Raw genomic sequence first — 72,089 nt, forward strand, 5'->3', positions numbered from 1 at the left:
AAAAGATCTTTAAGAGCATATTTGTAACAGTAATCACTCAGAAAAATGGAATAACTGTGCTAATAGTGTCATAAGTGTGTATATACAAGAATTAACAAGGCTTTAACATTTGTGTTTAATCATGTGTTAGCTAACTCATAATATCTGTAAAAAGCATAGGATAGAGATTCAAATATGGTAGACTGAAATGTGAGTTTGGCATAAAGATGTAAGAGGCATAAGAGTAGGCTTTTCTCAAACTTCAGGAGCATTGTAATGAGAGAACAAACAGGGACTGGATCAAGTTTAAGTCAAGTCATTTTCCATTTTTATAATCATTGTTTAGGTTTTATTTTTTCTTGATTATGGTAAAGGATTCCTGACTATGGTTATACAGTATGCAAGAAGATCTACAGATTAGAAAATATTAGGGCTCAAAGTTGAGTGTCACTCAAGTGACGAATGCTGAAGCATGAAGAGCTGAGACTGAGTCACCAGAACTCACATAAAATGTTGTGTGTTTTACAGTTCATCTATAAATCCAGTGCCGGAGGAGCTGAGACAAGTGGCTCTATGGACCCAGTGGCCTGTAAATCTCGCCAATCAGTAAGCTCCAGTGAAAGACTGTCTCAAAATATAGGGTAGAAAATGACTGAGGAAGACACCCAGTGTTCACAATTGGGCCTTTGTATACATACATATATATGCATGCACATGTGTGTGCGCGCACACACACACACACACACACACACACACACACACAGGAAATAAAGCAAACAGTAACTATCACAGATAATGAAAAACCTTACATTAACTTGTTCTTAGAAGCATCAAAAGAAGATCCAATCAAGGATAACTCAGAATAAAGGGATAAGATTCATAATTAAACAGCCTCTTATGTTGGGGAGAGAAAGGTGATTATTTTCTAGCACATGTAACCTGCTAAATAACTTTAGAAGTTAGAAAAGGGGGCATTGCAAAAACAACTGACTACATTCTTCTGTAACAAATGTGCCTGTCAGTGCCTCTTATTTTTGTATGTCCTATTGTTTCTTGTTCATTTATATACTGATTTTAGTAATACTATACTTGCAGTTTGGTAAATGACAGTATGTATATTTACAAAGAACGGAAACACATAGATGATTCTCAGTCCATCCTGCAAAGCAAAACGAAAGACCATATACTCGAGTAAACTAGTATATGTACATTGAGGTACCCTTGAACTTGACTCAAGGGGAGTCTAAGCGAAGCAATGCTGAAGGTTCTACTATCTAAAAAGTAATTAACTATTTTTATTAGTCTCTGTACCTGTCAAACAATTAAGCAATCATTAAGCATGTAGCCTTGTGAAGAGTCCTACAGTGGTTTGTTACACATACAGCGGTAAATCTGATAGGGAGAGAATGAGTCCAGATGAATTTAGATGTTAGTTATACAGACTAAAAAGGAATGATTGATAGAATCTATTCTTAATAACCCTAGGATAGAGCTCAGGAATAGACAGGTGGATGCTCCATATTTGGGGAACCTAGTGTAAGCTAAAGCCAGGCAGGCAAATTTGTCAGCTGTAGTTGTGGCAAGATGGAAAGTTCATGACCAAGTGAGAGTGAAGATACATTTGGGAAATGGCCAGGATTCCAGGATAGAGTCATAAAGCAGGCAATAGTCTATTCATTTACCCATGCTTTAAATATATTCTAGAATTCTTATTACATGACTATCTCCAAAGGCCTATGATTTTACATAGATAGAAGTATGTGATATTTTTGCACATAATAGGAAAGATACTGACATGCTTTCCTTTTTTTCAGGCATAATTACCTACTAAAATGCCTATGATATGACAATTTTTTTATTTAAGGAATGGTGTACTGCATATTTCCATCAATGTACAGTGATCAAATCTAGGCATTAATAACTCACATCAATGCATTAAATCACCTCTTTAGGGCTTTACTAAAATAAAAAGTAAAATGAATGGTTGAAAATGAGAACAAAAAGATGTGTATGCAGAAAGAGATACTAATCAAAATTATTCAGAATTTGTTGGAGACAAAAGTGCAGAATAGCTTAAAATGAATGAACAGCTCAATGAGCAGGTAAATTAGAATGAAGAGAGAAGAACATTCTATATAAAGTATGTAAAATAAAGAATATATGCACTTTCTATACATTTTGCTAGTTTCTTTTGAAAAATTCTACATTTCATCTGTTTTTTGCTATTTTAAACTAAAAATTCTTAAATTGATTTACTGATCTCTTAACTGCTTTTTTATACTCCCCACTACTAAATGAAAATAAAATGCAAAGGCTTTACTTTCATGTGTTTTCCACACGAAAAGAAACTAAGAGAATTTGAGTATGTGTTTCTATACACACAATCCACCTAAATATTTTTTGTTTTAACTAACAGATTATAAATGTTCCATTTAAAGATTAAAAACTGCTATTTGTAACATGAAAGTTATCTCTACCCTTGTGATAGTTAATCTTGTCAACTTGTTAGAATTTGGAATCAACCACCTAGGAGACACACCTTTGTCCTGTCCTGTAAGAGTGTTTCCAAATGCATTGAAGTGGGAGAACTTACTTTGAATGTAGGCTGCACCAAACCATAAGCATGAGCATCATCATTCATCATGCCTCACTGTCTCATGCTCATAGCAGCAATGCCTCCATGCTATGGAGGTCTGTACCCTCAAATCATGAGCCAAAATAAACCTTTGCTGCCTCAAGTTATTTTTGTTACAAGAATGAGAAATGCACTTGATATAATCACTACTGTCACAGCACTTCCAAAGCAGACCTGTGAAGACTCTCCTTCCTTAAGAAGATAGAGAAGTAGAGGAATGATTCAATATCAAAACTGTCTACCTGGCATCTCTTCTCATAAATATTTTCCTCATTTCACATCAACACCTCCAAGGACACAATTCTTTACACTGGGTAGCATGTGGCTGACTCAGAATCACTATAGAATCTGAGTTTGAATTTGTTCACAAAACTCAAGTTCAAAAATATCTTTATCTTTTCCACAACCTGCCAGGTTTTCTATCATGGGCATCTATTCTAGAAGGTGAAAGTAAATTAATTGTCGACTCCTTAAGGTCTCCCTCAGTCCTTTAGAAGCATTTCCCTTGCAGGTGTTGGAGATGGCTGTATCATACTCAGGAACCTGAGTTTCTGGAGAAACCAGTTTTGCCTAATAGTGTGGGATGCCTGAATTTAACTATGTGCAATAGTGTCCTTTCTGGTGCACGTGAAAGCACTGTTAATTCCCCATCCAGATGCAGCAGGTAATTGCCATAGTACCATCTCTGGAGCTTGATCATATTCAGTCTGTTTTAGAGGTATCAGGACTACTGCCCTCTGGCCCCTAAATAGCTCCAAACCTGCAGGATAACTAAATTCTGCAATCATTTCCTCTGAAGTATGGAGCCTTCTTCAGGATGTATCATTTGTAGGGCCCAAGTGTTCCTCTGAATTGATATTTCCTAAACTCTATTTGGATTTTCACAAGATTCTCTTTTTTCTACTTGGTATAACTGCTTCTCCAGATGTGAAACATTCTGTACTAATTATAGGAGAGAAACCAGTAAGACTCATGAAGCTGAGCTCTGTAAAGAAAACATACAAAACTCAAGATTTCCCTAAAACTTAGAGGATTCATGAGGACACTCCACAAGTTCACAAAAGTTGTAAACAGTGACTAGGGAAAGGGGACTCTCAGACCTGCTGAACTCCCTAAAGTTTCCAGGGAGGCCCAGGAACTGGACTTGGCTGTCATGACTTCTCACTTATGCAGGAATAAACTCCTCAGTGAGTTTCAAAGGTTTCTCTCTCTCTCTCTCTCTCTCTCTCTCTCTCTCTCTCTCTCTCTCTCTCTCTCTCTCTCTCTCTCTCTTTCTCTCTGTGTGTGTGTGTGTGCGTGCACACATGTGCTCGCTCATCTGCAGTAGTTTATGTGCACTTATGTGTAAGTACCTACAGAAGCCAGAGGGACTAGAGTTATAGATACTTGTGAAAAATGCCTATTCTGCAGTAACAGTATGTGCTATTTACTACTAAATCATCTCTCTAACCACTCTCCTGCAATTATCAGTTAAATGCCTATTTATAGTTGGCAGAGTGAGGATTCAATGGGCATCAATAACCAAATAAAATCTCATATAATTAAATTGTATTGTGTGATTAACATGAGGAAAATACATATGCACCTCTTCTCAGGTGTCCAACTATATGGGACTTTAAATTGTATATAGAGTGAACATTTGACAGACCTGTGTCTACACTTCATCTTTAACACTGTGCACAAGTTGGGTACTGTCTAGTGAAAACAGAGGGTTAGTTATTGAAAGAATCAAACAAACAAACAAACAAGAACATTGAAACTTCTCTGAGTTGGGTATCTTTCTAAATGTGGAAAGGGACATTCATAAGATTTAACATATTTTCACTGATTTTTGACAAAGAAACAAAACAAATCAAATATTTGTTCCAGTATTCAGTATTGTTACTTATTAATTTCAAGAAGTTAAAATGAAGAAGCATAAAGATCTTTTTTGCATACTTAATGATCTTATTATACCTAATTTAAGTAAGTAAACATCTCTGTGAATACACTATCATTGCTATTGTTAGTTATAAAGAGCTAGCATTTTTATTGGCTAAATTAGAATAGCAAATGCAGTATTCACCTGAAGCTTTGCTGGATGAAATGGCAGTTCAAGAATGCCCACACAGAGCATTCACAACTGTATTCTCTTGTGAGAATTCTATCTCTGGTTTTCATTTTCTCATGACTTGCATAATTAGTATAAATAGATAGCTTGCATATTGAACAACTTTGGAATTAAATGGTCTTTTTGAAGTTTTTGTTATAGGTGATAAGCAGAAAGTTGCATGTCGTTTTCTACTTTTTAATGAGTTGTTTAAATCTTCTTTCTTTATAAAAAAGAGCACAGGGCTTGGAGTTTCTAAACATGAAGGAAACCATGTTAGTTCATTCCTCATGAAGGTAGTGCTGTTTGCTGCATTTTTATTTGGTTCCCCAAATCCAAAGAATATTTTTATATTCAAAACTGAAAGCTAAATGTACACATGTATCGTTCTGTTTTGCCTATTAAGCAGTACCCTTCTTTCCATGCTCCTCCAGGGCTTATAAGTGGCTCAGAGACATGTGCTAAAGCATCCTTCCTTTTTCTTCTCTCCTTAGTTCAATGCCAGTTGTTCCCCGAATCATGTCCTCAGTAGAGGCTGTTGTCCCCTTTGCAGATGTCTGTGGTGAGTCCCAGATGTTCAGAACTCGTGCGGCACACCCACACTTCCATTCCCACTCCTCAGAGGCAGCACCTATGGCCTACACTGCTGTCTGCGTAGACGACAACCCACTCTCACCCGCAGTTCTCTTGGCCACAGAGCCAACTCACACCTATGTAAGGAGCATCACATTCATACTCTTCAGGGGAAAGAAATTAGCTCAGTTTGACCACAATTTCTAACATCACGTGCATGAATGTAGGAGGCCAATAGCCACATCCCAATGGATCATTGTTAATGTTTCCTCTTCTATAATATACTAAATATCCTTTAAAATGAAATCTGACAATAGCTAAATATCATTTACATAAGTTAAGTATTTAAAAGTATTTCTAACTGGAGATCAGGGGAGATACATCAAAATTAACATTATGTTTCACTGTTTCAAGAGTCTCTTTGAATCCTATTTAGTGCCTATTCATTTTAATGTGTCAGAAACAGTGAAACTGCCACATAAGTGTTCATTTTTCTCCTCTGGCCTATAAGATGCAAGGAGACTGAAAGAACAAAGATAAGAACAGAGGAAAATAATCTAGTCATAGCCACAGAACAATGACAAATTCCTTCCAAACCACAGAAGGTAAGAACATTTGAAAGACTGATAACTCTCAATGCACTATAAATCATATTTTCTATCTATCAACCTGGACCTATCTATCTATATTGTTCCTGGAGGAAGTATCCATTTTTGACAAGCTGTTGCTCATAGCAACAAGTCATTCTGATATATTCTTTGATTAGAACTAAAGAGTAATATTCATTCTTGTTACATAAGTGTAAAGTATAATTTACAGCTCATTAAAAGTGTAGCAGGTGTTCACATGTAAAGTGAAAAAAAAGAATTTCTCTATGGCTGAGCTGTCAGTGCTCTAAAAGTCTAATTTATTTTGCATAACCTTTTACCAAATAGACATGATTATAATAGAGAGAAGAGGAATGCAAACAATGTATAGAGGAAACTAAGAGGACTTAGCCTTTTCATTTGATCTTGATTCCCACTCTTTGATAACTTGGTAATCTTTTTTACAATTCTACTTTTGACATATCACAACATACCTTTGTTCCCAGGAGACAGGAGCTCTTCAGATAGTTTCTTAGCATAAAAGCTACTTAAAAGTAGAAAATGAGGGGGCTGGAGAGATGGCTCAGAGGTTAAGAGCACCGACTGCTCTTCCAGAGGTCCTGAGTTCAATTCCCAGCACCCACATGGTGGCTCACAACCATCTGTAATGAGATCTGGCGCCCTCTTCTGTATACATAATAAATAAATAAATCTTTAAAAAAAAAGTAGAAAATGAGTAGGTGCATGAACAGACTTGGTTTAAATTCATGGCAAAGTGGGGAAGGGATGAATGTTCAACCAGCTCTCCCTTCACACACACCCTCTTCATATGCAAACCTATGACTCAGTAGAGAGGAAATTTCCCATTCAGAATCAAAAGTAACTCAATGTCTCACTAAAAGGACTGCTCATCAATATCTTCCTTTGTGGGCTCAAATTTGAATCATGGTGAGAAAGATATCAAAACACATAAGATGTAGAGTCAGAGCTGAATTAGAAGTCACATTGTCAATACAATCAAGACTTTATGACCAGTGCACAGGCTTGGTCTTTTCACCCACCAAATCTCCAGGAAAGAGAAGATTTGCTGTCCCACTGCCTTTGAGTATTTCACACTGTTAACCGTTGCCTGATTTTAGGATAAAAACAAAGTACTGCCTAGTCAGATACAATTTTAGGATATATATATATATATATATATATATATATATATATATATATATATATATATATATATAAAATCTCATGGTATTCATAAGAAAAATAAAAGAAGTAATGCCTTTAATCATAAACACAATTAGATTCTAAGCTATGAGATGAAACTTAATGCTACAGACAAAATTAATTTTGAAGCTGTAACAGACAAATATTCACAAGAATAAAAGCAAAACAATATGTTAGTCTTAAGGGACAGTGTCTCCCTCCCTGTGTTCTCTAAGCTGGCCTTGAATTCCTGGACTGAAGCCATCCTTTGATCAAGTCATTACATAGCTTGTTGTTGTTGTTTTGCTTGGCTGTCTATTTGTTGAGATAGAACTCCTCTGTATCCTTGAATGACATCAAACTCCCTGTGTAGCAAAGGAAAACTGGAAACTCCTCATTACCCTGCCTTCAACTCCACAACTACAAACAGCTAGAGTTATTGCCTGTTGCCTCCATGTCAGACTGCAGGTCAGAAGTTCTAATGGATGTTTTTGCTGACTCAAACATAGGTTTTATTTGTTTTTAGTAAGTCAATAATATGTCTGTAAGTAAACACCTTCACATTTATGGAATACTGTTTGAAAGTAAGTTTGGGGCCTTAAATCAGAGGTGTCCAAGAAATATTAGCATTGAGAGCATTGTCCCTCTCGTCTAACATACTGGAAATGGGCTAGCACCTCACCAAGGTGCCACGGTGCTCTTGCTCTTCTGACAGTCGTAGCATTCAGCTTTCCATGGGGCCATGCTTTTGTCTTCTTTCCCACATTTAGTGACTGTGTGAATAAGTCACTGTAACAAATCACAAAGTGGTTGCACTTACTACTAATAAAATATCATCAGTTTCATTCTTTAATTCCCTTTTTTTCACAAAGAATTTTTTATGGTGTTGGACTTAAATACTGGATCCTGCCAACTTGAGAGTAATATTTCAAACACAGTTCTATCCTGAAGTAACTAGCTTTGAAACAATTAAAGGTGACATATTTTCATATATTCTCAAGGGGATATTTAAGTTCATTTTATATCCAGAAATGTCCTCTGCTTTGACAATATTTCAATTTCTTTCTGGAGAAACAATCATTCTATGTACTAAATATTGCAAACCACAGAATCCACTCTCTGTGGTGGATAGATATTGGTCTGCATTCATCAGAGATTGATAACATGAAGACCTCATTATCAGACACTGATAACATGAAGACCTCACCACTTTTGAAAACTTGATGACTAGCATGTTGAGGAAGAAATTGTATTAAACCATTCCTTTACTTTACTTCTTGTCACATTTAGTGATAAGTCCAGAGCATCAGTTCCCATTAGTCCTTCAATGGCATCAGCTATGGTTCCATGGCAATGTTGCTAATAAGACTCCAAGGAAATAAAATGTGTCTTGTACAAATCATATACACAATGGTAGTATGGCTTAAGTGGTTGAAAGTATACAAGGCACAGTGATTTCAAGAAGGTATAATGACTTTATGTGCTCTAGAATGATAATGACAATCAGGCTTTCAAATATGTCAAGTTTAAAGCTGGGGAGATAGCTCAGTCAGTAAAATGTTTGCTATATTAGCATGAAGATTTAAATTCAGAACCCATATAAAAGAATGTCCAGCCATTAGCCATCCCAGCATGGGAGAATCAAAGGCAGGGGGAGCCCTGGATCTTGTTGGCCAGTGAGAAAATCTGTCTTAAAAAAATAAGGTGGGGAGAGATTGATGAAGACACAGGATGTTGCCTTCAGGTTGCTACAAAGAAACACAATTGTGCACATGAAACTGCACTTGCACATACCTCAACTTTTTGGAAATTTCCATCCTATTAGAATGAAGGCATTCATAGTTTAGTAGGACACATTTGTTCCTTGAGAATTATAGAGCAGGAGACTTTAAAGGCCATTACTTTTATTTACCTCAAGACAGAATAAAAATAAATCTTTACTTACAGAGTTATTTTTTAAGGGGCTAACATATAAAATTCAAAACGTGTCCCACAAACTAACTTCATTAGAAGAAAGAGATTTCCATATATTTACAGGCTAGGCATGTCTAGTAGAAATTTTTCTGTGCCCCGCCCAGTCCTGTAGCCATTCAAGTTGTTTTTTAGGTATATAAAGGTATATTTTAATATACCTTTACATATTAGGTATGTAATCTTCAAACACTTCAAAGACCTACAGAATATGGCATTTAAAATGTTTTAAAAACTTAAATTTTATGGACAGTGAAACACGTCTGCTCCTGGCAACACCGATTTACTTCAAAGAGATAGATGGGCATTGAAGATACTCCATATGGAGTTTATCTTCTTGACAAAAATAATGATTTGGGCAAGAAACTACTCTCGCCTGGACTGCTGATAATATGTTATATAAAGTGGACATACAAGGACTTAAAAAAAATGATCACCGAATTTGCCAAAAGAAGGCAAAATGGTTCTTCAGGTTCCTGCTTATCAGAGGACACTGCCAGATATTCTACAGGACACAGGAAGAAGGGACTGAGAGAATCTAGGCCTATGGGCTGAAGATGGATGCTCTAACATTGTAGAGAAACTTTAGATGACTCTCCAAGCAGACATCTGTCTCTGTCATTCTAGATTTTTGAAAGTTGCTTACAATGCTCTTCCTATTTACTTAGATAATATTATATTCTTCTGAGATCTTTGATGTAGTTAAAGACTAAATAGTTATAATTATGGTTTTCCTTGGTTATGATAAGAGTAAGGTAGATATGAAACCTTAGACTCACAAATATAGGATAGATAGGATATCTTCTTTAATTTTGCCAAATACAATAGACTAGTTATTATAATTATAATTCTTGCTTGATAACTGTTTGTTATATGTAATTTTATTATGTTAAAGTTAAAACCTTCCTTTTTTATTAGACAGAAAAGGACAAGTACTGTGGAATACCATTCTGAATGCTTTGAATGTGTGTTTCTCTGATTGGTTGATAAATAAAATGCTGATTGGCCAGTGGCCAGGCTGGAAGTATAGGTGGGATAAACAGACAAGGAGAATTCTGGGAAGAGGAAGAGCTGAGTCAGGAGTCACCAGCCTGACAGAGAGGAAGCAAGATGTCAAGGCAGAACTGAGAAAAGGTACCAAGCCATGTTGGCTAAATATATATAAGAATTATGGGTTAAATGAAGTGTAAGAGCTAGTCAGTAATAAGCCTGAGCTTATAGCCAAACAGTTATAATTAATATAAGCCTCTGTGTGCTTACTTGGGGGTGTGAGTGGGAGAGATTTTTTCTACAGCTAGCCAGCCAGGACACAGGAAACTTTCAGCTAAAGGCATGTTTAATTATTTATTAGTAATGATTTTCTCAGGTGTTCCATGCTTTATGTTATACAGTTTCAAAAACTCCTTTTCTCCCCTAGTCAATAAGTAAATATGCTGATTGGATACATTTTAAAATTCAGGATGATATTTGTTTCCCTAAGGTATGAATTTTGGAGGGAGGAACATAATAACACAGTAATGTGTAAGGTCAATATTTTGTAGTAGGCAAAATGACCTGAGAATATAAAATTACATGGAATCTTTACTGACTGCAGCATTTACATATTTTATCCCTGAGAAACATAAAACAAAAAATACAAAGAATCACTGAAAGGGCCCAAAGGCAATATGAAAAAAGAAATATATTTCATTTCTTATTCTGTGTTGTGTTGCTATAACAGAATATCATAGAATGGACCAATTGTAAGAACAGCAACAACAACAAAAAAGAATTCTCACAGTGCTACTGCATGGGAAATCACTGAGATAGCATCTGGGAAAGACATTTGCATGACATCATCTATGGCATAGGCAGCAGGCGTGCCAGAGAGCACTTGAGTCAAGACACAAACACTGGCCTCATTGTCCACATGAGAACATGGTCTAGATACTAATCCATTCCTGTGACAATGGTATTAAACCCAGTTGCCACTTACTTGGTCCCTCTTCCCCATACCTTTACATTGGGATTAAATTTTCTAAACTTGAAGATTGGGGAAAATATTCAAGCCATAGTATTACTAGAATAACAAATCTTACATCAAGGAAAGAATGCACTTAATTCATCAATTTCAACATCACTCTAACTACACCTAGTTTCCAAGTTGACAGGATTGGTAAACAGTAGGGCCTTTGGAAAATGATTGGAACATGACTGCTCCATCCCAGTGAATATGATTAATAATATAACAAAACAACACTGTCTTGCCTATTTTCCCACATGAGGACACAAGCAGGCAATATCCTAAATAAACCCCATCAATCACTTTCTATGTCTAAGCCTTGATCTTAGACTTCTCAGTGCTTGGAAGTGAGAGAAGTAAGTTTCTGTTTCTCACAGTAGTTAGGACTCACAAGAAATGATAAAATTGTTATATATATTTTGACTTTGAACTTCTTTATTATGAGTTTTGATAATGAGTTATATGAACATTGTGAAAAACTGTGGTTATGCCTACTATAATGAAAAATATTATCAGAGAAAGGCAATTCATAGAATCAACAAGAATAGTGAAGAGAAGGCTGATTGGAGAAAACATATTGAGAAAATATGACTACCTGTAACCCAATGGTCAATAACAACAAAGTAAATGTATGAGAAGAAGATAGAAAAATGTGTAATAAAGTCAAGGGATTAGTTCAAGTCTCTGAAGACCTAATGGAGATACTATATAAAAAAAATTTAAAAAAAAAACATGGCTCACAGAAGGTATGTTATGAAAAGCTGAAGGACATTCATGATTAGCAGGCTGTGTTTCAACATTATGCAACTCAAGAATCCAAAGTAGAACAAGGAAAAAGTCACGAATTGCTGATTGTGCTCATAGTAAGAGACTTAGAGCTTCACAAGTATCAGGACGGCAGAGAGGTTAATTGGAACCTTCCTTTCTTTCAAGTTTAATGTAAATATATTTATTTAAATAACTTATTTGTGTTAAGTGTTCATCAGTTTCTCAGAGAAGCCATTCACAATGGTTTTAGATAATGTTTGTCTATTTGTCTAATTTACTTAAAAGAAAAAGGATGGAGTCATGGAAAGTGGTAACCTTTTCCAATGAAATATGTTATTTATTCAGGGAAAAGTAAAAAACAATATGTTTTCTTTTCTCTTTTTATATCTGAATCTGGATGTTCTAGTTCATAATCCATTTCAAATAAAAATATTTTCTTCAAATTACTTTCAGGATTGTTTAAAGCAATTTAGATCAGTCATTCAATATCACTCACATTCTAAAGAGAAACTCTTAACTCCAGGTTGAGGCTTTTTTTCATTCTATTCCCCCCTTAATGCTGTGAGCCTCCTAGAAGATTCCAAATTACAATTCAGCTCGCTTTATCCATACCTCCTTGAGATGTGCCAATAAGTGTTCATTCTTCACACAAACCTGGTTTGTCCCAATAACTGACTTACAAAAGAAAAAAGTCTTTTGAACAATTTCTTACTGTATCAAAACATTTCTTCTTCCACAGAATGTGTGTGAGAAGATTGCTGCATTCTCTTCTGTTACCACATGGGAGTTGGGTATAATATTACCACTAGCAATGGTCATTGTAATAATATACTGCACAAGGGACAGTGCAGAGAAATCCACTTAATGTATCCTTGCAACAGCCTCACCAGTTAACTCTATGCTTAGCCCAATTTTCTAGATGAGTAAATGAGACCTTAGTGTAGTCGAGTAAATTGCTCAAGATTGCCCAGCTAATAATTAGAGTAATCAATGTTTGACCCCATCAACCCAAATTGAATTCACCAAGAACACAGTTTCTCTTTTCTCATCATATTCTTCACACAGACAATCCAGGACAAATTATTTGTATGACACTACACAAATAGTATTATGTGCTCTGAAAGATATGTATCCTGAAACCCCATATTAGGTAAGCACTCTTGGCTTGTGACTTCCTCCACAAAAGTTTAGATACAATATCTCCCATAGAGAAACAACTGAGTATTGTCAGTCATGCATGTCCCCAACCTCCCACTCAGGTTGGTGGCATGTTATCATATTTTCTCTGGAAAGATATCAAATTGTATCCAAAGCAAGTAGATTTGAGGGCATGGTATACTGATGAATGGCTTAGCACCCATAGAAGCTTGCTCTTTGCCACAGTCAACTGTGATGTGAACATCAGCCCTGATGTGGTAGTTCAGTATTCTAAACTCCCTGTGTTCTGGCACCTTCTATGACATAAAGAATACTGCTTCTTTGCAACAACTCCCTATGCCTATTTTGACTAAATGAATGTAATTCATGATTTAGTATTTGTAGAAATTAAGATATCACAAAGTTCCAAATATCATGACACCCATGACCCAAAACAAACAAACAAACAAACAAACAAAGAAACATGGCCAAGTCTATTCAGAGCAACATCCTACTCTCTGATACCAGCTCGGGTTCTGGTTTGTTTTCTGTTGCTGTAATAAGCAACATTACCAAAAGCAATGTGGGGATAATGAGTTAATTTTATGTATACTTTATAGTACATCATCGAAGGAAGCCAAGACAAGAATTTGAAGCAGAAACAATGGAGGAACACTGTTTACTTATTTGCTTGTCATGGCTTGCTCAACTTCTTCTTTGAACCCTCTCATACTGATCATTAATGAAGAAAGTGCCCCCACAGACATGCCACAAGGACATTCTGATGGAAGCCATTCCTCAGTTGAGGTTCTTTGGTGGCTTTATGTAACTGAAATCACTAACCAGCAGAAGTACCTAGAAAAGTATAATGAAACAAGAATAATTGGGAAAGTAAGAAAGACACATGTAGAAAAGAAAGTCTTTGGATTTGTTTGATTGTTAAAAATATATGAAACAAAATAACAACAATAAAACAGTGGACTGAAGAGATGCCTCAGTGATTAAGAACACTTGCTGTAATTTCAGAAGATTCCTTTGGCTCCTGGAATCCACACTAGTTGGCTTCAGCCCTCCTGTAACTACAGAACCAGTGAATCCAATGCCGTCTTTCCTCCTCTACTGGCTCCACCATAAATGTTCATAAAACAGGCAAACACATGCCCTTACACATGAATTAAAATAAATTCCTAGAAAATAAAAAAGGTTCATACTAAAAGAGAAAGAATATATTGTGCGTAAATTCTTTAATTAAAATAATAAATAAAAATAAAAAAGGGAACAAAGAAAAAAAGAGCAGAACAAACAACTCCAATCTGTGAATGAAATTTTCGTTTTCTTGATTAAAATATTTCATATTTAAAGGACAATTTTTTGTTTGGAAAGTTCAATTTTATATTTGAACATAGTAGTGCCCTACACAGTGAATTATGCAGTATACACACTACTTTCATCTCTATTATCTCATTTTATTCTCTTCACAACCTAAGTTAAGTCCATTTGCAACCTTGAGGTAAACACCAAGGTTAATGATTTAACCTCCATTTTCATAAGCAAATTACAAAGTTTCTAACTAGCAGGCATCACACATTCTGTAATTATTGACTCACTAAGCATTGTTATTAAGACCATATTATCATATCCAATTTACAAATGGAGCGTGATATTAAGTATAATTCAGAGTTATTATGAAGCATACAGTTACCTAGCATTTTGGATTAGCCCAAAAATGTCACAATATTCAAATGTTTGAGAAGAGATTTATGGGAAAAGACAGTTATCAGGGGAAATATGCAAATGAGTTATTACTGCTAATGAGTTAATGAAATAAGAATGATCATTTTTACATTGTAAAATTATAACAAAAAGAAATTCACTTTGATGATATTAAAAGTGAGAGGAAGAGTGGGCTGACATGTTTGAACAGCTATTAGAAAGGAAGAACAGGAAATATTCTGTAAAATTAAAGCTACTTGAACTTGATATAAGGCATGAGAGAGTGTAATATGAACTGTGAAATGTTAGTTACTGGAAATCTCACTTATCAACTATGGTAGAACTCTTCTGTCACTTTCCACTCATGGGAGTCACATACTTTGAGGGTGTCTTATACTCTCAGTTAATTTGGGGAAGCAATTGAACAGAGGTGTCCTGAGGTATGTTTTCTAGACAGTTCTCAATCCCATCAGGTTATGAGTGGAAGAGCAATGACAGAGATATTTTGATAGAGGGAATTAATATAGGGTAAGTGAGAAACCTGGTGATAGGGAAATTCCCAGGAATCTACAAGATGACCCTAGCAATAGTTGAGAGGTTGCCTGAACTGGCCTATTCTGGTAATCATTGTTGAATACCATGTCAGCATAGAGCCTTCATCCAGTAACTGATGGAAGCAGATGCAGAGATCCACAGCCAAGCACCAGACGAAGCTCCGGGAGTCCAGGCAAAGAGAGGGAAGAGGGATTCCATGAGCAAGGGGCATCAAGATTATGATGGGGAAATCTACAGAAACAACTGAACCAAGCTCATAGGAATTCACAAACTTTGGAATGACAGCTTTGGAAGCTGCATGGGAGAGGACTAGGCCCTCTACATACAGGAGGCAGTGGTGTAGCTTGGTCTGTTTGAGGGGTCCTGGAAATGGGATCAGGATCTATCACTGGTGCTGGCTTTCTGGAGCCCATTACCTGTGTTTAGATGCCTTGCTCACCCTTGATGCAACGGGGAGGAGCTTGATCCTGCCTCAATTGAATGCTCCAGCCTTTGCTGACTCCTCCAGGGAGGTCTTACCCTTTTGAAGGAGGGGATGGGATGGTGGGCAAAACACTGGGGATGGAGGGAGCAGAAAGAAAGATGAGAGAATGATCCGTGGTAGGTATGTAAAATAAATTTTAAAAAAAATCTTTCAAATAAAAAAAGGAAGAAAAAGTGGCAAGTCAGTTCTCACAATTGACAAAGATGTGAAGATATCAGCTGAGCAGATCTGCCCTAGCATTCACCCTGTTACTGCAGTAAATATCCATGACTCCTACACTCTGAGGAGATTAATATATCTACTATCTGAGAAGAAGTGTAGAAACATATTTCCATTTTTTTTTCTTGCCAGGTCATCAAAACATCCAAGTTTTGATACGTTAATTAAGTTAATCTTCTTAGTTTTTTGTACACTGCTATAGATGTATACTATACACACATATACATATTCTACATATATATTCTATTAGCTTTATAGCTAATTAACTGTGTGTGTGTGTGTGTATGTGTGTGTGTGTTGTGAATGTGTGTGGTAAATGTGTTTGTTTCATATGCACATGTGTGTGTGCAGGTGCAGAGGTCTGAGTATATCAGGTGTCCTCTATTGCTCTCTGTTTTAATAATTTGATACAGAGTTCTCCTTTAAATTGGACAGACAGCACATGTCAGCCTCCCTTCTCTCTCTTCCGTCCACAGGTTGGGGAATATAGGCACGTGTGGACATGCTCAGCTTTCTACATGGGTCTCAGAAACTTGCACTCAGGACCTCGTGCTGTACAGTAAAAGCTCTCAGCCATCTCTCTAGCCACTATTTTATTTGGTTTTAGTCATCTGATTCCTGTCAACTACTTTTTTTAGTACTAATACAAAATAATTCATTAAAGCATCCCTAAGTCATATTGAATGGATAAAGTAAATTATACATACGCACTAGCCTTATTTCATATCAAGAGTGAAGAGTATGACTATCTCCATAATCACATCATTGCATAAAGATGTAAATACATCTTTAGAAATCATATATTCTGGAGCTGATGGACAGAACAAACAATGTGTTCACCTCTATGGACAATTCAAAGGGATGGTGGGAAACCCTGACTCTCAGAAAGCACACATGGAATTATCCAAAGTCAAAACTTCAGGCATTGTTCTGAAGAAATTTTATTTGTGTGAAGAATAATGAATAAAACTGAATTGTGAGTTTTTTCCTGGGTATATGAACAAATATTAGCTATAATATGGTAGCCGTGGAACAACCAGGCTGGAGCTGGTGTCAGGAAATTGGAAGCCACTATGATGGAGTACAACAGCATGTACTAAATACCTGGCTGGCAAAAATGGGTACAATATACATAAACATTTCAATGTGACTCTAGAACTAATCACAAAGGAACAAATGTATTTGTTACAAAGACCTTCATAAGTATATCTAATTACAGTACAGAGAGACAAGAAAGACAACTGAAATCTTCGGCTGACCCTAATGAAACAACAAAAATACCTTAGGCCAGTTGCCAATGTCTTTCTTTCCCAGAAAGCAAATAATTGAAATGTTACTGTATAAGAAGTTGCAATTCATATCCTTTCCCTTCCCCATGCATCCTTTCCAGGAAACTGAAGGATGCTTCTGACTTAATGAGATATGAAGGGAATGTGTTCATTTGGCTTGGACATTTCTAAGAAATCTAGATTTGCTCAAGGATAATGAAGACTAAAGTTACAGACAGTCTTCATTCTAACAAATGTTGTTTTCTAAGGGATCATAGGGACCACACAGACAACAAATCTTACGCATCCTTCTTGTGATCGTATTTTATTATATAGTGTTTCAATACTTCTCTGGTTGTGTCTAGTATGTCTGGAAATGATCTCATCACTTGGAAAGTCATCTCTGCTTGCACTGTCACTTGAAATCAATTTTATAATTGAAAAATCAATTAGGTTTTTCTAATTACTTTTCTATTTTATGTAGTATCCCGATGACTGTCTTCAGGAAGTATAAAAACTTTTCTTGTGCTTCAGTTACTAGTAAGTGCCCCTGGAAACCTCTCAAATAATAGTTGTTTTAGTCTCTGAAACAGACTTTCCTGTATCTATGATTATTGGCATTATATATTTTAGTGGTAATCTGAAATATATAATGATATTCATGAACTGTGCTCTTAAAGGACAGAAAAAAAACATGTCAGGGGAAGCATAAAAAACTTTGATCTTACACAAACCTATGAAGAAATGTGCTTAGATCTGTCATCTCATTGAGGAATTTAGCAGTCTACCATCTTGTAAATTATAAAGAAAGAAAAAAAATTCCATTCCACTCCCCACATTCTCTTTTATTATTTTATTGGGTTCTTTGCTACATTTGTTGAGTTTTGGGTGAGGTGATGAGTATGGGTCTACTTTGTTTCTTTTATGTGCAACTGTCCGGCGTAACCAGCACTAGTTATTGAAGAAACTCCTTTTCCCCATTTATTTTTGGCTCCTTTACTAAAAATGAGTTGTCCATTAGTTTGTGGATTATGTCTGAGCCTTCAGTTTAATTCTGTTAATGGATATGTCTGTTTCTATTCCAATACTAAACTGTTTTTATTACTATAACACTGTAGTACAACTTGTTATTGGTGATGGTGATAACTCCAGCAGTTCTACTATTATTCAAACTTGTTTAAATTATCCTGGGATTTTTGTGTTTCTTTTTTTTTTTTTTTGTTTTTCGAGACAGGGTTTCTCTGTGTAGCTTTGCGCCTTTCCTGGAACTCACTTGGTAGCTCAGGCTGGCCTCGAACTCACAAAGATCTGCCTGCCTCTGCCTCCCGAGTGCTGGGATTAAAGGCGTGCGCCACCACCGCCCGGCGATTTTTGTGTTTCTATATGAAGCTGAAGATTATACTTTCAAGATTTGTGAAGAACTGCATTGGAATTTTCATGGGGATTTCATTGACTCCCCATGCTTTTGGTAGGGTGGCCATTTTACTATATTAATCTTACTGATCCATGAGCATGGGAGATCTTTTCATCACCTGGTAGCTTCTTCAATTTCGTTCTTCAGTATTCTAAGTTTTTATCATACAAGTCTTTCAGTTGATTGGTCAGAGCTATCCCCATCTGTTTTATATGATTTGGTGCCATTGTGAAAAGTACTGGTTCCCTGATACCCATCCTTTCCCTCAGTCCTTTTGTCCCTTGCATATAGGAGGGCTACTGATTTTGGGGAGTTAACTCTTTATTCAGCTACTTGACTAAAAGTGTTTATTAGCTTTAACAGTTTCCCAGTGGAATTTTTAGGATCATTTACATATGATATCCTGTCATCTACAAATAAAGATACTTTGACTTCTTCATTTCCAATTTGTATCCCCTTGATCTGTTTCAGTTATCTTATTGTTTTAGCTAAGACTTCAAGAAATATACTGAATTGGTATATAGATAGTGAACATCCTTGTGTTGTTCCTCATTTAAGAATAATTGCTTTGTGTTTTTCTCCATTTAAGTTGATATTGCATATGGGCTTGCCATACACTGCCTTTATTATATTAAGGTATGTTCCTTGTATCACTAATCACTCTAGGACTTTTATCATGAAGTGGTGTTGGATTTTGTCAAAGGCATTTTATACATCAAATGGGATGATCATATGATTTTTTTTCTTTCAATTTGGTTATAGGGTATGGGGTCAGTTATAGTGGGTAGCCATTCCAGCTTTGATCTGGAAGTTCCAACCCCCACTGAGGCTTTGGTAACTGTCACACCTACAAGGCGGTGCCAAGAGAGGACCAAGAAGACCCGAGATCTGGATATGCCGGCTCTCTTGGTTCCTGGACCCTGGATGCTGGAGGTAGACCAAACAGAGTTCTCCAGAGAACACCGGTAGACTATGCTATGTCTTTGCCAGACCCTGCAAACTACCTATCCTTTCATTTGTAAGTTACGCCACAAAATAAACCTCCCTTTTAACTACATGGAGTGGCCTTAATAATTTCACCAATAGTCAGTTACATGACCAGCAGTAGGTCATGTAAAAAATGAACTCAGTGACATCTTGGAGGCTCCTTGTCTCAAAATGTCATGTCTGGGATCTTCCTTTAAAAAAAGAATTACCTTATCTTTAAATTTTTATTTTATTTACATACAGGGTTTTTTTCTTTTTATCATATAGGTTCTTTGCTTAGATATTATGGATTACAGTTTACTATTTATATTTGATTCCTGAGAGTATGAACAAGTGGATTTATGGTATTTTCCCCCCTTTTTCTGGGCTTCTTTTCTTCTGATTGTCTATTTTATCCAATCAGATCTGTTAGTATTTGTTTTACTTTATTATATTATATTACATTTTGTTTCATTGTTATCCCATAGATGTCTGTTTTGTAATGAGAGACAGAAAGGGAGTAGATCTGAATGGGAAGGAAGGTGGGGAGAAAATGGGTGTAGTTGAGGGAGAGGAATCCATAACCAGGATATATTATGCAAAACATGTTTTCAATAAAAAGAAAAATGATAAAATTAACTATCCTCAACAATAACCACAGCATAATAATAATAATAATAATAATAATAATAATAAATAAGTAAAGATATATGCAATTGATTCTAAAGGTTAATGGTTCATACAAACATAATTTACAGAAAATGTGTTGAGCTAAATCAGAGAAATATTTATGTATTTTTTTCCATGAATATGGAGCCTGACACACATTTCAAGGGCAGGCTTCTGTAAGAGAGGATTCAATGGAAAAGTCTAGAGCGAGGTGCAAATCTCCAGGCCTGAAGATGTGTTGAGTATTTCACAATGTGAAGCTTAACTATCACAGTGGAAATATTTCCTGGAATATTTGGAGCTGAACACTGATTTGAAGTAACTTGGAGATGTTCTTATATTTATTTTTTAGAAAAATAAAACAGGCTAATAAATCTTCAAAAGAAATTATGCCATACTATGACATTGTCATTTTTCAATAAATGTATACATGTGCTCAAAACAAAAGAAAAAATGAAAGCAATAGTTGTTTATTTTGAATATCCAATTGTGCAGTAGAAGCTACAGTCCATTTTCTGGTACTTAACAGAGAGAAGACATTCATATCATTCCTGGTTTAAAGCAGATATGTTAACTAACCTCATTTTACCAATCACTTCTTAGAAGGAGCTTAAGAGGGCTGTCCACTAGTAACATGATGACTCTTACAGAGTACACTGTTGCATTCCATTCTCCATGTTATAAGCCATAATGCAATGATGTTAAAAATCCCCATTCTTAAACTTAAGGATAAACAAAATATAGCTAATATATAGCAATGTTAGTAATTTGTCTAGCTGCAAATATTGTTGATACGTCGGTGAGTTTGAACTTTATCACTGTTTATACAAATGTACTTTACAATATGTAATATGACATTTCATTTCCTCTCATTAGTACATAGTCATTCCATAGTCTTCCTGGAATAGAGATTACTTTAATCTAGTATCCATAAAAATCAAATAATCAATATGTTGCAGGCATAGCTGGATCTGTAGTAGTGGGGTTATTTAACATTCCCCAGTAGAAAGCTGAGATAATAAAAATATATTCATCTGACATTCTGGTTATTATTCTGCTCTACCTAACCCCACCCTACCCCACTGTCAGGCAATAATAAAAGATGTCAGAGTACCATAGTAACTGAAAGGTTAAGTGCTCGATGCAGCCTCCCTGAGGCTGTCATCAACGAAAGAATGAAACTTTGCATTGATGTAGCTGCACTGGGGTCACATTTTTCTAAATAGCCGCTCAACCAAGGAAACCAAATTGACTCATTGATCCACCAAGCAGAACATTAGAATCCTTATTTTTGTCTATCATCAGTAGCTATCAGAGGTTGTTTTTGTTCACATCTCCCTGGGAAAAGTTAACACAAAAAGTATCTTGTCTGTTACTATAATTCTTCAGCAAATAAATACTTTGAGCCATCTGGGAAGTATATATAAATGTTTATATAGGGGAAAGTTACATTTATGTTCACTATTAGACTTTCTGAGTATCTATATAAAATATGTCATAAAATAGATTCAAGATTAATACTCATTTATGTCAAATCTCTGTGCTTCTTCATAAAACTCAAACAGTAGAATAAAGTAAAGAATGGAGATAGGTGGTACACTCTTTAGAGCAGGATCATCTTCTATATCCTGCTAAAGGCTCTTCTAATAGAAAAGCATCTTTTATAATTTTTATATGACAGTAAACTTTCAGTTCAGATACAACTGTCTCCAGTGTTATATCCTTTTACTATTTCATTTCTATTTTCCAGCCGGATATTAGATCTCCATATGGACTGTGGCAATAGTGCCAATGTCTTTGCTTGCTTTCTTGGGAGCTACTATGGTAAGAGTATTATAACTCTTCTTGATACACATTTGTTTGGTTTACAGTTTTGAAAGAAAACATTTGCATTTTATTATCTCAAGCACCAGGGAAGTTATAGAACTTCTAACTTTTTCATATTTTTAAGTCATATCAGTCTTTTATGGTAAACACAGAATATGCAAAAATACAAGTATAAAATCTTAGATAATTATATAAAACATTTTATAAGTGGAAATTATATTTAATTAGTCTTTTTGCTATCAAAAATATGTATTGCAAAAACCAGGAGCTTTGGTATTGCCACATATTTGTAGAGCCATTTCAGTATATCCAAGAGCATATGGAGAAACACATTGAGGGAAATTATTCAAGGTATCCTCAGTTACTCAAATCTACTGCAAAAAATCATTCATCAATGTAAAAAACAGGTATGCACTCAAATATGGTTTACATCAATGTCTTCCTTTGAATTCGAGTGACAATATCTCCTTGACGGATGTAGTCATGTCTCCTTTTTGTTTAAAGAAACTTTCCTTTTATTGTGAGACAGTCAAAGTAATTTACACTGAGCAGCGACAATCAAGAAGGGAAGAAATAAAACACTTATTGGATACAAAATTGTTAATTTAATTATTCATAAATATATACAATAAAATAAATACTATTAAATATTTTTAAGTTTCAGAAGTTGAAAGTTCCTCAGTAATATTTCCAAATAAGTGAGAATACCTTCACATACATTTTTCTCTATTTCAATCCTTTGTTCTCAACATGAAGTGATTTCTTTTCCTTTGTAAGATTTTTGTACGTCAACCACAGCCTGCCCTGTGACACAAATACACTCGGTTATTTGAACGACTTTGATACATCTACAAAATTTCCTATGTGCTGACATGTGTCTACTTGAAACATGAAATAGAAACTTCAAGAATGGGCTTCACTCATCACAGTAATTGGTATTCCAGCCTTTTAGTTCAGATAAATTATTGTTAATGTGATGGGCAGCTAGCATTAGTGTCAAATTAACAGAAACTGCAAGGAGGGCTGTATGCTGGAATTTGCATAATTTTCATCAGAATCTAAAGGCTTTCCCAAAATTGATGATCAAGGAGCAATGCAGACATACTAGTATACTTATTGTAACATTTGGAGGATGTTATTTTAAATGTCACATTCTAACATTTTAAGCCAATGATTTGCAACTTAGGGTAATGGACAATATTTGAAATTTGGACACAAATAATTTATGTGAAAAATATGACTCCTCATAATTATTAATTAGCCTGTCTGTGGACAAAAGAGAACAATTTTAATATTTTTAAAACGGCACTGAAATGTGTTCCTTTATTCTCAGCTGCTTTTTGCTGAAGTCTGCTTAAAAATTTAAAATACAATGATAATGACTCTTTCCCAAAGTCTTCCATGTATTGTCATATGTATGCTTTATTTAACAGAGAAAATCATCATTTTAATAATTTTTTTATCTTAAAAAGATTTCTGCCGGGCAGTGGTGGCGCATGCCTTTAATCCCAGCACTCGGGAGGTAGAGGCAGGCGGATCTCTGTGAGGCCAGCCTGGGCTACCAAGTGAGTTCCAGGAAAGGCGCAAAGCTACACAGAGAAACCCTGTCTTGAAAAACCAAAAAAAAAAAAAAAAAAAAAAAGATTTCTTTCCTTTTATATACCAATCCTTGTTCCTTCTCTCACTTTCCCAAACCTACTCCCATCCCACCTCCATCTCCTCTTCATAGAGGGTAAGACCTCTTTTGGGTAGTCAACACGCTGGCATACCAAGTTGGGGCCAGACTTAGCCCCTCCACCCTGCATCAAGGCTGAGAAAGTCATCATTCAACCTCAAGACCCAGCAATACCACTCCTGGGTATATACCCAAGAGATACTCAACCACACCACAAGGACATTTGCTCAACTGTGTTCATAACAGAATTATTTGTAATAGCCAGAACCTGGAAACAGAGAAAATCTTTTTGAGAACCTCAAAGGGTAGTTCAAAATTCTTATCATGAGGCTAGATGCGGTAAGATGTCCCTGTGATGCCTATGCTGAAAGGCATAGGCAAGAGGAGCGTTGCTACAAACATGAATGAGATTAGTTTGATTTATCTAGGGAGTCCCAGGTCAGCCTAGGCTCCTGGAACTGTCTCAAACAAAAGAAAACAAAGCAGAGAAAGTTCATGAGCCCCACACCTTACTGAGGAGTATTAGCAGTAGAAAATTACTTATGTGGGAGAATCATTCTTTACCGAGGATATGGCCACTTATAGGTTTCCTATATTTCAGTGGATGGTCCCACATCAGACACCTTGGGGATAGTAACTGATCTTACTGAGGTACCAAACAGAGAAAGTATGGAATTTCTTGGAGTCATGGCAGGGAGCATAGGGGACGAGTAGGAGAGGGAAATGTGGAGTAGATATGATTATATTTCATTGTAAGAATGATCATATTTTATTGTATGTATGTCTGATGTCTGTAAAAATAAAGAGAAATTTTAAATTAAATGTCATGATGAAATAAGTATATAATAAAGGTGACATGTGAAATAATTCTATAAAAAAATTAAAGCAAAACTCAGCTGGAGAGATGGCTCAGCCAGCAAAGTATTTGTGATACAAGCATGTACAACTGAGTTTGTTCCCCAGATCTCATATGAAAAGTTATCAGTCAAGGTGACACACGATTACCATCTTGGTGCTGGAGATAGAGATAGACAGATTTCCAGAGTGTGCTGGGCAGCCAACATAGTCTATTAGGTAAGCTATGGGATAGTGAGATACTCTGTCTCAAGGGTAATGCTCTTGACTCCTGAGGAGCAACTCAAGATTGTCCTGTGTCCTACATATGGACACACACACACACACACACACACACACACACACACACACACACACACACTTGTGTACCAGCATACACACCTATATGTACACACACACTTTTGCAAGCCCCCCAAAAGAAGTGAGATAACAGAAACAACACGATTTGTGATCTGAAATTACCAAATATATGTTAACAAATTTAAAGAAACAATTGCAACATACTTAATGGTATTAATTCTAATAATTCAAGGATATTTAAAGGCTTTCTGAAAAATATCAGTGCATTTATTTATAAGTAGTAAAATATATGATTAAATTAATCATTTCATAAAATAAAATTCAAGCAAATAAAAAGCAATAAATGATTTAAGATGTTAAGACAGACCTACCAAAACTTCAGTTCCTCTGTTAATATCTTAAACTCTATACTTGAGTAACAATCAAAATAATTATAACTGCCTGTGCATGGTGAGACAATAGTATAGCTTGATCTGCTTGGGGAGCCCCCTGGCAGTAGAATCAGAATCCATCTCTGGTACATGAATTGGGCTTTTTGGAGCCCACTACCCATGATGGGACACCTCTGTGCAGCTTTGAGGCAGGGGGAAAGACTTGGACTTACCTTTACAGGATGTGCCTCCCCATGAGAGGCCTTGCCTTCTTGTGAAGGGGAGTGGGGGTTGGGGTGGATGGGGGGCAGGATGAAGAAAGAGGTGGATCTTTGATTAGTGTGTAAAATGAATGAAATTTTTTCAATTTACAAAAAATATGACAATGATAAAAATGTAGGTAAATTGTGTGAGGTACAAAAAGTGTAGAAAACAATTCTTTTTACTCTTATTAATTAAACGTATTCATTTAGTTTTACATCCAGACCACCGTTTCTCCTCCCTAGTCTCCTCCCCACCCCAGCTTCCCCCAATCCACTCCTTATAGTGGATACCTGCTCTTTCCATGACTTTGAAGCATCCTCCCTAGCTGAAGCAAGTAATTGTCCTACCTACCTATGACTGTGAAGTATCTGCCCCTGGGCCATGGCTCAAGGCAACCTGTAAGACTTGAGACACAGGTATGGTATGCCACTCTTTTCTCCCTCCTAGGCTTGGATGCTGAGAGGGACCCAGGCAGAAGAACAGCATTGGACTGTACCTCAGACTTCCAGGATGCTAAGATAAATCTCAAGTGCTGTAGTGGGTCTTCCTCCCTAAATTCTTTTACCCTTTAAGCAGACTCCATGGATTTCTCGAATTAACTCCTCCTAGTTTCTGTTCAGAAAGGGGCAGGCCTCCCATGGGTGTCAGCAAAGCATGGCTTATCAAGTTGAAGTACAGCTAAGCTTCTCCCCTTGTATTAAAGATGGGAAAAACCAGCCAGTATGAAGCCAACCAAAGCTTTTGGGACAGGCCCTGCTCCCACCACTGGGAGAACCACGAGTAGATAAAACTACACAACTGTCACACATGTATAGGGTCATAGGTGGGTCCCGTGCAGGCTCCCTAGTTGTTGGTCCAGAGTGTGTGAGCTCTTATGAAACCAGGTTAGTTGTTTCTGTGGGTTCCCATGTGATGACCTTGCCCCCACTGGCTAATACAATCCTTCCTCCTTCTCTTCAACAGGATTCTCAAAGTTCTGTCACTTGCTTGGCTGTGAGTCTCTGCATCTGTTTCCATCAGTCACTGATGAAAGCCCTCTGATGACAATCGGGGTAGTTACTAATCTGGCAAATCAAAATGATTATGAGTCTCCATCTTATACCAATCAAAATGAAAAAACAAACAAACAAACAAAAACCCACTAATGACAGTTTATGCTGGAATAGATGTGGAGAAAGAGAAACACTCCTCTACTGTTGGTGGGAGTACAAACTTGACCGAAATCAATATGGCTGTTTCTCAGAAAATTGGGAATCAATCTTCCTCATGACCCAGCTATACCACTCTTGGGCCTATACTCAAAGGTTGATCAAGCATTCAACAATGACAATTACTCAACTATGTTCATAGCAGTGTTATTTGTAATAGCCAGAAACTGGAAGTAACCTAGATGCCCCTCAACCAAAGAATGCATAAAGAAAATGTGTTACATTTACACAATGGAGTATTACTCAGCTGTGAAAAACAATGACATCATGAAATTTGCGGGCAAATGGAGGAAACTAGAAAATATCATCCTGAGTGAGGTAACCCAGACTCAGAAAGGCAAACATGTTATGTACTCACTCATCAGTGGATATTAGCTATAAAGTAAAGGATAACCATGCTACAATCCACAGCCCCAGAGAGGCTAGGTAAAAAAGAAGGTCCAAAGGGGACAGGGATGTGTGGACTTCTCTGGGAAGGGGCAATAGAAAAGATATCCTGGGCATACTGGGGGCTAGCAGGGATGGGAACATAAGGGATTGAGTTGTGGGAATGAATAGAGGAGGAATAATGAAAGAGACATCTTTTTTTGGGGGGCGGGGGAGGTAGGTGTTTATTGCACTAGTCATTTTTTTTGGTGTTTTTTTTTCCGTTTTCTTTATTAAGAACTTTTCTCCTCACTCCACATACCACCCACAGATCCCACCCTCCCACCCTCCCAGCCCTCTCTTCCAAGCCACCCCGCATCCCCACATCCCTCAAATCAAGGTCTCCCATGAGGAGTCAGCAGAGCCAGGCACACTGAGCCTAGGCAGGTCCAAGCTCCTTCCCATTGCACCAAGGCTGTGCAAGGCATCACACCACAGACACTGGATTCCCAGAAGCCTGCCCATGTACCAGGGACAGATACTGATCCCTCTGCCAGGGTACCCCCCAGACAGTTCAAGCCAAACAGCCATCTTCCTTATCCAGAGGGCCTAGTCCAGTTCCATGGGGGCTCCACAGCTACCAGTTCACAGTCCATGGGCTTCCATCAGTGTGACTGGTCATCTCTGCACATCTTCCCATCATGATCTCCATGTCCCCTGCCTGCAGAATCCCTCCTTTCTCTCATCAATTGGATTTTAAGAGCTCAGCCTGGTGCCTGGCCATGAATCTCTGCATCTGCCTCCATTATTCACTGGACAAAGACTCAATGATGATAGCTAGGTTATTTGCCAGACCAGTCTTTATCCAGGACATTTTAGGGTCAGGTAGAAACCTGGTGCAAGAGAAACTCCCACAAATCTACAAAAATGACCCCAGCATAGACTCCTAGCAATAGTGGAGAGGTAGAAAACAATTCTTATGAGGTACAGCTCTCTATGGTTTCACTGCTTCTGCGGTGGTCATTCAAGGGCAGCCACATGCCAGCCTTATAGTTTAGGACAGCTCATGCTCCTTGAACCAATCAATCATTTTCATTATCTTGAGGTCTGATTGATAGTTCCTGATAATCCTGGAGACTCAGGAGAACAACAGTGTGGGAATAAGTAGGCAAGAATGCATTCAAGGTATCTCACATATTCCCCCAGGCAAAGATCAGCTTTTCCAAAATTCTTGGTAGAAACACAAAAGACACCAGGTTTTTTTTGTTTGTTTGTTTGTTTGTTTGTTTTCTGTGCAGGGATCATAAGTGGGTTTTACTAATGATTACACATTGTTGACATTTACAGGGGGCATATTTGTGTATTATGGCCAATGGCTTCACAATAGGTTTTATATCACCTCTGAGATGTATCTGTGAATCTGAGGACCTAGGAAATCCTGGGCTAGAAAAGACCTTCTCCAAGTATGAGCATCAGCCATTCCCTGAGAAGACAAGAGCATTGATGTGAAGATGGTAATAAGATCACATTGTTAAAAGAAGAGATAAATGTAGAACTGTGCTCCTCTGAAAGACTGGTTCTTTAATGGATGAGTCAGGACACAACGGGACATCAAATGTGTGACAGACAACATAGCTGGTCATGCTGTTTGGTGAAGAGGAGTAGACAGCTTGCCTCATGTTCTCAAGAGATCCTCATCCAAGTTCACAGTTAGAGTTGGCATTCATGCTCACTGATTCAATTGTGTTCCATTTTCCCAATGAGGAAACCTTTGCCACCTTCGATGCTGTTGGCCAGATCTACGTCTACAAGTAGAAGACAGGAGATAAAATATGTACAACCAGAGGAAGCAAGGTACAGATGGAAGCATTTATATCATGGAGTGGTGGCACCCTGTGTCCTTTCTACATCCAGAGACAGAGCTTCTATATTTGTCACGTCAATTGTGAGCTCTTTTCACCAACTTGCTTCCCTTGAGTTCCAGTATTCTGGACCAGCAAGTCTGCGGTTCAAGGCAGAAGAGCTACTTATTGAGGACCTACCGATCAGACTTGCAAACTCCCTGGATAAGAACCCCCAAGAAACCTACCTGGGATATTAACAGTCATAGTAAATTAAGTCAGTATCTGAAAGATATTGAAAAGAAAATAAATCTCTTATTTTTTCCTCTAGAAACCATGAGAAATTTCTTAATTTCTGGGATTTAGCAGGTTAAATATGACCTGACTAGGAAATTCACACTAATCATGTGTCCAGGGTGAACATGGACCAGTCTGAGAACAGTTCATTAGCTGCAGCATGGAGCATAATGTGTTAAGGTATCATGTAAGTGAGTACTCAATCAAATTGTGTACCCGGGAAGACTATCCTAGCAGTGTGCATATCCAAATCATTCTAGTTAAGGGCCTGAGTGTTTCATCATAGACAAGCCCAGCTACAACACCAAAGTTGTATTTAGTGTACCCGGTGTTGACATGGAAGTTAGAATATCCTTGGCCCCACCCTGAAGATGAGAATAAACTCTAAAAATCTCTCATCTCATAAATGCTGTAATCTCTTCCTGAGATGAAAACTTCAGCATATTTGACATTATTAAAGTGGTCATGGCATTCAGCATTTTCCAATGCTATTTGGCGTCCAATGTTCTTATGGAATGCATACAAATAATGTGGTTCTGACATGGTCAATAAGTAGACATTGAGCCCTATTTTCATAGGCATAGCCATAAAAGAGTACATCTTTGATCCAGGATCCAGAGTAGATCCCAATCCAGGCAAGATGAGCACATACTGTTCACAATCACTCATGAAGTCTTATTGAATGGACAATCACACACTGAGAAGAACTTTTTCAAATCAGGGGGACTAGAGTTTAAGCTCAAGAGAGCGCAATTCTATGTTTCTGCAATAGGCATACTGTTCTGCCATAGAATAAGTATGAAAAAGCAATCATGATGGCTTGCATGTGTGCACAGGTTTTTTCATGTCTGTTCGCATCCTTCACAAAGTCCTACACAGTTACAGTTTGCACATGATGTGTACAAGTGGGTTGTAATGGAAAACCCACAAAACCTCACAAAGGTAAAACATGAGAAGCACCTATCTCAAAATAAAAGCTGTAACCTCCATCAGAATCCATTCTTGGTGCATGAGCAGGCTTTTTGGAGCCTACTGCCTATGATGGGACACCTTGCACAGCCCTGAGGCAGAGGGAGGGGCTTGGACCTGCCTCTCCTGATTGTACCAGGTCTGCTGACTCCCCCATGGGAGGCCTTACCTCTTGTAGGAGGGAAAGGGGAATGGGTTGAGGGAGAGATGCTGGAGGGGCAGGAGGAGGGAAGAGGGGGATCTGTGATTGGTATGTAAAATGAATAAAAAATTCTTAATTAAAAAAAAAAAAGAAAAACTGTGACCTCCATTATTCTCCATACCATTGAGGTCTTATGGATGAAGAATTTTTCACCTAGGAGGAAAACACAGGAGTTATCGGGTGAGGGCATTGTAGAGTTTATCCTCATCCATTAGGGTGGGTGATACCAAGGATAGGGTACATACATGCAGACATTGTCACCTGCCATTGTCTCCTGACTATTGGAACTAAAGACACATCACCACTACATCTGGCTGCAAATACTATTTCTTAAACACAGGCAACTTGTTAAAGCACATAGGAAAATGAGTAAACAAACTGAAGGGGAAAAATGTGAAGAAACATCAAGAAAAGACAAATGTCCTGACATGAACTGAATCTGTGATAAGATATTCATATTAAATAGTATATTCTAAAGATGCACAGAAAGACAAATGAAAAGAGGAGAAAATCTAAGAAGCATCTGGTTGAGCAACACTCTCGTTTATCATGGGGCTATTTCCAACAGTGGAGAAAGAATACAGTAATCTAAAATATTATTTCTTCCTCTTCAGCACCCCAGAAGACTCCTGCATAGAATATCCCTCTCACTGTAGGTTGACAAGGCCATTCCAGCAGTAACTTCCTTGAGAAAGGACAATGCATGTCCTGTTCAGAGTGGTGAGTGTTCTACTTGGTTGGCTTTGCAGATGGGAATGTTGCTGTAAGTAAGTGATCCATCAGCATGCACTAAAAGGGACTGACACTGTACAAAAGGACCTGGCAACCCCACTGTTAGATTGACTAAAAAAACAGAAGTAGCTTGGTGGACATAGGCTATATTCCCTTCAGGCATTTCCAAATATAACAATGGAAAACGAATTTCCTGTGGAGCAAAGAAGATAAAGGAGTAGGGAGACATGCCTGGTCACAGAGTGAGAGGGTAGTGAAAGTATAATCACAATCCACAGTTCAGCAATCTTGGAAAAAAAACTTGAATTTTTGAATCACCAGAATTCCCTCCATTCTTCCTGATTTCAGTAACAGTAGAGAGTAAGGGGATCAGAAGGGGAGGAGCAAATATCCATGATCTGGATTCACTTCATGAAGGGGACAGAATTTAAAGTGTTGACTCTTTCATTGAGCAACAAAGTATTCCAAAGCAAAGTAACTTCCTAAAAAAATAAAAGATTTACTATCACTGGCCTTTTAGTAAATAATGGAAAAATCTCGAAGCAGCAATCTGGCTACAAAATGTAATTTAATGTCCTTCCCCTAGACTCTCAGGTGGAGCAGGTAAATTGACAACAATAACATTTGATCAGTTATTTTCCCTGTAATGGTGCAGAGGAACACTAACTAATCTCCTGCAAATGGTACTGGCCATGGAATGACAAAGTATGGCTTCTCTGTGTGCCCTTGCTCTCACATTAAACAACAGCACCTGTCTTTGACTACCCAGTCCTGCAATTTTTCTCCTAGGGCTACAGGAAGCTGAGTTTGGCTCTGGTATGTCTGGTATCACTTGCCTCATCTGGAAGTCCCTGTCACGCTCATTCTACCTTAAACTTCACTAAAGACACTTCAAAGGCTCAGCACAGTTCACTCTTTTGGGACTGCCTACAGGTCTCTGCAAAGTATACCTTACCTTCACTTAACCTTCTTTCCTTAAAACTTGCATAACTTTGCCTATGGGCTACAAATAGTTCTTGGATGGGAAGGTGTTTGACTTGCTTTCCTTTACTCAAGGGCTAAGGTGAGTTTCCAGCCCTCTTGTTATACATAGTACTTAATTTATCTGAGTATCATCATTGTGGTAGGGGCTTGGGATTAAGCAATGACTAAAGTTTGCCTTTTAAGTTTTCAGTTTTTTACATTAAAAACATCGTGGAAGCATCAAAAGTAAGACTTAGTCCACTTCCTGAGATATGTAAATATAATATAATACATTGAGAATTCAGTGACTTTCAAGGAGTGAATGCATTTTGTTTATTGAAAAGATGTGGGTGTTGATTACAGCCATTGACTGGACTGTGACAGCTGCTTATACAAGTACCCATGGTTCTTCATTTTCTATTGGGCCATTTCCTTTGATATTTCACCTTAAACTTCTTTTCATAAAATGATAGAATTTATTGCTCAATGCTTTAAATCTCAGATGGACATGAAGGATGCTTTCCCCAACATTAATATAATAGAACTGAAGGCACTCTAATGTAGTGTCATCCCCTCAGCAAGAAACAGGCTATGTGTCACTCTTTGTGTCCTGTCTTTTTCTGTGCAGAGTGCTTTCACTCCTCTCTTGAGACCCTGGTCAGTTGTAACAGCTGAGGCCCCAGACAAGTGAGAAAACACATGTGTTCTCCCTTGCCAGGTGGCTAGAGATATACTGGCAAGAAGAAGCTCTTCCAAGCTCCCTCATACAGCAACATCAGTTTGTGGATCCCTAGACTGGTGAGCCCAGATAAATGTTTATCCCTGTTTGCCAAGGAAACTTTGTTGTTAACTGGTAACTAGGATTATTATGTAGCAAGTAATTATAAATGGACATTTCAGCTGAGGCCACTGAATACAGAGAAAGCATCTCTGCCATCTCATAGAAGGTGTTTGAATATGTTGTCTTCCAAATGATACTGGGAAACAGTGGACAATTTACCATGTATCCTTCAGTGAGTACATTCTTGTAAGAATGTGGACAGCAATAGAGTCTGACTCACAGAGTCATTTTGAGTTTAACCATGATAATATATCAAACTACAAAGCAGAGTGTTTGGCACTTGGTACATGCTAAATAAATTACGAGGATTTTCCTGCTCTTTTAAAATAATTTATAAGCTGTTTCTGTATAATAATAAAATTTTTAAACAGATCTTAGCATTAAAATTATATGGCATAAGCATATTATTATGTGTCAAAATTATACTTATAAATGACTATTTTAAAAATACTTAAGTAAGTGATTAAAAAAAAAAACAGGCTCCCCAGCACCCTGTAATTTTCTCAAGGGCAAAGATGATGCTACAGGAAACTATTTCATTTCTATCACTTAGCATATGTGAGGCCAGATTGTAGGTGCCTTGCAAGTGTTTGTTAGATTGAACCTGTGCATAATAACATGGAACAAAGTCTTCATTTTTTGCTGCCATCACTTTTCTGGTTGAAGATATAATTAATGTAAGCTAAATATCAACATTAATTAAATAAACACATTACCTAACTCAGGGTGGCCACTCACTAAGCATTTATGAATTGACTATGGAACCAAATAGAAAAACATGCAAAGGTCATTGAAATTAGGTAATTAGCTTTTCTGAGGTGAAGAGGGCAGATGAATTATTCAACATGGCTTCTGTATTTCTAAATAATTATTACATGATTTATCGACTATCATCAGAAAAGACTACTGAAGTTTGTGGATAAATACAACTAGCAGAAATCTCAATTTGCCAAAAACTTAAAGATAGTGCAGAATACACTGAAATAAATATATTTTATGTTCTCACTGCATATTTTCCCTACCCCAGGAAAGCAGGAAAACAGTCAACAATGTAGATGTAACCAATCGTCTCTTTAAAATAAGAAACACAGAGCGAATGTAAAAGAGAAAGCCGAGAGGTCAGAGCTCAGAGATAAAATCTTACCTCCTCCAGTGCTCCTAGCTTCCCCGAGAGAGGGAGGTACTTCCTGTGTCTCTGTTTAAATAATCTTTCTGTTCTGCCTTCTCATTGGTTGTAAACCCAACCACATGACTGCCTCATCACTGCCTGTAAGTACCGCCCTCCAGGTCTTAAAGGTGTATGTCTCCAATACTGGCTGTATCCCCGAACACACAGAAATCTACCTAGCTCTTCTAACCACCACGCTCTTACTATGGCTCTAATAGCTCTGACCCCAGGGCAACTTTATTTATTAACATAAAATTAAAATTACACTTCAGTACAAATAAAATATCACCATATTTCCCCTTTTCTATTTTAATAAAAAGAAAAAAGGCAAAAGGTTATAACTAACAAAAGAAAAACTATATACAAAAGTACAATAACTATATACAATATATACAAGTAACAAATACCTAAACGATGTCTAGTACATTTATATTTGACAAATCAGAGAAAATAATTCCCTTATCTATCCTATTTTAGTAAGTCCAAAATGTATCTAATTCACTTTCTATCCTAATTAATCTTCAACTATAACTAACTAATCTTCAACTCCCTCAGAGACCCAAGAAGGAAATAATATTAGCTAACAAAAATAAAAATAGGAAGTGCACAAAAGCAACTTCCAAAAATTTTGTGAGTTGACAGAAACAGCCAGCTGCCTGGACAGTCACCTGAGGTTTCTCTGCAGTGTTGGGGCATCATCTTCAGCCTATAGGCTTATGGTATCTGACAGACTCATTTGTGAAGTAGGTTGTACACAAGGTCAACAGTTCAACCTCCATTTGGGTGAGAGCAGTCCATGTACCATAAACACCTGAATTCCACTAGTGTCATGTCATGATTCAGGATTTTAAATTCTGGAAATTGTTGATGGTTTTTGAATTCAGCTGTCCATTCTTCTTGGCTGTGTATATATGACTTCATCTAAGCATGCCCTTCTCCACATTCCTCTATTAAATGCCAGTCTACTATTGAGAGGCGTGAGCTTTCAGTTGCTGTTCCATTGCACAACAGAAGCCATCGGCCCACTGCCTGTTCAGCTGCCTTCAAAGAAAAGGGCACTGTACCTTTTCCAGATTGTGAAGGCCACTTCAGGGATGGTGCCATATTGTCCTGGCCTCAGAAGATGCCTTTTGATAAAGCCATAACCACACTTGTTTTGGCAGGAATCGGTAGTCCTTTGTTTCGTGTTCTGTCTGTCCATTTTGTCCTGTTGATACAAGGATACTTTGTTGTCCAGTGGCTAACTTTTGCCACAATGAAAATTAACTCCATATGCAGTTTCTTCAATGCCCATATTTTCTCTGAAGTAGATTGGTACTGCCAGGAGCCGACATGTCTCAAAAAAGAAAAATTTCTAAGTTATTAAAACATTTTAAATGCCATATTCGGTAGATTTCTGAAGGGTTTGAAGATGACCTGTCTAAAATATATCTGCTCAATTTTTAAAACATATCTAATATGACTACAATTTCTATTGTAATGTCTAATTACTAACTTTCATTTCTTTATATCCTAATAGTTGGTAATAATGTAAAGTATTTAAAACTAGTAATTGTCTTTTTCTTTTCTTTTCTTTCTTTCTTTTTTTCTTTTTTCTTTTTTTTTTAAACAAGAACCTTAAATCTAATCTCCTTTGCTTAGCCTTTTTCCTAACCCTTGACAACAACTTGTAACCAACCCCCCTAAACAATGAAAATTATCCCAGACCCAAAACCCATTAAAAGAACCAAAAAAAAAAAAAAACCACCCGCCCCACACCACCTCTTCGGGAATGTGGGCGTCATTCTTAAAATTGCTTCCTGCTGGGTATGGGCGAAGTTATCTTTATCCTGAAAGAAAAATTTTAGGTTAATTGTCAAATTCTAGGAAAGGTAACTATATCCTTCATTATTATCCAGTCCATGTGTATTGCCAAAGTTCAGGGTTTATCTCAAGTCCTTATTTAAGTAGTCTTTGAGACTGGATCATCTCAGCTAGTCATCTCAAAATTGCTCTGAGCACCTTGTAGTTCAAAGCTGATCTGTAGATGATGTTTGTCAGTTTAGTGATATTATTATTGTCCACGTGGAATTGTTGTTGTTGTTGTTGTTGTGGGGCCCCATCTTCTTTCTGGAGACTTCAGTTGATGTTAGGCCTGGCCGTGATTTCCTGCAGAAAACTGATAAGAGACTCGAACACAAAGACATATATATGCAGCTAATTGAAGCCTTTTTTCTAGAATTAGTTAGTACTCTGTATGACCATTCATATCTTAACAAAGTTTAAAATGTATATATATATATCTATATATATTAATCTTGTAAATTTTGATATAAAATTTATACTTTAAGAAAAGTTTAAAGAATCAGAATAGAATCAAAGAGTTGAGATTAGTAATAGAAGAGTCCCTTAATTAATTTGGCTTTTGTCCTGTCCCATAGCAGAAAATGGCTCTTTCTGGCATGATACAGGGAGTTTGCATTTTCCTTTTAACAACATGCTTGAGTTTAAAGAAGGAGAGAGCCATTCTCCAACTCCATAGTCAGCTTTAAATTTTAATTGAACTGGGACTATTAGAAAACCAATAGTGTTAAATCTTTAGAGAAAAGCAGAAACAAACATTTAAGAAGACATAAAATTTTTTAGATAATATATACCCATATGCCATATACTCTCATATACTCTGTTTCCTGGGATAGATGATTTGTCCCTTTTCTTCAGTTGTCTCATTTGTCTTGTGTCCTTCAGATTCCTTAACCTTCATTCTCCTAAAAGACAAAAACAAAACCTTCCCCCAAGACTAATTTTGGGGATGTTCCTTTTTGGCAAGTTATTATCTGATTAAATGAAAAGACATGTGTTACAGGTATAAGTTAGTTTAAATTGGATGTTCATGCTGGTTGATGAACTATTACCTCCTCTAATTAAGAGGTTTTTCTTGTTCAAATCGAACCTTTATCAATTTTGATGGTATCCACAGCTTATCTTCTCCTGTAGAAACAAAAGCAAAACCTCGTCCCCAACGTAATACATACCCTGGTTTCCATTCTGAGGTCAGCACATCCTTAAAGTATATAGGCTGTTTTAATTCTGTAGTTTTTTCTATTACCCAATGTCTCTCTGCAGCTGTTGTTCCTTTCTCATTGGCATTCAGAAAATTCAAAGTTAATAGAGCATTATGCAGTCTATTTCTGGGGGTTTTTGTTACTCCTTTCTGTTTATTTAGCATATCCTTTAGAGTTCTGTTTGACCTTTCTATAACTGCTTGACCTGTAGGATTATGTGGTATACCTGTAATATGCTTTATATTGTAATAAGCAAAAAACTGTTTCATTTTAACAGAGACATAGGAAGTACCTCCCTCTCTCGGGGAAGCTAGGAGCACTGGAGGAGGTAAGATTTTATCTCTGAGCTCTGACCTCTCGGCTTTCTCTTTTACATTGGCTCTGTGTTTCTTATTTTAAAGAGACGATTGGTTACATCTACATCTGGCCCCAGAAATCTCAATTTGCCAAAAACTTAAAGATAGTGCAGAATACACTGAAATAAATATATTTTATGTTCTCACTGCATATTTTCCCTACCCCAGGAAAGCAGGAAAACAGTCAACAACATACTGTGTCTTTTTCCTTTGTTGTATCAGACATCATTATACACTGATTTTAGTATGATGTTTCAGTACATAATTTTCTGTATGCAATTAGAATCAAACAATCATCGCAAAATTTTGCTTTGAATCAAATATGTCACCTTTTCCTCATAATTGTGCCTGGTCATAGAACAAATCCAATGTATAAATCAATGTCTGCTTTCACATTCTAATATCTTGAGGGGTCTTATTTATTTGCCTCTTAAATCAGAATGTAAAATCTATAGATTTGTTTAAACACACAACTAAACGAGCCCCATGCCCGGGCTCATTGAATGGTGTCCTGGTTAGTTGTATTTTCAGCTTGACACAACCAAGAATCACCTGGGAAGAAAGAGCCCCATTTGAGGAACTGTCAGGTCAAATTGACCTGTGGCCATGCCATATCTATGGAGAATTCTCTTGATTACTGATTGGTATGGGAAGGCTCAGTCTACTGAGAGGGGTGATTTCCCTGGGCAACTGCTCTTGAGTTGTATGTGAAAAGGGGCTGAGCATGAGTGAGAAGGGACAAAGCAGTTAGCAGCATTCTTCCATGGTTTCTGCTTCAGATTCTTCCTGAGTCCCTGCCCCTGACTTCCTTTAATGATGGATTATCATCTGGAATTAGAAGTCAAATAACCCTTTTCTTTCCCTACATAACGTTTGTCTGTGTTTACCCTTACAACAGAAAAGCAACCAGAGAGGAAGGATGGTATCCCGCCCTCTGTCCTGCCCTGTTTGGATGGATGCCTTTTGGCATTCATTTTGTTTTTTGGAAAACTTTTAGTTCTAAGTGTTACATTTTGGTTTTTCTTGATTTAGCACCATCAAATTGGGAAAGAGTACTTTCTATGACTCATCCAAGACAAAGGCATTAAGCATGGTATGTTCTGTTTTTAAAAGAAAAATCAAAGAAAGTAATTTTGTGAGACAACCTCCTAGAATAACTTGTAACAAATGATACAGTCACAGTAGCTAATAAAAGCAACTGTGCTATAATTAAAGTTAAAAAATGTAATTGGATAAAATGTTTTAAATGCTATAAATGCTATGTATATTATGTTTTAAATGCTATAAATGCTATGTATATTATGTTTTAAATGCTATAAATGCTATGTATATTATGTTTTAAATGCTATAAATGCTATGTATATTGTTTTAAATGCTATAAATGCTATGTATATTATGTATTACATAATATCCAACCTTATGAAAATGTCACCTTTTCGTCTGGTTTGAAAACATGAGATTTTTATTTGTGTCTGATTCATGACTGACATTTGGTATTCTGCTGTTGTAAAATGATGACACATTGAATCATTTCAAGTCCTTGCTTAAACTGGAAAAACAAGCTAGTTTAGAATGGAATACTGACACAGCTCACAGAAAGCAATCCCCTCATTGGGTAATTGACTGTCATAAAAGCATCATAGAGAAATGAGTAAACACACTCAATATTGGGGAAGCAACTGCACAGGCCGGAAATGAACTGTTACTTCTGATAACATTCAGAGTCTACACCTTTCCAGAGATGTGTTGCTCACATGACTGACTTTACAATACCTGCTGTTAGTAAGAAACACAGTATGATCAAAATGTATTGTAAGGAAAATGTTCCTAATGGAAACTACAATTAATTGAAATAGTTAATGAATATGATCAACATATAATGTAATAAAAAATGCTCCAAATGATAAAAACGAAAGAAACACAATGCAAATCTCTTCTCATTTTTAGAATCACTGTTTCAAATGAGGAGCCTTTTTCATCTCAAAATAACTCACAAAAGAAATAAGACCTGCTAATTCTAAGGACCATGCAAAGTGCTTAAGACAAGCTACACATTTCAAAGGGCCAGGCTCCTTCAAAATGCTTTGCTGTGTGTGACTTGACTATTTTCTTCTTTTTCCTTCACAGAAATAATGCTGTGTTTTTGGGGTGCATTCAATGCACTTGTTGAAGGAATTGTTTTCTCACTCATGTTGTGATTGGGAGAGGTCATTTTCCCGGGTTCAGCCAAAGTGCAAGTTAATCGAATTACCTGCCAAGGAGCTCATTAACGAGGAGACTGACACTCTTGCCATTCATCTTGTGCCTTCTTGTTTAGTTTGTATTGATGCCTCAGGTAAAATAAGCAGTTATGGGGCCTTGAGCATAAGTTGAAAGCTACATGCTCAACTGTCCAAGTGAAAAGACAGGAAAATCCTGCTAGTAACCATTTCAAACTGCTTTTGAGACTCAGTGTGAATAACTTGTCTTTTGTGTAGAGAGAAAAGATTGAAGTTTGTATATATATATATATATATATATATATATATATATATATATATATTAATCTATAGGTATATTCAGTCTTATTCGATAGATCCAAGTTTGATATCAAGAAGAAAAGAGGAAATAGAAATTTGTATATCTCCAGAAAGAAGTGAGAAAAACAGTCAGGAAAAGAAAAGGGAGCAAAAAAATGGCCCAGGAGGGAAGGGAAATGGGTCACCTATTATTCGATATGAAATGAGAGAAAGTTGGGATGGGTGGTCCAAAATTTCACAATGACACAGGAGGAAGGGATTTTAGGTTGGTTGTGAGTCATCTGGCATGAGCTTCACACATGTCCACAAAATTACCAGTGACATGACTCAGTGGACAAAACAACTTACTACTGTGCCTGACAATGCTGAGTTTGATCCCTACAAGCCACATGGTAGAATGAGAGACCAAATACTCAAAAGTTGTCTTCTGACCTATTAACATATGGCATTGAGTGTATGTACATGCATGGATATACATGGATACACATGCATAAACACACACACACACAAATAAATAAGTGTAATTTATTTTTATAGAAAGAAATTGAGTCATCATCAACAATTAAAATTTTTGGCTATTACAAACAAACGAGTTGTTTTTTTTAAGAGGATAGTAATTAAAAAATAAAGAATCAAAGGCCATAACCTCAAAAAAAAAAAAAGAGAGAGAGAGAGAGAAAGAGTAGTAATTAACTACCTTCTTTCCGGGTCTCACAATTCTGAAAGAATTATAGTTGAAAGATTTAAATTTCAGTCATTTAAGTGGAACCAGTTTTGTTTTATGCTCTCACCAAAGTCAGGATCTGCCCAAATAACAAAAATGGATGCTATTATTTTGAAATTAATAATTTTAAAATAATAAACAAGAACCTTCTAACCAAGTGTAAATCAGAAATGTATATAATCTTCTGAAAAGGTTCAGTGAGCATTATGTCTTTATTATGAAGACATTTCACATGCCAAAGTTTGATTAAGATGTGAAGATAAAATAGTTATTTATGCCAGAAGGTAGAGGTGCATGACTTTAATCCCAGCAGTCAGGAGGCAGAGGAAGGTGGATTTCTGTGAGTTCGAGGTCAGCCTAGTCTACAGAATGAGTTCCAGGACAGCCAGAGTTACACATAGAAACCCTGTCTCAGAAAAAAAATAATTATTTTAAAATTGATTTCTCAATTTCTCAATATGAATATTATTTACTTGATAACTAAATATGAACAATATTGCTGATATGTTTAAGCATTAATAAAGATCTAGTTTTATTGTTTGATAACTTAAAATAGATTAAATTACTCCTAGATCTTAGTCAAGGGAAAGCTCATTTACAAAAAAAAAAAAAAAAAAAAAAAAATAATGCTGGGATTAGGGAGAAAGTTCAATGTGTAAAGTGTTTACCATCCAAGTGTGAGATCCTGAGACTGAATCATTAGAACCCACAAAAAACCAGACTGGATATGATTGTGTGGATCTGTAACCCCAGAGTTCTTGGAGACAGAGTGAAGTTGAGAGGAGAATGACTAAAAAAAAAAAAAAAAAAAAAAAAAAAAACAGGAGTCCTGTCTCAATGTAGAAAGCAAGGACCAAGACTAATTCCCAAGGTTGTTCTGTGTATGACATCTCTGCATGCATTTTGGCCCATAAACATACACAGATTATAGTCATCTTCATCATCATCATTGTTGCAAATTATTAATGTTAGAGTTATCCCTAAATTCTACTCATAATGTAACCATTTCCAAAGTGATGCTACTTTGATGAGGTATATTGGTTTTAAAACATGCAGCAAAATATTGAAATAGCAAAATGGTGGAATTGCTCAATGGTTGAACAATTAAACAGTGAACTGCACTAGGCAAAGTCGTACCTGGAAATGCATGTGCTGTCTTCTGTGCCATATTCTCATTTCATGTCACGAATTAAAGGCTGTGTCCTAAGCATGCAGAATAGGTTTAGAAAATAAGCAGATGAAAAAAGTTAATTCATCATGTTAGGATAATAAGTTATATTATTTGTCATTAAAAGAAAGGCAGTTGAACACTGTTTATATCTGGAAGGCAGTACATGAAAATGCATAACTACACACTCTTGTCATATTTAAAGAACACTCTTTTCTAAAAGGACAGGTGATATGAACACTTTAATTCTGAGGTCCTGTAAATGTGCCAGGATGTATCCTTGCAGAGTTGTCACACACCGTAGTCTGTAAATGACAAGCGGGATGACATGGCAAATAGTACTTCTGATGCAGAAATAATTGTTTTGAATTGTTTTGAATGCTGAGAAGCCAAAGGACAAAAAGGACAAGGTATTAAAATAAAAATTTAACATTCTAACAAGTATGACAGATACTTTTAGAAAGCAGTCAGTAGGAAGTGCCTGTGCCATTTCACTACAGAAATTCTCCAGTGTCCTAGACTTGGAACTCGAAAACAAGAATGTAATCGGGCTGCGACATTCCAAATCCTGAATTCCGTGACTTTCTACCTGTTCACAATTTTTTCCCCAGAGGTGTGCCTGCCATGTAGCTGGAGTCTTCTCTGTGTTTAAGAACACTTGCTGATCTTGCAGATGACCTGTGTCTGGTTACAGCACCCACAGGGTAGATCACAACCATCTATTCCTCAAGTTCTGGAGATCTAGCACTCTCTTCTGAACTCTGTGGACTACAGACACATACACATATACAGGTGAGACATTCATATGCATAAAATAAGTAAGTCTAAACAAATGTGCCTTGTTTATGAAGCTTGTTATTAGATTCTCAAGAAACATATGTGTTATCATACAGAAGACAGGCAAATAGCTATCATTCTTGCATAAAAAAATCAGATCTTATTTACATTTGCATTAGAGATGTTTGCCAATACTTTTAAGTGATTCTCTAAAACAGACTGACAAAGGTGTAAATTAAACTTTGCTTGAAGTAAATACAACTGAACACTTCACAATGTAAATCAATTAATGTGTGCAATCAGTGTAACCATGAAATTCCCAGATTAATCACAGATTGACATTTAAAGCTACATGGTGATGTCTCAATGTCTTTTCTAGAGTATCATGTTTTAGTCCAAATGAATGAATCTTGAAATGAGGCTCATTGAATAGTGTATTTTAATTTAGTGGAATCCATATATTTATATTTTCAGTATTTCCACTCTGATATGATTCAGTTCTTCATTCACAGCAGATAGCAAGCAGATAACAAGGAACTCAAGGCAAACACCCATTTCTTTTTTCATGGAAGTCAACCATGTAGCATGAATCTTAAAAGATCTTATTAATAAAATTGAACCTGAGGCGAGTTATTGGGGTTCATGCTGGTAGATCAGAGAGACAGAACAAGCCACAGCTATCTCACCTCGCCGGATCCTCAGCTGGTCTTGTCTCCTCAGACTGGAGGCCTCTGAGTCCTCATCCAGAATGGGTCTCAGCTGAATTACTGCTCAAAAGCCTGAAGCTTAACCAGGCCAAATGCTTAACCAGCCAAATGCTTCTAGTTTCTGGTCCTCATGCCTTATATATCTTTCTGCTTTCTACCACCACTCCCTGGGATTAAAGGCTGGCTTTCTGGGATTAAAGGCGTGTGTCACCATGCTTGGCTATTTCCAATGTGGCCTTGAACTCACAGAGATCCAGAGGGATTTCTGTCTCTGGAATGCTAGGACTAAAGGTGTGAGTGCCACCATTTTCTAGCCTTTGTATCTAGTGGCTATCTGTTCTCTGACCCCAGATAAATTTATTGGAGTACACAATATTTTGGGGAACACAATACCACCACACAACCATAAACTCAAAAACTTGAAAACCAAAAGAACAACTCCTAAAGTTACAAAGGACTCTGAGGACTCTAGATAGCATAGTAGAAGAAACTGTTTATCCTTTTTATTAATTAAGCTTCCTCCATTTCTGCCGTTTCTCTGCTGCCTCCTTTTATTTCATTAATTTGTAATTCCCACACTCATTCTAAGTAAAATTTTACTTAGCATATTTTACTGTTGTCCTAAAGTAATTTTGCCATTTTCTGTTTCATGGTCATTGGTGAAGCATTAGTGGATAGTAAGTGACTTTAAATGGGTTTCCATAACTTTTACAATTTGACATATTTGTTGTTACTGCTATTTGTTTCCTTTTAGCAGAGTGATTTTGGATATTGAGACTTCAAGACCAGTTTGCTTAATAATAAAATCCACAAATAACACCAGAAAAAAAATAACAACCAGCAGATGGGCTAACACTGGCACAGACATATGGAAACATGAGAAAATAAAGAAACATGGTGCCACCAAAAGATCATAACTGCTCAACTGCCAAGCTCAAAGGTACCAATGTAGTTAAAATATTAGATAAATATTTCAGTCTTCTGGTAAAAACATCAATAATCTCAAAGGGGATACAAATAAGCATATGAAGCCTGTGTAGATAAATATCATGAAGATGAAGGAAAAGTTCAACAATGTGCAAGAAAATTTTAGTAAAGAAATGGTTTTCAATGGAAACAGCAGCCCAGTATGTTAGAAATGAAAAACACAGTGAACCAAACAAAACAATGAGGCAAAAATCTTCACCAATAGACTTGATTAAGCAAATGAAATGAATATCAGGGATGGGCAAAAAGGTCAAAATATCACTACATGAAAACACCAATATAAACAGCAAAGAAAAAAAAAAATGTAAGACTGCAACATCAAAGAATTTTCTGTGATAAGATCTAGAGACCAAACCTGAGAAACCATAGGCTAGAAAGAGTGAAGGTTTAACACCAGAGACCTTGATAAACTAATTGATGATGTGATAGCAATAAATTTCCCAAATAAAGAGAATGAAGTGGGCTTCCAAACACAAAAGGGATTCAGAGACATCTCAAATAAATAAACTCACTGAACATTTTACTCAAAAACAAGCAAACAAAACATAAGAGTAAATAAGACCCAAAGGGAATAAATGGAAAATTGAAAAAGTTCAGGGTATAAATTAATGAGATAGAGCTTACAACAACAATGTTAAGAATCTACCAAATAAAAAGAAAAACAAGATTGTCAAACCTTTAGACAAACAAACCAAAGGAAAGACTAAGAGAACCCAGATGCATTAAATTGGGAGAACAAAAGAAATGACTATGGAGTGTGTGAATATTGAGTACCACATTTCAAAGATGTGGATTATCTAGAGAAATTAATAAATCCTAGACACATGTCAACTGCCAAAATTAAATAAAGAAGATATAAATAACTTTCAAATGTATATGAAACAATAAGGCTGAAGCAGTAGTTAGTTCCATCCCAAAAGAAACTCCAAGGATGGAAGGATCCACTGTTGAACTCTACCAAAGCTGTACCTACCATGGTACATCAGTGCTTCCCAAACTGTTCCATAAAGCAGAAAGCCGTGAACACCAACAACTCAATCTTATAAAGTCAACATTATCTTCATGACAATGACAAAACCCAAAGCAGAAAACTACAGCCCAACTTCACTGATGAATGCAGACACAAAATGGAATGGATCTCACTTCCTACTTCCCCAAAATGAAAGGTTAAAGACAATGTGGATCATATACACAGTGGATTTTTTTTTTTTTGCCAAGAAGGGAAATGAAATCATAACATTTCCAGGAAAATGAAGAAACTGAAAATCTTTATGTTGAGCAAAATAATCCAGTCTCATTGGAAAAATATAGCATTTTATACTTACATGGTCAACCTGCATTTAAAGTTACACACACACACACACACACACACACACACACAATCTTTAAAAAAAAATTAACTTGGCTTTAATATTTCAGCTATTTTAATGCACCACCACTTAGGAGAGGAGGTTGAAACTAGACAACAGGGGCAGTCAATTAATTCAAAATAGTGTTAAAGCCTGTGATTAAAATATTACTCAGTATTAGTATTAGTGGAAAATTTAAGCACACAAATATTCCAAGAATAGAATAGATCAGCCTAAAGCTACCATTTCAACTATTTCAGGCTACTTTAGTAGCAATCCATGGTTTCAAATCTTACTTACAAGCAAGTATATCTCCTGGCTACACGGAAGAAATCTGTAGGAATCGGGAGATAAAAATGGGTGGGGGTTATGAAACTATGAAATAGTGAAATGGCCACTTGGCAGCTGGTTTTGCTAGAAAGCATCAGTTCCTCACATGGGCCCATGAAGTAACTAAAAATGAAAAATAAGTCATCTATGTTCACCTTCAGGAGGTGCCCTTTCTCTGCTTGATTTTGTCTGAAGAAAAGGCCATTAACCGCTTATTGTCTTAAACCACTATTCACCTTGAGTTCTGGAGAGAACATCTCAGAGTTCAGAGGACAGATGCTTCTGCAGGGAGAACTGTCCACTAAACAAGATGACACCCTAGAGAGAAATTCTTTTCTCCTGTGAGTCACCTTCTCCCTAGGCAACAGCACTTCTTCAGATCCCATTACAGGATCCAGATTACAGAGATCACACCTAGACCATGACTACTTAATTAGGTGTAAATCTTGTTCCTGATCCCTTTCTTCCTCTATTTAAATCTGTATTGCATTCCAGTGCTCCAGACTTGAGGTGGCTGGAGACTTTTATTTTGATTCTTGCCAATATGACCCCATTTAATAAATCCCCTTCTTCCATTCTTTCTGGTTATATGTATCTTTAAGTGGTATAGTGAAGGTGAGCAGCTGAGGCCACCCTATTTGAGCTACCAGTTATCTCTTTGACCCTAGAACTTCAGTTCCAGTAATAGAGGAGGAGAACATTATCAGTTTCTTAGTGCAGAATATACCTAAATTTAGGACATAGTTCAGACAGAATCAAGATTATTACTTCTGTAGAAACAGAAATAAGTGCTATTCGTATGCTAGTCCTATATTAGTGAACTAGGGCAAAGTAAATATAACATATTCCTTGTTAACAAATCTATATACAATTTGAAGGTTATTACTGTCAAGTAGAAAACTTGAATGCAAAGTATCTGCAGAGAACAGTTCCAGTGTGATTTCAGCTTTGTTTCCTCCCAGGAACTGTGCCTTAACTAGGTACAACCCTGTCTTTTTAATAGGAGAATATGGAGACAAAGGTGTTAGAGATAGGACAACCTGCCCTCTGAGAGACAAGAGAAGGCATGCAGACTGGAGTGGGGAACAGACACTCCAGCTTCCAGTAAGCGGCAATGCTTGCATCCCCTCCCTCAGGCTTTCGTACCCAGCATTTGCCATATTAAAATAAACCAAAGGTAAAGATAAGGCAGAAGAAAGATAATACAAAATTAAAAAGTAAAATGAAAAATAGATAACATAAAGGGAAATAATTAAAGCAAAGCCTGAGGTGATAAGAAGAAAGTGGGTAAATAAATAATATGAGAACAAAGTAAACACAAGATAAAAGTCTTGTACCAGGGTAAGGAAAGATAAATCAGCTAAAAACAATTAACTGTGAGATTATAAAAACAAAAATACTAAAAGATTAAAAGGAAAAGATAAATATGCAGAAAATATTTTACATGAACTCAATAATAAGAGAGAATAAACTAGGGCATAAAATGTTAACTGGAATAAAAGAAATGAAATACACGTGTTCTAGTTTCATACAGCCTCCATGTGTATATTCAGAGCTGAAACTGGTGACTGTCTCCACAGAAACACAAACATTTTCTCTTGAGAGCAAGTGTCTTGCAGCACAGTGTTTTGCAAGTCCTTTGGGAAGTCTCAGGAGATATCGAGGCCACTGGCTTCCTCTCTGACCTCTCTCTGCAGCCCAGCCATGCCATGCTCAGATTTGCTTATCAGCTCTCAGATTGCTTCTTCACAATGTGCTGCTGGGTACCCAAAGAAACAAATCCATGTATCCTTGGGGTATTCTCTTCCAGCCAAGAGAGAGCCTCTTGCCAAGAGGAGTTAGCATAATACCATTTCAGAGTTTATCTGAGAAATGCAATACTGTTCCTCTTGGCTTCAAAATGTTGCCTGTATTGTGTTGGGTTTTGAGGAGATTTATTAATAATTCCTGGTGTAATGTCTATCATTTCTAGAGAACATAGCCTGTGAAATGATGTGCTTACCCATGCGCTTTGTGTAGAAGAAAAAGGAATGTAGTCATGGACTGATAATGTGGTGTTGTATCAACTGAAGTGTTCTATCCTACTACTTGACTCTCCATGTCTCTCACCTCCAACTTTTGACACGAGACATGAAACCAGTAGAAGTTTTCAGAAAGGAGTCTTAGAATATATGTAAGCATCACTCCACTCCCAAGATAAAATGCAATTAATCTCCATTTAACTATGATGTACTCTAGGAATAAACAAAAGAGTGATTAAACTTTCCTGTGGCCACTCCTCTCCATTTCCTCATTAAGACTCACTTGATCTAAAAAGAGAAGGTCTTGGTAACACACAAATAGGGACATTAAATGTTATACAGGAGATTCTCTTGGAATTTCCCCTTAGAAAGAGGCTGTTTCCCTTTCACAGATGATAAACTGCAGAGGGTAGGACTCAAGCTTCAGAATTGGTTAATATATGGGGTAGGAAAGCAATGATTTTAGTAGAGTAAACTCTTACTATCATTTATATGTTAGTTGTAATGTAGACAATTTTAGACCCAAGAAGACTGCAAACAATTCCTGCATTAGACGGGTTTCTAATGGAATGTATATATGAGTGTGTGTGTGTGTGTGTGTGTGTGTGTGTGTGTGTGTGTGTGTGTATTTCTAGAGAGAACTTATCAGAAGGTCTTAAAGTTGTGGGAACTGGGAGATCTAAAAGGGGCCTTGTCCATGCTGGATAGGCTGAGAACCCAGTAGCTTTTCAATCCTAGAAAAGACAGCCTTAGCAGTCCCATTCTAGCATTGACAGCCTGGAAAACATCTGGAGTTGCTGATCTTGAATCCATAATGGGAGGTGGAGGATGCTGAATTCTGAAGCCACTGAGGATGGAAACAGAGGAATGCATTCATTAGTACCATGGTGCATATGCGTGTGCACACATGCAAACACACACACACACACACACACACACACACACACACACACACAGGCACATACACACACAGGCACACACACAATAAATAAATCTTTTTCAAAAATCACAACAGTGTTGGAGGTTAAAAACATTGTATTTCAAATACATTGTGCTATGTGCCAGGTCCTATGGTAAACACAATTTGCACAAGGAAATAATTCTAAAATATATTACAGTGTTAGAGGCTCAAGAGATGATTCAGTGGTCCAAGCACTTGCCTTTCTTTCAGAGGACATGAGTTTGGCTCCTAGTACCCACATGGTGCTATAATTCCAGTTTCAGCAGACTCAAGACTCTCTTTTTGCCTCTGTTGGCACATCCACACACAAGTTGGGCATATGTATATCCAGGCAAAACCACCAAATACATAAAAATAGCTAAAAATAAAGAAATCTTTGAGTATATGTATATATTACATTTTTCTCATCAAAGAATATTGGAAAACAATGGTTTTTATCAAATCTTTCATTTTTCAAGAACCAGATTCAAGGCGATAAGTGTTAGTTATTTAGTTTAGTGACTCCAAAAGGGAAAAAATTAAAGCCCATAGTTGCATTTTTGTCTACAACTATGTAGCAATGCTACTAGCAGAAAAAATAGATTAAAACACCTCACAGACAAAACAACTTTCCACCAGAATACTTAATCTTCTTTTTAATAAACTACTTCAAGAGGAATATTTTAGATCATGGTCTTTTGCTATTGGTGTTACTTGGGAAACCCAAAGATATAATTTATAAATGAACATATTAATAGATCATCCTTTATAAATGCTCTCAATTGGGTTAAAGCAGAAAAGAAAAAGGATGTGCCCATGGCTGTTTGACTCAACGTGGGAGCCACATGAGCATGCCAACACAGTGTATAATGGAATCTCTTCAGTCACTAGAAACACCCCCTGGAGAGGTCCATGGTGCTCTTACTAGCCTGTTTGTTATTTAGTACTATTTGTTTTACTTCCAAACACCAGCTAAACACAAATCAGCTCATCATCTGCATTAAACAAACCTGTCTGGACCTCTCTTGCAGGGCGGAGGTGTAAGCTGGGCACTGTTGGGCTCATGGACATAATTCTTTAAGCAAACTGAGAGACTCAGTCCACATCGCTCTCCATGGTAACACAAGATGCAGGTGGCACTGGGGCAGCCAATCATAGTCTGTTCTCTCACTTTGATACTAGTTTTTATGTTTTGGTGTTTGTTGGGTTTTTGTTTGCATTTGTTTTTTCTGAAAATTTGCTTTCCATTTAAAATCAGAAACCATATCCACCACTAAAATCCCATTTTTATCCTTATACACTTTAAATTTTTCCTTTGTTTTTCATTGTCTTCAGATAATAATTAGCCAAAAGTGTCTCTTGACCCCCACCCAGCCAGGTTGGATAGAAAATATTGCTCCCTTCAGAAGTCAAGGACTCTAGAATGAGCAGATAGAAATTACCGAACACCCTGACCATTTCTGTGTACTCAAAAGTCTCTTCAGAGATAAGCAGTTAAATTATTTTTATTTTTTACTTACCATTTTACACACACATATAATTTTGAAATTATAATTTAATTAAAAATTCCTCCCTTTCCTTTGCTCCCTACCAATCATTCTATATACCTTTTCTTGTCGGTAGATTGCTTTTGATAAAATTGCCATTTTTACCATGTTAATCCTACCAATCAATGATCATGGGAACTCTTTCCATTTTCTGATCTCTTCCTCAATTTTTTTTCCTTAAAATTCTTATAATATGGGTCTTTCACTTGTTTGGTTAGAGGTAGTGTTGTACCCATGCTGCAAAACCTCCAGAGACCACTAAGGAGCCAGTAGCCAATGCAAGCACACAAGGGTCTTTTTATTGTCAAATTCAAACCCAGGCCACCACCCAGCAGATGGAGGGAAATGCATCGGCAGCAGTGGGCTCAGGGATAGGAGAGTTTTTGAAGGGAAAACTCCACAAGCCAGGAATTACATGCCTTGGTGTCTTGAGATTAGATAGAAGGAATATGGGGCAAGGTGATTGTTTTAAAACTATTGGTCTAGACTGACAGCGTGAAGCCACATTTGAAACTATTGGGTTAGACTTTTGGTGTGGAACCACAACCTGCTGACAGAATTATCTATATATCTGCAAGGGCCGTAAACTGCAGACAGAACATCTGCAGGAACATCTGGATCTTGTTAAACTTACTGCCCTGTTTTTTAATTGACTGCTTCTAGGTTATCTGCTCGAGTTGTTGTAGCACATTCCTGAAGTTTTTCCTGGAACTGAGTACAGTGGTCTAAAGAGGTGGCCCTTCCCTAAGATGGAGTCTGTAAAGTCAAGTCTAGTCCTTCATATTGGCTTCACAGTTACCCCAAGATATTTTATATTATTTATAGCCATTGTAAAGGATGATGTTTCTCTGATTTCTTACTCAGCCCGTGTATCATTTGTATATAGGAGGGCTACTGGTTTTTTTTGAGTTAATCTTGTATCCCACCACATTGCTGAAGGTGTTTGTCAGCTGTAGGAGTTCCCTGGTAGAATTTCGGGGATCACTTATATATACTATCATATTGTCTACAAATAATGAAAGTTTAACTTCTTTTTTTTCAATTTGTCTCCCATTGATCTCTTTTTGTTGCCTAGTTAGACCCTTAAGTCTTTTGAATTCAACTATATGGAATAGATATGGAGAGATTGGACAGCCTTGTCTTATCCCTGATTTTAGTGGAATCATTTTGAGTTTCTCTCCATTTAATTTGATGTTGGCTGTCTGCTTGCTATATATTGCCTTTATTATGTTTAGGTATGTTCCTTGTATCTCTGTTCTCTCCAGAATCTTTATCATGAGGGGTGCTTGATTTTGTCAAAGGCTTTTTCAGCATCTAATGAGATGGTCATGTGTTTTTTGTTTCTTTTATTTTGTTTATATGGTGGATTATACTGACAGATTTTTGTATGTTGATCCATCCCTGAATCTCTGGGATGAAGCCTACTTGATCATGGTGGATGATTTGTTTGATGTGTTCTTGGATTTGGTTTGCCAGTGTTTCATTGAGTATTGAACATCATCAATGTTCATGAGGGAGATTGATTTGTAATTTTCTTTGTTGAATCTTTCTTTGGTCTGAGTATCAGGGTAACTGTGGCCTCATAAAAAATCGGCAATATTCCTTCTGTTCCTATAGTGAGGAGTATTCATATTAGCTCTTCTTTGAAATTCTGATGAAATTCTGTGCTGAAACCATCTGACCATGGGCTTTTTTTTTTTTTTTATGACTGTTTCCATTTCCTTAGGGATTATAGTCTGTTTAAATTGTTTACTTGGTCTTGATTTAATTTTTGGTATGTAGTTCCTATCAAGAAAGTTGTCTATTTCTTTTAAATTTTCCAATTTTGTGGATTACTGGTTTTTGAAGTATGGCGTAATAATTCTTTGGATTTCCTCAGTGTCTGTTATTATGTCCCTCTTTCTGTTTCTGATTTTGTTAATTTGGATTCTCACTCTGCCTTTTGGTTAGTTTGGATAAGAATTTGTTTATCTTGTTGATTTTTTCAAAGAACCAACTCTTTGTTTCATTGATTGTTTGTATTGTTCTCTTTGTTTCAATTTTATTGATTTCAGCCCTTAGTTTGATTACTTCCTGCCCTCTGCTCCGCCTGGGTGACTGCTTCTTTTTATTCTAGAGCTTTCAGGTGTACTGTTAAGTCACTTGTGTGAGATTTCTCCAAATTCCTTTGTAGGCACTTAACACTACTGTTATTGTGTCCAACAAGTTTTGGGAATGTATTGCATTCATTTTCATTGAATTCTAGAAGTCTTTAATTTCTTTCTTTATTTCTTCCTTGACTCAGAGGTGGTTCAGATGAGAATTGCCCAGTTTCAATGAGTTTGTAGGTTTTTCTATAGTTTGTGTTGTTGAATTCTAACTTTAGCCCATGATGGTCTGATAAGACACAAGGGATTATTCCATTTTTTTTATATCTACTGATATTTGCTTTATGACTGAGCATGAGGTCAGTTTTAAAGACGGTTCCATGAAGTGCTAGAAGAAGTATATTTTTTTGTGTGTTTGGGTGAAATGTTCTGTAGCGGTCTATTAAGTCCATTTGAGTCATAACATTTGTTATTTCCCTTGTTTCTCTATTAAGTTTCTGTCTCATAGATCTGTCCATTGGTGAGAGTGGTGTGTTGAAATCTCTCACTATTAATGTGTGAGGTTTGATGTGTAATTTTAGGGTTAGTAATGTTTCTTTTACAAATGTGGGTGCCCTTGTATTTGGGGCATAGATATTCAGAAATAAGACTTCATCTTGATGACTTTTTCCTTTGATATGTATGAAATGTTCTTCTCCATCTCTATTCATTGATTTTACTTTGATGTCTATTTTGTTAGATATAAGGATAGCTACACTGGCTTCTTCTTAAGTCCATTGGAATGGAAAAATTTTTCCTAACCCTTTACTTGAGGTAATGTCTGTCTTTCATGTTGAGGTGTGTTTTTTACATGCTGTAGCAGGAATCTTAAAAGTTCTTATTAAGAAAATCAAACCTGAGGCGAGTTATTGGGGTCCATGCTGGTAGATCAGAGAGACAGAACAAGCCACAGCTATCTCACCTCACCAGTTCCTCAGCTGGTCCTGTTTCCTCAGACTGGAAGCCTCTGAGTCCTCATCCAGAATGAATCTCAGCTGAACTGTGTTGCTCCATAGCCTGAAAGGTTAACCAGCCAAATGCTTAACCAGCCAAATGCTTCTAGTTTCTGGTCCTCACGCCTTATATATCTTCCTGCTTTCTACCACCACTCCCTGGGATTAAAGGCTGGCTTTCAGGGATTAAGGGTGTATGTCACCATGCTTGGCTATTTCCAATGTGGCCTTGAACTCACAGAGATCCAGAGGGATTTCTGTCTCTGGAATGCTAGGATTAAAGGCGTGTGCTATCACTGCCTAACTAGTGGCTTGTCTGTTCTCTGACCCCAGGTAAGTTTATTAAGGTACACAATATTTTGAGGAACACAATACCACTACAACATGCAGCAGAAGCATGGATCCTGTAGCCTGTGTCTTTATATTGGTGAATTGAGTCCATTGATATTAAGAGATGTTATTGACCAGTGATTGTTAATTCCTGTTATTTTTTGGTTTTGGTGGTGGTGATGGTATGTATGTTTCCCTTCTTAGGATTTTGATGTTGTGAGATTATCTTTTGCCTATGTTTCCATGAATGTAACTGAATTCCTTGGATTGGAGCTTTTCTTCTAGTACTTTATGTAGTGCTGAATTTGTAGCATGTATTGTTTAAATCTGGTTTTGTCATGAAATATCTTGGTTACTCCATCTATGTTGGTTGGCAGTTTTGCTAAGTATAGTAGTCTTGGCTGGCATTTATAGTCCCTTAGTGTCTGTAAAATGTCTGTCCAGGACCTTCTGGACTTAGAGTCTCCATTGAGAAGTCAGGTATAATTCTCAAAGGTCTGCCTTTATATGTTACTTGTCCTTTTTCCTGTGCAGCTCTTAAAATTTTTTATTTATTCTGGATTTTTAGTGTTTTGATTATTATGTGGCAAGTGGACTTTTTTTTTTTTTTTTTTTTTTGGTCCAGCCTATTTGGTATTCTGTAAGCTTCTTGTACCTTTATAGGCATGTCCTTCCTTAGGTTGGGAAAGTTTTCTTCAATGATTTTGTGAACATGTTTTCTGTGCCTTTGAGCTGGGATTCTTCTCCTTCTTCTAACCCTATTTTATTTTTAGGTTTTGTCTTTGCATAGTGTTCCAGATTTCCTGGATGTTTTGTGTTAGGAATTTATTGTATCTAACATTTTCTTTGACTGATAAATCTATTTCCTCTATGGTATCTTCAACACCAGTGATTTTCTCCTTCATCTCTTGTATTCTGTTGGTGATATTTATATCTGTAGTTCCTGTTTGCTTCTCAGGTTTTCCATTTCCAGAATTCCCTTGATTTGTGGTTCTTTATTGTTTCTATTTCAGCTTTTGTGTCTTGAACCATTTCTATAAGATGAATCTTAAAAGGTCTTATTTATATAAAAAACCCAGAGCCAGATATTGGGGTGAAAACTGAGAGATCATAGAAGCAAAAAGAAGCCAGCCATGTTCTTATCACTAGGAAATCCTCAGCCAAAGAGAGAGCTACTACTTCCTGTATATTCACGCCTATATTCTTTCTGTGCCCTGCCATCTCACTTCCTCTCTCCACTCAGCTACATCACTTTCCTTTTTCCACCCAGCTCTATCACTTCCTGTCTGTCTGTACAGACATCCAGAGCTCTATGGTTAACTACTGCTGGGATTAAAGGCATGTGACACTATACCTTGTTCTGTTCCTAGTGTGGCCTTGAACTCACAGAGAACTGGATGAATCTCTGCCTTCTGAATGCTAAGATTAAAGACGTGTGCTACCACTGCCTGACCTCTATGTTTAATGTAATGGCTGGTTTTTTCCTCTGTTCCTCAGATAAGCTTTATGGAGGTGCACAAATAAAATATCACCACACATTTCCTTTACCTGTTTGATTTTTCTTTCTTTCTTTAAGGGATTTATTGATTTCTTCCAGTTTTTTTTGTTTGTCTTTTCCTCAACTACTTTAAGAGAATTTTTCATTTCCTCTTTAAAAGCCTCTATCATCTTCATAAAGTCATTTTTAAGTTTGTTTTCTTGTCTTTCGGCTGCATTGGGATGTTCAGGTTTTGCTGTTGTAGGATCATGGGGTTCTGCTCTTTCTGTTGTTGAATGTATTCTTACACCGGCATTTACTTATCTTTTCTTCCAACTGGTGTGGCTTGTGCCTGTTCCTGTTCTTCTAACTGTTGTGGTTTGCACCTGTGGAAATGTAGTCTGTTGTTCTTACAACTGCTGTGGTTTGTGCCTGTGCTTATGTAGTCTGTTGGGGCAGCCGGGGAGAGTTGGCCATGGGGAGAGGAGGGTGTTCAGGTGCGTGGGGTTTGAAAGCATGGTGGGTCTTGGTTGGACAGTGTCCAGTGGGGAACAGGGGTGGGGCGCAGCCTGGAGGCAGATATCTCCCCTGCTTACATGTTTTACCCCATTATTTTAAGTGCAAAAATATTTCATATTCTTCTCTGTATTTCTCATGTGGCTTGTGAGACTCCTTGCAACAAATCCATTGCTCAGTATTATTTTTAATCATGAATATTTATTGAGTCTTTTCACATTTTTCTATATCTCTCCTATTAACTTTATCAGTATCACACACTTCTTTTCTGGTACTGCAATTGCCTATTAATTGCCTCCTTCTGTGAGACATCCATCTCCCACAAACCATTTGTTAAAATGTATCAACCAAATAGTTTCCTATTCACTGCAGATCTCCGCATTCCTGACAGCAGGAGTGGAGGGAACCCTCCTATAACAAAGGAGGCCTCCTGCGGGTTGAGTACCTTTCCTCTCAACCCTCTTTAACACTATCACACTTCTCTCTGCATTTTATCATCCTGTCTTCACTTCCCTCCTTCTGACTCACTCAATCTCCCTTTTATTCATGAACCTCTCTTTGCCATGACTTCTTTCTAATTCTCTTTTTAATAAATGAAATATGAACCTATCCATTAGGACTCAACCAATACATAGTCAAGATGATTTTTGAACCAAATAAATTTAAGAGTCGCTCTCACTTTTCACTGGACTTTAACACATGTCAAAGAACTTTACAAATAAAACAATCCTTCTCATATGTGTTTGTGTGTATTCAAATGAAGAAATAAGCCAATGAAGGGGAAAAAAATCTAAAATAAAAATGTATAATGTTTCCAAATGATAACTTTTAATTGTTTCCTTAATTTGGTCCCTTAATACAAATTAAGTAAATAAATCAATTAATATCCAAAAAAAATTCACTCAGAAATAAATAAGTTCACTACTGAGGTTTGCATTCACTGGAGATACGTTCTTCATAGGACTAGAAAGCATAAGATTTCTCTAATAACACATTAGTGAAACACACTTGGCTAATAGAGTTTGTTCTTCTAATGAGATGAGGCAAGAGTAATTGGAAAAATATTCCTAACCTAATAATAATTGTTTGAATTTCTTATCATTTTAATGGACAAATAAGCAATTCAATTATTAACAGAACCAAGTGTTCGGAGTCTTGGTAATTATCATTTCTATGGCATGTTTTAAAATTGTATCATTCACTTAAGTAAAATCAATTTTATATATTTTATTTTGATTTATTAATCTTTAAATAAAATATTATTTATCAAATACTTTTATAGGATTCTAGATTTCTAATGAACATGTATATATAGATAGCTATATATATATATATATATATATATATATTCATATACAATTATTTTATTTTGTTTGTTTGTTATTTGGGACAGAGTCTCACTAAGCAGTGGCTGCCTGAAACTGTCTATGTAGACCAGGCTGTCTTCAACCTCCCATAGACCAGCCTCCCTCTGCCATCTAAGTGCTGGGATTGAAGACATGTGCTACCACATTCAGTCAAATATTTCAAAAACAATTATAATGAAATAAATTTATTTAATTTACAACTAAAGAAACAAATCCAGATGTTCTACATTTAAGATAAGAATATGTTCAAATTACAGTGTATAAAACTCTAAAGGTACTAAAAGCATGCATGTGTTATTATTTAGAAAAATTATTTAGTACTTAATCTCTGCTAAAAATATGAATTCTTCATGTGCAGTTTGGTCACTCACTGTCTTCAATATGACAAAATGGCAGGAATATTACACTTGTAAGGCAAGTGAACACATGAAGATTCTATGGCCTATGTGACATTCAAGGAAATGAGAGAAAGGCAACTTTTTCCAAACTTTTCTTTGTTCCCTCCTTTCTTCCCTCCATCCATTTCTCCCTGTCTCCTTTTGTCTACTCCTTCTTTCCTTCCTTCCTTCCTTCTTCCCTCTTTCTCCTTTTTCCCTCGTTTTTATGAGTCATGTCCTTACTATGCAGCTCTAGCTGTTCTCAAACTTACGATCCTCCTACTTCAGGTTCTTGATTGCTGGGTCACTAAGCTTGTTTGTCTGATGTCTGATTCTGTCCCACTGATCTGATCCATTTGTAGATTTAACTACAAATGTAGAATGTGTTACACCAAGGCTCAACTGGCAGGAATTAAATTGTAAAATGTTTATAGATATTGAATTTGTGATCGTTGTCAAATTGTTAACCAATTTTACTTGAATTTCACAACAAAAGAAGAGAGAACAAGCCAAGATGTTTGTTAGCAAGATTTGTTTTATTTGGTTGGGCCATCTGAGAAGCACAGCACTGAAAGCAGAGGTCAAAAGAAGACAGTAATGCTGAGGAAACACAATTCGAACATCTAAAGTCTACCTGAAAATGTACCAGAGAGAAGAAGGAACATCTTGAGTCAAAGATGCTCTGCCTCTTGGGCCAGATGTCCTTCTTGTACAGATGTCTGTGTTTCTGAAGGAAAAAAAAAATTAAAAAAAAAAGTTAACAACCAGACTGTAAGTAAAAGACACAATACACAATGGGGAAGGTTAGAAGAGCCTGGAACCACAGATCTCATTCTTTCTATGTTTTAAGTTGTTCACTGACTGTGTATTCATTGTTATTTGTGTGTGTACTATTCTGGGGGAGCTCACAGCATATGTGTGGAAGTCAGAGGGCAAGCTAATGCAGTTGATTTTCTCTTACCTTCATGTGGATTCTATGGATAATATAAAACTTGCTTGGCATGAACATTCACCCATTGACTTAGTTCCTAGGTTTCTCATTTATCCAACCTTGTATTGTCAATGGCAATGCTTTTTCTAACTTCAGCATTATTTTAAATGTATTTACTTATTTTTAAATGTGCAAGAAATGGTACAACTAGGTGCCCTGAAACACAAAACAATCTCAAAGATTTGAAACTTGGCCTAATACATTTTAAATATATATATTTTAGTGTACTTAGTTTACAAACAGCAGAAACTTCAAATAGATTTTTGATTTCTATACTTATATTTCAAAATCAGATACAACATATGCTTCCAAATGAGATTTGCAAAAATATAAAAGAAGGAAATAAAATTTTAAAACTTTTATAATGGGATTATATTGCTAGTAACCCACAGAGCCTGCTTAATGAGCAAAGGAATTTACTTGAGGGTTAACTCACAAGACAGAATAAAAAAATTTGTCACAGGAACCTAGAAGGGTGAGGCACATTTCAATACTGTTCTCTGGCAAGCTCTGCCTTGGTCCATACCAGCATCCAAAACCACGAGGTAATGAAGAAGGGAGAGTGTAAGTGCATCCCAGATCTTGAGGGACTCCCAGTGGCTATACCCCAGGGGCATGTACCTCAAGGTCCTAGGCAGGTGTAACAGCTACCTGCTACCTCACTAGGGGTGTTGCTTCAGGGCATGGCTCAAACAGCTCCCACTATACTCTTGTACACCTTGAGTTTATTAAAGCCACAAGGATAGAGAAATGAACTGTGTGGGGGAGTAGATTTCACAAGAGGAGTTTTTCCATCACCTCTCTTAATTACTCTTCTATTGATGTGATGAAACACCCTGAGCCAGGCAACTTACAAAAGGAAGTGTTTAATTGGAGGCTTGCTTACAGTTTCTGAGAGAGTCCATGACTATCATGGTTGGGAGCAAGGTGGCAGGTAGACTGACAAGCATGATGCTGGGAGCAGTAGCTGAGAGCTTACATCTTTATGCGCAGCGGGAAACACTGGTGTGACACACCTCCTTCAACAGGGCCGCATTTCCTAATCCTTCCTAAATAGTTCCAACAACTGGGGACCCAAAACTCAAATATGGGGGAGCCTATTGGGGGGGCGTGGGCATTCTTATTCCAACTACCAGAGTCTTATCCCTCCCTCTACCAGGAGAGGTTCTAGGCTTTATGAAATTCCTAATAGAAAGGCAAACCAGAGATATTAGAGTGAAACTTAAAGAACATAGATATCTCAGTATCTGAAGTGCACAGTGGGGCAGCCAGAGATTTAAAAGAATATACACTTGCTGGATTTCTGAGAATATGGTGAAACTATGGGTAATTGACCTTAATTTAATCACTGTGAACATTTGTCTGGGTATAAGATGCACATATGTTCTCTATGAACTACATGTGGATGACTTCCAAGAGGGATACTTTGAGTTCATCATGGTGGGATTCTTCAGAAAGCTGGAGGAAACAGTGAGGCTCAAGAGAAACACAGCGGTTATCACACTTAAATGTGGACAAAGGCATGTGGGAAAGATCCAAAAAGAAACATCCCTGGCTTCCCCACTAAGTGCTCACACAACAAGCAACTTCAAATGCCTGTCATGCCAGTGGGAATCAACTGGCCTGGATGGACACATAAAAATGATGCTACTACTCATAGTTCCCTTCTCATTACTGATAGTCATGACTTTGCTAAATGAGAGACAAAAAAAAGGAAGAAGAGGAATTTTAGAAGCAACAAACACTGATAAAGTTGGCTTATCTCATTTCCTTCTGCAAGTAGAGATTCGTATCTGAAACAGAACTGAGCTGTGGGAAGAAAGGAGCTTTCTGTTTATGTTAACTTTGGCCATTTGATTATGATGTAGGACTGAATTTCTAAATTACATAACTCATTCTTTATTTTATTACTTATTGTCACCAGGTGACCTTTTAGTAACCTAGAGGGATGAAAAAGTGATGATAGGTGCTCTAGATACGTCCCATCAGGGTAGAGAAAGTGATCCACAGGCATGCTCTAGAGAAACAGCTACCACAAAATCCTTATGCATATTTTTAAACCTGGAATTTGGTTTCCTGTGCATACTGCATTCTTAGGAAAATAATTTCAAATGCCTAATTAAGTGGTGCATTTTTAATCAATATTAGAATAAAATAGGTATCACACACACACACACACACACACACACACACACACACACACACAAAGAAAAGAAAAACAGCAGCAGCAAGGATACTCCTGAACCAATGAAGAACCAAAACGGAGGTCCTCATGGTCTTTACCCTTTGTCTTGCCTGTTTCTCTATGCATGTTAATTATCTCAGTTTTCTAATCCTTTCATCATTGGTTGATTACACAGCCAAAAAAAAAAAAATGGAGGAAAAACTAAAACACCAAGGATCTCATAGATAACTTCCCTAAAAAAAGTATAGACCTTTGATTCTACCAAACATGTTTCCAAAGAATTCTCCTTAGACACAAGTAGAAGACTGTTCCTACTATGTGAACACAAATACTGATGAGGTCATTACTGTGAGCAACAACTGCCATGAAGGCACTATAGTAGATGGTCTCTACAGAAGAAAAACTCAGTGCCTAGTGCCAAGGTCTGTGCTGCATGCCATTGAAGACATGTTCTCCCATATTCTTTTGGGTATTGTTTTGATTTGCGCTGCTTTTGTGGTGTGTTTTCTGTTTTAGATGGTTACACAGGAAGAATGTGGCTAAAACATGGGTGGCTGTGAACAAGTCTAGAGTCACAGCTTTGCAATTAAAACTCCCATCAACTCTTCTTTGTTTCTTTGTTAACATCTGGCAACTGTATTAGAGAACTCAGAGCATCTTATTCCTTCTTTGGGTACCATCTTTCCCTGCCTAATTTATACAGGCACTATCTTAGTTGTTATGCTGAACTTAAAAGAAAAATAGTCTATAATTGAGTGCTAATTTGATTCTACTAACTTCGTCTATAAGTTCATCTAATCACATTTAAGTTTTTAGTTAAGTTCAGCAGGTATCTATTTGTGCATTCACATGCATATATTTATTATTGTTATCATTTTTACACAAACGATAAAATAGACTCAGCCGGTTGTATTAATATATTTGTGCATACATACACATATACATAAGTAACAATGATAATAAAAAAGCAAGGCTATCAACTTGAGAGTGGGTGTGGCATGGAAGGTAATCAAGGGAAAGCACTGAGGAGGGGATGAGGGACGAGATGGGTTGGGGGAAAGTGATGTAATTCTATTTCAATTAAAAACATATTTTGAAGATGTTCTAATTTTACTGTCTTCTTTCAGGAAAATTAATTTTCTTACAATAGACATCAATCACCCTTTTGACATGTCTGTTTATTTGAAGTCCAAGTCATCATGGCATGGCGCTCAGTGCCGCTACCTCACTGTTGTGAATGCCAGCCTGATGTTCCTTTTCTTTTAGTAGACACTTACTGTTCAGTCATTGCATTGCTATCTAAAGAACTGTGCTATCATTTCAGTCAGTACCACTCAGGCTACACTCCACAGCCTCCATCAGGATCACATTTACCTCAGCCTTAACTGAGAGCACCAGAGAAGCCTCAGGACACAAGGAACACAGAACCATGGGATAGGAGAGCCCTCTAATTATATGCTCAGAATTTGGTCTACAGAAGCTGAGAACAAGTGGCTGCATTATATTTGTGGAGCAGAGATGAGGACGAAGCCTCTCACCCACGTCCTCTCTTCCAGGGGAGTGATTTTGTTTGTTTCTCGCTTTTCCTTGGACATTTCTGCATCCTACTTTAAAGCAAAACCCCTTCCTTTCATCTATGTGCTGAACTTAAAAGATTCACAGCCTTCTTCTTTAATCGTGAAGATGCTCTTTCCTTATGTGTGTCCTGCTTTTCACCCTGATTTCCTGAATCTTATTAAAATACCAAGTGGATTTCTAAAATATTGCTACTATAAATCATTTTTAAGAGGTACACTTTTCCTTTCACTTGCAAGATAGGATTTCCTCTTTATCAGACTGTAGTGTATTTCCAGGAGTTCAACTTTATTTTCTTACTCATTATTCATCCTCTAAGGAGCACATATAGACCTAAAATTAAATTCTGCCATCTAATCTCTGTGGGAAGTATACAGTGCTTTCTTTTCTGTATGTTTTTGTAGGTTTCAAATTCCTTTCTCTTTTGTACAGAATGGAAGTTAATTAAAAAAAAAAAAAAAAAAACAGAAACAATAGTGTCCAGTTTCACCTCTGCCATGATGCTTCCTCATTGTAGCCAAACTGTAGTTTTTATTTTTTTAACTTGATTGCATTATGTACCAGTATGGACTTACCATTTTTGCAAGGTCAGTGGTAACCCTTGATCAAATATATCCATGGCTCTTCAGCACTGTTTTGCAGCTTATTCCCCAGTTTAGCTCACTGGGAGGGGAAAGAGGGGTGAGTCTCCCTAATAATAGACCAATGGACATGCTGATAAAGATGGGGAGTCTATGTTCAACTCAGGATAGAATGGAGAAAGTGCTGGTGCTGGTATTCACTTCACCTCCTTACACTGATCTAGATATCCATCTTCATTGGCTTTCATGCTTAGAATCATCATTTCCTATTCCTATGTTGTAATTTTGTTTTATTCATTAATTGTTTTAATTACATTTACTTTTATTTGTGTGTGTGTATGCGTGCCTGTTTGTCTGAATGTGTACCACATGTGTAGATCAGAGGAGGATATTGATCTGCAACTGGAGTTACAGATCACTGTAGGTTGCCTGCTGTGAGTGATAGAAACCGATACCAGGTCTCCTGCAAGTACAAGAGTTCTTACCATTGAGCCATCGCTCTAGTCCCGATGTTGGGATTTTAAAGACTCAGACAGACTCTTTTAGTTCTATCAAGGAGTTTGTGCCAGTATTTCAAATGTTTGTTTCTAAGCTCATGTTCTAGCAGTTTCTTTTTATTAGTTGGGAACATTAATCATATGTCATTTAATCTCATGCAAGAATTTTCCAAATGTGGATTTTTATACTTAAAGAACAATAAGACAATGATGCAGCTGCCATTAAAAATGTACAAAAAGAAGGCATAAATTAATATTTAACAATGGCAAAAAGTTTATGTAAAGGAACCAAGGATAGTGTAAAAGGATTCATGTGAGAAAGATACAGACAACCACACTGATTCCCAGCACCAGGGAAACAGAAGCAGGTGGATCTTTGTAGGCCAGTCTATTCTACAAAGTGAGTTCAAGGACAGCCAAGGCTACACAGAGACATCTTGTCTTGAAAAAACAAAAACAAAACAAAAGAAGAATCATTTAATTTTGGCTTCTGACTAAGAGTGAGCTCATGACTCAAAATCTTTTGGCACCAGACTCAGTAACATTGAGACAGTTGTTCATGGCAGAACATAGTCAGACATAACATGACAATTATTTTTTACTTATGACTTCTTCAATTATAGTTCATATAAATAGAAATTATATTGGCTTATACATTTGGATGATGGCCAATATTATGGAAATAACAATGTGTTGACAAGGCAGATGTTGACTATTTTTATATGGTAGGGGCATAGAGTGCTGAGAACTGTCTAAGCAATCACAATATGGAGTCAAGACAAGACAGCATTACATTGATTGCATCAATATAAATGCTTTAGATTTTTTAATTTACTTTGGAAGTTTCTAAGATGAAAACTTAAGTGAAATAATTTGAATTTAAATCTTTCTACACATATTGTAAGTAATATTTAATTCTGTAATGAAAAAAATGTATTTAGTGTACTTGATTCATTCCTTTCATCACCAACATCATCCAAACAAAACTATTAGATATACAGTGTGCATTTTGTCCCCTATTTAATTCTTACAAAAGAGTAGTAGTAAAATACTGATAATTTCTGGACACTTATTTTATGGATGGAAATGAATTTTACAAGTTAATTCTTCTTTCTTGCTTGCAAGCAGTTACTGAAGAAAAAATATGTTGAAAATGCAGGAAAAAAACTCGATACTAGAACAGATGCTAGCTTAACATTCCCTCTCTGAGAGTGCATGTACAAGCTTTTGATTTAGTTTTTAAACAAAAATACTACCTTATTCTCTGATGTTATTTTACCTTATACTCACAGGGATTTTGCCTCATCTTCTATTTTGTACACCTCCTGCTCAGGAGCACACTGGGAGGGGAAACTATCATTCACTGAGAATGTGAGTTCTGGAAGCAAAACCCAGGAGGTAGTAGTTTGCTTTACTTCTTTTGAAAATGCATTCCAAACCTTTTCAATGCTCCAGATACTAAATAAATCCTTTAATGATTCATGACTTATATTCTAAAGAACCCCTCACAGTATTCAAGGCAATCAGACACATACAGATTCTCAAAAGTAGTTTTGCATTTTCAGATCGTGAAAAAGCTGGAGGCAGTTGTAAATGAATACTATATAAGGGCTGAATTGAGATAATAATGAAAGCTGTTAATATGCAGATTCAATTCAGAATTATAATTTATTTTTGACAAAACATGAGGCTTTTGCTTTGCAAAATTTAATTGCTCTTATTTGGGTACTCAGTTCACTTTGCAGAAACATATAGGCTCCAGGGAGCTGTATTGTATCCACAGAGAATGCTTGAAGATACAAAAGCTTACCTGTCACGTGTATTGAACCATCCAAAATGCAAGACGTACCTTGACATTGTCTACACAGAGAAAAAGACAAACACCTGCCTATTCTACTTGCTCATTTGTAGGTATAATTCAGCATAATGTCTATGCTTCCAAAGTTTGATATATCATTAAAAACATAGGAAAAAATAAACTTGTACTCCCTGAATCATTTCTCTTAATTGATATATTCTAAGTAAATTAACATTCTATAAAACTTGAATTTAGGCTATCATTAATAAACAACTTAACTAGACTATTGTATAGTCATCTGATAAAAACATGCTACTTAACCTCTCCATTCCCTGTGCATTAGAGACAAACACAAGCCATCTTGAGATTAATTTATTTTTTGCATACGTGTGTGTGTGTGTGTGTGTGTGTGTGTGTGTGTGTGTGTGTGTGTGTGTAGTTTCTTGTATGTATGAACACAAAGTGCTTGGTAAGTGCACACAGTTGGCCAGAAAAGATTTTAGATCCTGTGGAAGTGTCACTCAGTGTGGGTGCCATGACCAAATCCAGGTCCTCTGCAAGAGCAACATGCTCTTAACTTCTGGACCATATCTCCAGCTCCAAGAATTCTCATGAAAAGAAAAATATCCACCATAAAAATAATAAATGAACCTATAAATGAATGAAAAAGTTGAGGTTAATATTTATTTATTTATTTATTTATTTATTTATTTATTTATTTATTGGTTTGTTTGTTTAATGGTTCTGGAATTGACCTCAGGCTTTATGTATGCTAGGACAAGGGCCTGGAAACTATAATTCCCATCCCTCTTTTATGTTTTATTTTAAGACAGTTTCACTTATTTGCACTAGCTGGTCCTGAAATTGGGACCCTTCCATAGCAGTTTGGATTACAAGTGTTTATCACCAGTACACCAGGACAAGCTCTAATTTTTAAATCTTAAAAAATTAGAATTCAGAAAATGTTCTCTCTACTCCAAATGTGTTTATTTACAGACATGTTGTCTACTGATAAAGGACACAGAGATCAGAAGGATAGTTGTTCTTCATAATCAAATTGGATCCGATGTGACCTCTGTTACAATTGGCAGTGTTTACCTGGTCTGTTAAGAACTCTGAGTGCTGTGAGCCACAGAAATATGAAGTTCTTACTCTTCCAGGTAATAGCTTTTGCATTGTCAGCTAAATCTGTACTTCATATTTCTGTGGCCTGCAGCATCTGTGCATCAAGATCTTTTATTTCACATAAGTATTTGTGCTTTTAGTTTGACATATTAGCCTAAAAATTTTGTCTACAATTTCTAACCAGACAATGATATTAGTCTCTGAAGAGACAATAGAGTCTAAAAGTGAATATATACATATTTATGTAAATATAATACATAATACATATGTATATATGCAAGCTGTAGTAGTTTAAATGAAAATAGCTCCCCCATAGACTCATGGGGAGTAGCATTATTTGAAAGGATTAGAATGTGTGGCTTTGTTGGTGTCACTAGGGGGTAGGCCTTGCAGTTTCAGAAGCTCAAGCCAGACTCAGTCGCTTTCTCTCTCTTCCTGCTGCCTGCTCATCTGAATGTAGAACTCTATTACTTCTCCAGCATTGTGTCTGTTCGCATGTTGTGATGTTTCTGACCGTAATGACAATGGACCAAGCCTATTAACCTATAAGACAGCCCAGTTAAATGCTTTTCTTTATAAAAGTTGCATTGATCATGGTGTCACTTCACAGTAATTGACATTGACTAAGACATAAGCAAACATATTTTGTATATAAATAAGTATATAGATAGTGAAAACTTACATATATTTGAATATGAAAGTAAAACATAAACACGTTTTCTGTAAGACTGTAAATTTTAGTACCAAACATATCCGGATTAAACTTGAGCACTCTGTTTTGTGCTGGCTTGATTTTAACTTACCTCAATCCTGCCTCCAAGTCATGTGATGACTAACTTCAGTTTTTCTGCAAGCTTCTTTCCAACAAGTCTTCACTGGACCGCAAATTCCTCGTGAGCACATGATAATTTAATCACATACTTTCCCCTATGAATGACACGGAACAAAGCCCGTGTGAACATCTGTGGCAGTTGTTTATGTCAGACTCTGGCTTATCTAATTGAGTGGCTCTTGACTCAAGGGGGACTGTTTGCATCCTCTCTTGTATTCATTTGTAATTAGGGCAGTGAAAGGGCCAGCCTCCACTGTGAGTGCAGAAACTCTGAAATGATAAACTACTGTTATTCCTGTGTGGAGAAGGGAAAAGACAAGGGAGGAAAAAAGTTGTCTGTGGGGACCAAAGTGAAGCTGGAGGCAGTCACCCTGAGGGAACCTCTGGGGTCTCTGGAGAGGAGCTCCTTCCTAACCTTTGGCTTTGTGAATCTCCTATCGACTTTTATAAAGATTTTTTTCATCTCATCTTAATGGCAGATTTTACATTTAAGAAATAAATAGTCATACCAATACAAGCAAATAACTATCTGCATTATTGCATTGTCTACCTGCATCACTCACATTTTATTCTTTAAGAATGCATTCTAGAACATTTGATATTTCAGCTTCAAGGTACTTCTCTGCAGATTCAGAATATTTTAGTAAAAAAAATCTGAAATATGCAGCTTTTTTTCACTGCCTGCATAAGATGAACTGTGTAGATTTTCTATATTCAAAGGTCTTCTTGGCTAAGAGACACCTGTGATTTACAATGCTTTGTTAGGGACCATCACACATTGTTTACTTTGATTTTATTGCTCACAATTTTGAGCATTCCATGGATGTGTTGGGATTTTTTTTTTTAACCTCCATGATGCTGTTAGAATTTAGTTTTCCATCTAGTATCCACTTTTGTAAAGCAGAGGATAACCAGACTACAACTCACAGCTCTAGAGAGGCTAGCTAACCAGGAGGAGCCTAAGAGGGACATGTGGATCAACCTGAGAAGGGGAAATAGATGAGATCTCCATGAGTAAATGGGGATGAGGGGGGCAATAGAGGGTAGGGGATGGAGGATGAGAATGTAAAGGAATGAAATGGTCAAGCTGGAACAGGGACAGAGTGGGAGAGCAATGGAAGAGATACCTTTATAGAGGGAGATATCATGGGGATAGGGAGAAACCTGATGCTAGGGAAGTTCCAGAATCCATAAGGATGACCCTAGCTTAGACTACTAGTAATAGTGTAGAGGATGCCTGAACTGGCTTACTCAGCTAATCAGATTGCTGAATACCTTAACTGTTCTCATAAAGCCTTCATTCAGTAACTGGGGAAGCAGATGCAAAGATCCACAGCCAAGCACCATGTTGAGCTCCAGAAGTCCAGTTGAAGAGAGGGAAGAGGGATTCTATTAGCAAGGGGCATCAAGATCATAATGGGGAAACTTACAAGGACAACTGAACCAAGCTAGTAGAAACTCATGAACTTTACACCAACAGCTGTGGAGTCTCCATGTGACTGGACTAGACCCTCTGCATAGCAAGACAGTTGTATAGCTTCATCTACTTAAGGCCCACCCTGGCAGTAGGATCAGGATCCATCCCTGGCTTCTTGGAGCCCATTACCTATCGTGGAAGACCTTGTACAGTCTTGATGCAGCGGGAGGGCCTTAGACATTCCTCAACTGAATGTACCAGTTTTTTCTGACTCCCCATAGGAGGCCTTATGTTTTCAGAGGAGGGAATAGGGGATGAGTTGGGGGAAGGCTGGGGAGGTTATGGGGGTGTGGAGGAGGAAAGAGAGGGGAATCTGTGCTTGGTATGTAAAATGAATACAAAACTTTTTAAAGAAAAAAAAAAGAATTTAGTGTTCCTGTCTAATGTTTTAAAACATTAACTTGCCAAATAAAAAATAAAAAACACTAATGCTTGCTTATACATTTGTATTTTAGAAATACTTCATAACAATTTTTATATACAAAGGATGGCAGATATATCACAAACTATGCCCCTTTGATGTGAGTGTTATGTTACAGGACCTTGAAAAATGACAGATGCAGGCAGACCACTCTGTTTTGCTTTTTCTTTCTAGGAAGAAGATGCAACCTTTTTAAGGTGGTTTCTTCTCTGTAATAGTAGAAAAATGTTCTTATCGTAAGTGACAAGGACTTAAGGCCCAGAAAAATTGTGAATATATGCCTATCAACAAAGAAGTAACCAACAACTCCCTTCTTGTCAGTTCTCTATAATTAACAATTCCAGCCCAGACACGTTGGCCCAGGCAGTTCTTTATAGTACATAATACTCTGCCCAATCCAGCACACAGATGTTTGATTTTATACTGTGTGGATTACCCCTTTCCTTGCAATAAAGTCCATATCTTGTAAAAGTTACACTAACATTTCTATATTTTTCTTTATTAATCTTTCTTATGACAATTAAATGCTCAGGCCGATGCCTAAGCTCTCAGTTCTGATGTCTAAATTTCTTTGTCTACATTTATAACCAAGCTCTTCCACTTTGACTCTTGCTTTCCTGTAATTTGAGGAAACTCATTTCGCCTCAAAAGGCCCCATAGTACCCAGGTATAGTGGTGAACACCTTTGGTCCCAGCACGCAGGAGGCAGAGGTAGAGGCAGAAGGATCTCAATGAGTCTAAGGCCTGTCAGAAATACACAGTGAGAGCATGTCTCAAAATCACAAAACCAAAAATGTTCTCCATCACAGGAAATGTAATATGTTTTCATCTTAAAATCCAGAAACCTGCTCACCTATATTGATTTCTTAGTTTTTTTTATGGCATATATGTAAACAGAAAGCTATATTTTTAGAATAATTCCCAGCATCCGAACTGTTCCCACCCTTAATGTCTGTAACTGTTTTCTACAAGCTTCAGAACATGAGTCATGCCTTCCTTTCTTTATTGCACTTCTCTGACGCCATTGTCCCGAGCAGCCCTTATCTCACTAAGTCCCAGTTGGTCCCATCTTTCTTCTGTTTACCTCCCCACAACTGTTTCCAATCTAAAGCAGAGTATGAACCTACAATCTAACAAGTCCCCATATTACCTGTCAACATTTTGCAGAACTGTATTTGACAAAAACTAAATATGTCTTACTGAGTTTTATATTTTTTCAAACAAATAGGGATTCATTTTTGATGATAAGTATAATCACATGAAAGAGTAACAGCAACTCTTTGAGGGACAACTCTTTCCTCTGTCCAGGATCACTGTTTATACACACAACTTACAACAATAAATAGGGACTGTCGCCTTTTATCAATCCAATAGAAAAGGATATTTTCCCCTGTGGATTCTAATTCATCTTTATCTCCACTGAATGTTTGATCTTGTAATGCCAACACATACTTTCCATTTTAACTGGCTATATCTAATTATTGATCCTGTAGCTTTTTTAGGAAACATAGTTTTAAAATGTTTACTTGCAGAAGTAAAACTGTACTACCACTTAGGCATAAATGACTATATTCCCAATGCAAGGAAAATGAGAATTGTTCTTTTATACACATTTAAATAAAAGTTTCATTCTTTGCTACTGATTTGAAAGTGACTAAGAAGTATCTACTAAATACAGTTTGTGAATCACCATGACTGAATAGCAATATCAGCAACATCATGTGTAAGCATATGAAAATATTAAGATAAACTTCATATTGTGTTGCATAGAATCTGTTTTATAGTCTTAGTCTTATATTTGGCCTGAAGTATTCCTACAGTATTGTCAGTATGGAAAGTTTTACACCATATCAATGTATATATTCTTTAAATTTGAAAATTATTCTGATACAAAGACTACCTTGATGAATTTTAATCCAATAGTAAATAATCTAAATATATAATTAACACATTAATAGTAATAGATTCAAGCAGTTATTGGGTGGTGGTCTACATACTAAGAATTGACACATCTCATACCATTTTATTTGTTAAAGAAAGAAAGCAAATGACAGAATAGCTAAAATTATATCACAACAAAGTAATTTGCTGAATTATATAATTCTACTTGAAATAAGCTCTCTGTATGAAAAATCAAATGTCACCATAAAACTGCATTTATAATTTGTATCTCTTTCTCTTTAATTTGATTTAATCATCCCCAGGCATTTGATAACAAAGATAAGATTTGTGCAGATTTCTTCAATTTTCTTTGATGTTTGAGGCAAGAAATTCTTTCAAATCATGTTCTTTGTATAATCTGAATGCAGGTAAAACATCCCCCACGTGTCAGAATGCTAATTAAATGCAATAATAACTTCAGGAACCCACTGTGACACTAAGGTGGTTCCTTGCAATTGCTGCATTTCCAACAAGAAGGGTTTGTTTTCATAAATGTCTAATTTTCAAAGTCCACTGTTCAATTATCAGACAATGCTTTCACTGGCTTGGAACTAGACAAAGCCAGTATTAATCATTATTCCTTAACAATTTATAATTTCTCCTAAAACTGAGTCTATATCCTATGTATGAAATACCAATATTAAATGATAATTAAAAAATAATGGGGAAATACCTCAGTATGCCAGGAACCAACTGCCTAACAATTCCTTGTTGATTTTTTGTTGTTGTTGTTGTTTTGTTTTGTTTTTTATGATCTCATAATGTTTATTAATTTAGAATGTTTCTAAATTCACAGACAAATTCTCACTTTCCATAAAGGGCTGATTCTGCACAGGAGTGGGGAAAATGTGTGGCAATGACATTGTCAGCTTCTAAGAGAAGTTTTATGGCATTAAGTATCTCTCTTATGTTGCTCGAATCTTAGATGGTCTTATAATAA

The sequence above is a fragment of the Peromyscus maniculatus genome, chromosome 6 (assembly GCF_049852395.1).
Source record: "Peromyscus maniculatus bairdii isolate BWxNUB_F1_BW_parent chromosome 6, HU_Pman_BW_mat_3.1, whole genome shotgun sequence".
Classification (NCBI taxonomy): domain Eukaryota; kingdom Metazoa; phylum Chordata; class Mammalia; order Rodentia; family Cricetidae; genus Peromyscus; species Peromyscus maniculatus.